General features: G+C 38.6%; 2 protein-coding genes across 2 annotated transcripts; both read right to left on the bottom strand.

The window, feature by feature from the left end:
- Positions 1 to 48,963: 48,963 nt before the first annotated feature.
- On the bottom strand, positions 48,964 to 49,344 carry LOC146885654 (uncharacterized). The gene has a single exon (XM_085675034.1). The coding sequence runs from the start codon at positions 49,342 to 49,344 to the stop codon at positions 48,964 to 48,966; it is 381 nt and encodes a 126-aa protein (XP_085531160.1).
- Positions 49,345 to 49,392: 48 nt separating this feature from the next.
- On the bottom strand, positions 49,393 to 54,322 carry LOC114171404 (uncharacterized). Its single transcript, XM_028056452.2, has 3 exons — positions 52,238 to 54,322; positions 51,045 to 52,036; positions 49,393 to 50,962 (listed from the first exon to the last, which is right to left on the bottom strand). Exons 1-3 carry the CDS (start codon positions 54,320 to 54,322, stop codon positions 49,393 to 49,395), a joined length of 4,647 nt encoding a protein of 1,548 aa, XP_027912253.2.
- Positions 54,323 to 72,089: the final 17,767 nt, after the last annotated feature.

Here is a 72,089-nt window from a genome sequence, read left to right as displayed (position 1 = left end):
TCGAAGGCCACCCATGTTCAGTTGCATTCGTTTACGAAAGCGACAACAATATTGTAAGGAAAAAATTGGTGGTGAAACTCCAGTTACCAACAAGCTTTCATCCGAATCAAGCAAGGATCAAATTCTGTACATGACGATGTGTGAAAGAAGTATTATGTGATATTGCTCCCACGAACTCTTGTCATCTTCTTTTGAGATGGGTATGGCTTCATTTTAAAACGGTCAATGTTGATGAACGTTCCCTTTATTTGAGGCACGAGGGACATGAAATGAAGTTGAAATTTATGACACCAAGACAAGCCAAGAAGGATCAACATACGTTGAAGGAGAAAATAGAAAAAGAAAGAATAGAAAAAGAAGAAATATAAACTGCAGAAGGAAGGGAAATTGAAGAAAAAGAAAAGGAAGTAAAGAAAAAGATTATGGAAAAGGTAGTAGAGAACAAGGTGTTTAATCGAAGGCCACCCATGTTCAGTTGCATTCGTTTACGAAAGCGACAACAATGTTGTAAGCCAAAGATTGGTGGAGAAACTCCAGTTACCAACAAGCTTTCATCCGAATCAAGCAAGGATAAAATTCAGTATAGGACAATGTGTGAAAGAAGTATTGTGTGATATTACTCCCACGAACTCTTGTTATCTTCTTTTGAGATAGGCATGGCTTCATTTTAAAGCGCTCAATGTTGATGAACGTTCCCTTTATTTTAGGCATGAGGGACATGAAATGAAGTCGAAATTTATGACACCAAGACAAGTCAGTAAGGATCAACATAGGCTGAAGGAGAAAATAGAAAAAGAAGGAATAGAAAAAGAAGAAATAAAAACTGCAGAAGGAAGGGAAATTGAAGAAAAAGAAAAGGAAATAAAGATAAAGATGATGGAAAAGGAAGTAGAGAAACAAGGTGTTTAATCGAAGGCCACCCATGTTCAGTTGCATTCGTTTACGAAAGCGACAACAATGTTGTAAGCCAAAGATTGGTGGAGAAACTCCAGTTACCAACAAGCTTTCATCCGAATAAAGCAAGGATAAAATTCAGTACAGAACAATGTGCGCAAGAAGTATTATGTGATATTACTCTCACGAACTCATGTCATCTTCTTTTGACATGGGCATGGCTTCATTTTAAAGCGCTCAATCTTGATGAACGTTCCCTTTATTTGAGGCATGAGGGACATGAAATGAAGTCGAAATTTATGACACCAAGACAAGCCAAGAAGGATCAACATACGTTGAAGGAGAAAATAGAAAAAGAAAGAATAGAAAAAGAAGAAATATAAACTGCAGAAGGAAGGGAAATTGAAGAAAAAGAAAAGGAAGTAAAGAAAAAGATTATGGAAAAGGTAGTAGAGGACAAGGTGTTTAATCGAAGGCCACCCATGTTCAGTTGCATTCGTTTACGAAAGCGACAACAATGTTGTAAGCCAAAGATTGGTGGAGAAACTCAAGTTACCATTAAGCTTTCATCCAAATCAAGCAAGGATCAAATTCTGTACATGACAATGTGTGAAAGAAGTATTATGTGATATTGCTCCCACGAACTCTTGTCATCTTCTTTTGAGATGGGCATGGCTTCATTTTAAAACGGTCAATGTTGATGAACGTTCCCTTTATTTGAGGCACGAGGGACATGAAATGAAGTTGAAATTTATGACACCAAGACAAGCCAAGAAGGATCAACATACGTTGAAGGAGAAAATAGAAAAAGAAAGAATAGAAAAAGAAGAAATATAAACTGCAGAAGGAAGGGAAATTGAAGAAAAAGAAAAGGAAGTAAAGAAAAAGATTATGGAAAAGGTAGTAGAGAACAAGGTGTTTAATCGAAGGCCACCCATGTTCAGTTGCATTCGTTTACGAAAGCGACAACAATGTTGTAAGCCAAAGATTGGTGGAGAAACTCAAGTTACCATCAAGCTTTCATCCAAATCAAGCAAGGATCAAATTCTGTACATGACAATGTGTGAAAGAAGTATTATGTGATATTGCTCCCACGAACTCTTGTCATCTTCTTTTGAGATGGGCATGGCTTCATTTTAAAACGCTCAACCTTGATGAACGTTCCCTTTATTTGAGGCATGAAGGACATGAAATGAAGTTGAAATTTATTACACCAAGAGAAGCCAAGAAGGTCAACATACGTTGAAGGAGAAAATAGAAAAAGAAAGAATAGAAAAAGAAGAAATATAAACTGCAGAAGCAAGGGAAATTGAAGAAAAAGAAAAGGAAGTAAAGAAAAAGATTATGGAAAAGGTAGTAGAGAACAAGGTGTTTAATCGAAGGCCACCCATGTTCAGTTCCATTCGTTTACGAAAGCGACAACAATGTTGTAAGCCAAAGATTGGTGGAGAAACTCAAGTTACCATCAAGCTTTCATCCAAATCAAGCAAGGATCAAATTCTGTACATGACAATGTGTGAAAGAAGTATTATGTGATATTGCTCCCACGAACTCTTGTCATCTTCTTTTGAGATGGGCATGGCTTCATTTTAAAACGCTCAACCTTGATGAACGTTCCCTTTATTTGAGGCATGAGGGACATGAAATGAAGTTGAAATTTATTACACCAAGAGAAGCCAAGAAGGATCAACATACGTTGAAGGAGAAAATAGAAAAAGAAAGAATAGAAAAAGAAGAAATATAAACTGCAGAAGCAAGGGAAATTGAAGAAAAAGAAAAGGAAGTAAAGAAAAAGATTATGGAAAAGGTAGTAGAGAACAAGGTGTTTAATCGAAGGCCACCCATGTTCAGTTCCATTCGTTTACGAAAGCGACAACAATGTTGTAAGCCAAAGATTGGTGGAGAAACTCCAGTTACCAACAAGCTTTCATCCGAATCAAGCAAGGATCAAATTCAGTACAGAACAATGTGCGCAAGAAGTATTATGTGATATTACTCTCACGAACTCATGTCATTTTCTTTTGACATGGGCATGGCTTCATTTTAAAGCGCTCAATCTTGATGAACGTTCCCTTTATTTTAGGCATGAGGGAGATGAAATGAAGTTGAAATTTATGACACCAAGACAAGCCAGTAAGGATCAACATAGGCTGAAGGAGAAAATAGAAAAAGAAAGAATAGAAAAAGAAGAAATATAAACTGCAGAAGGAAGGGAAATTGAAGAAAAAGAAAAGGAAGTAAAGATAAAAATGATGGAAAAGGAAGTAGAATAACAAGGTGTTTAATCGAAGGCCACCCATGTTCAGTTGCATTCGTTTACGAAAGCGACAACAATGTTGTAAGGAAAAAATTGGTGGTGAAACTCCAGTTACCAACAAGCTTTCATCCGAATCAAGCAAGGATCAAATTCTGTACATGACGATGTGTGAAAGAAGTATTATGTGATATTGCTCCCACGAACTCTTGTCATCTTCTTTTGAGATGGGTATGGCTTCATTTTAAAGCGCTCAATCTTGATGAACGTTCCCTTTATTTGAGGCATGAGGGACATGAAATGAAGTCGAAATTTATTACACCAAGAGAAGCCAAGAAGGATCAACATACGTTGAAGGAGAAAATAGAAAAAGAAAGAATAGAAAAAGAAGAAATATAAACTGCAGAAGGAAGGGAAATTGAAGAAAAAGAAAAGGAAGTAAAGAAAAAGATTATGGAAAAGGTAGTAGAGGACAAGGTGTTTAATCGAAGGCCACCCATGTTCAGTTCCATTCGTTTACGAAAGCGACAACAATGTTGTAAGCCAAAGATTGGTGGAGAAACTCCAGTTACCAACAAGCTTTCATCCGAATCAAGCAAGGATCAAATTCAGTACAGAACAATGTGCGCAAGAAGTATTATGTGATATTACTCTCACGAACTCATGTCATTTTCTTTTGACATGGGCATGGCTTCATTTTAAAGCGCTCAATCTTGATGAACGTTCCCTTTATTTTAGGCATGAGGGAGATGAAATGAAGTTGAAATTTATGACACCCAGACAAGCCAGTAAGGATCAACATAGGCTGAAGGAGAAAATAGAAAAAGAAAGAATAGAAAAAGAAGAAATATAAACTGCAGAAGGAAGGGAAATTGAAGAAAAAGAAAAGGAAGTAAAGATAAAAATGATGGAAAAGGAAGTAGAATAACAAGGTGTTTAATCGAAGGCCACCCATGTTCAGTTGCATTCGTTTACGAAAGCGACAACAATGTTGTAAGGAAAAAATTGGTGGTGAAACTCCAGTTACCAACAAGCTTTCATCCGAATCAAGCAAGGATCAAATTCTGTACATGACGATGTGTGAAAGAAGTATTATGTGATATTGCTCCCACGAACTCTTGTCATCTTCTTTTGAGATGGGTATGGCTTCATTTTAAAGCGCTCAATCTTGATGAACGTTCCCTTTATTTGAGGCATGAGGGACATGAAATGAAGTCGAAATTTATGACACCAAGACAAGCCAAGAAGGATCAACATACGTTGAAGGAGAAAATAGAAAAAGAAAGAATAGAAAAAGAAGAAATATAAACTGCAGAAGGAAGGGAAATTGAAGAAAAAGAAAAGGAAGTAAAGAAAAAGATTATGGAAAAGGTAGTAGAGGACAAGGTGTTTAATCGAAGGCCACCCATGTTCAGTTGCATTCGTTTACGAAAGCGACAACAATGTTGTAAGCCAAAGATTGGTGGAGAAATTCAAGTTACCATTAAGCTTTCATCCAAATCAAGCAAGGATCAAATTCTGTACATGACAATGTGTGAAAGAAGTATTATGTGATATTGCTCCCACGAACTCTTGTCATCTTCTTTTGAGATGGGCATGGCTTCATTTTAAAACGGTCAATCTTGATGAACGTTCCCTTTATTTGAGGCACGAGGGACATGAAATGAAGTTGAAATTTATGACACCAAGACAAGCCAAGAAGGATCAACATACGTTGAAGGAGAAAATAGAAAAAGAAAGAATAGAAAAAGAAGAAATATAAACTGCAGAAGGAAGGGAAATTGAAGAAAAAGAAAAGGAAGTAAAGAAAAAGATTATGGAAAAGGTAGTAGAGAACAAGGTGTTTAATCGAAGGCCACCCATGTTCAGTTGCATTCGTTTACGAAAGCGACAACAATGTTGTAAGCCAAAGAATTGTGGAGAAACTCAAGTTACCATCAAGCTTTCATCTAAATCAAGCAAGGATCAAATTCTGTACATGACAATGTGTGAAAGAAGTATTATGTGATATTGCTCCCACGAACTCTTGTCATCTTCTTTTGAGATGGGCATGGCTTCATTTTAAAACGCTCAACCTTGATGAACGTTCCCTTTATTTGAGGCATGAGGGACATGAAATGAAGTTGAAATTTATTACACCAAGAGAAGCCAAGAAGGATCAACATACGTTGAAGGAGAAAATAGAAAAAGAAAGAATAGAAAAAGAAGAAATATAAACTGCAGAAGGAAGGGAAATTGAAGAAAAAGAAAAGGAAGTAAAGAAAAAGATTATGGAAAAGGTAGTAGAGGACAAGGTGTTTAATCGAAGGCCACCCATGTTCAGTTGCATTCGTTTACGAAAGCGACAACAATGTTGTAAGCCAAAGATTGGTGGAGAAATTCAAGTTACCATTAAGCTTTCATCCAAATCAAGCAAGGATCAAATTCTGTACATGACAATGTGTGAAAGAAGTATTATGTGATATTGCTCCCACGAACTCTTGTCATCTTCTTTTGAGATGGGCATGGCTTCATTTTAAAACGGTCAATCTTGATGAACGTTCCCTTTATTTGAGGCACGAGGGACATGAAATGAAGTTGAAATTTATGACACCAAGACAAGCCAAGAAGGATCAACATACGTTGAAGGAGAAAATAGAAAAAGAAAGAATAGAAAAAGAAGAAATATAAACTGCAGAAGGAAGGGAAATTGAAGAAAAAGAAAAGGAAGTAAAGAAAAAGATTATGGAAAAGGTAGTAGAGAACAAGGTGTTTAATCGAAGGCCACCCATGTTCAGTTGCATTCGTTTACGAAAGCGACAACAATGTTGTAAGCCAAAGAATTGTGGAGAAACTCAAGTTACCATCAAGCTTTCATCTAAATCAAGCAAGGATCAAATTCTGTACATGACAATGTGTGAAAGAAGTATTATGTGATATTGCTCCCACGAACTCTTGTCATCTTCTTTTGAGATGGGCATGGCTTCATTTTAAAACGCTCAACCTTGATGAACGTTCCCTTTATTTGAGGCATGAGGGACATGAAATGAAGTTGAAATTTATTACACCAAGAGAAGCCAAGAAGGATCAACATACGTTGAAGGAGAAAATAGAAAAAGAAAGAATAGAAAAAGAAGAAATATAAACTGCAGAAGGAAGGGAAATTGAAGAAAAAGAAAAGGAAGTAAAGAAAAAGATTATGGAAAAGGTAGTAGAGGACAAGGTGTTTAATCGAAGGCCACCCATGTTCAGTTGCATTCGTTTACGAAAGCGACAACAATGTTGTAAGCCAAAGATTGGTGGAGAAATTCAAGTTACCATTAAGCTTTCATCCAAATCAAGCAAGGATCAAATTCTGTACATGACAATGTGTGAAAGAAGTATTATGTGATATTGCTCCCACGAACTCTTGTCATCTTCTTTTGAGATGGGCATGGCTTCATTTTAAAACGGTCAATCTTGATGAACGTTCCCTTTATTTGAGGCACGAGGGACATGAAATGAAGTTGAAATTTATGACACCAAGACAAGCCAAGAAGGATCAACATACGTTGAAGGAGAAAATAGAAAAAGAAAGAATAGAAAAAGAAGAAATATAAACTGCAGAAGGAAGGGAAATTGAAGAAAAAGAAAAGGAAGTAAAGAAAAAGATTATGGAAAAGGTAGTAGAGAACAAGGTGTTTAATCGAAGGCCACCCATGTTCAGTTGCATTCGTTTACGAAAGCGACAACAATGTTGTAAGCCAAAGAATTGTGGAGAAACTCAAGTTACCATCAAGCTTTCATCTAAATCAAGCAAGGATCAAATTCTGTACATGACAATGTGTGAAAGAAGTATTATGTGATATTGCTCCCACGAACTCTTGTCATCTTCTTTTGAGATGGGCATGGCTTCATTTTAAAACGCTCAACCTTGATGAACGTTCCCTTTATTTGAGGCATGAGGGACATGAAATGAAGTTGAAATTTATTACACCAAGAGAAGCCAAGAAGGATCAACATACGTTGAAGGAGAAAATAGAAAAAGAAAGAATAGAAAAAGAAGAAATATAAACTGCAGAAGCAAGGGAAATTGAAGAAAAAGAAAAGGAAGTAAAGAAAAAGATTATGGAAAAGGTAGTAGAGAACAAGGTGTTTAATCGAAGGCCACCCATGTTCAGTTCCATTCGTTTACGAAAGCGACAACAATGTTGTAAGCCAAAGATTGGTGGAGAAACTCAAGTTACCATCAAGCTTTCATCCAAATCAAGCAAGGATCAAATTCTGTACATGACAATGTGTGAAAGAAGTATTATGTGATATTGCTCCCACGAACTCTTGTCATCTTCTTTTGAGATGGGCATGGCTTCATTTTAAAACGCTCAACCTTGATGAACGTTCCCTTTATTTGAGGCATGAGGGACATGAAATGAAGTTGAAATTTATTACACCAAGAGAAGCCAAGAAGGATCAACATACGTTGAAGGAGAAAATAGAAAAAGAAAGAATAGAAAAAGAAGAAATATAAACTGCAGAAGCAAGGGAAATTGAAGAAAAAGAAAAGGAAGTAAAGAAAAAGATTATGGAAAAGGTAGTAGAGAACAAGGTGTTTAATCGAAGGCCACCCATGTTCAGTTCCATTCGTTTACGAAAGCGACAACAATGTTGTAAGCCAAAGATTGGTGGAGAAACTCCAGTTACCAACAAGCTTTCATCCGAATCAAGCAAGGATCAAATTCAGTACAGAACAATGTGCGCAAGAAGTATTATGTGATATTACTCTCACGAACTCATGTCATCTTCTTTTGACATGGGCATGGCTTCATTTTAAAGCGCTCAATCTTGATGAACGTTCCCTTTATTTTAGGCATGAGGGAGATGAAATGAAGTTGAAATTTATGACACCAAGACAAGCCAGTAAGGATCAACATAGGCTGAAGGAGAAAATAGAAAAAGAAAGAATAGAAAAAGAAGAAATATAAACTGCAGAAGGAAGGGAAATTGAAGAAAAAGAAAAGGAAGTAAAGATAAAAATGATGGAAAAGGAAGTAGAATAACAAGGTGTTTAATCGAAGGCCACCCATGTTCAGTTGCATTCGTTTACGAAAGCGACAACAATGTTGTAAGGAAAAAATCGGTGGTGAAACTCCAGTTACCAACAAGCTTTCATCCGAATCAAGCAAGGATCAAATTCTGTACATGACGATGTGTGAAAGAAGTATTATGTGATATTGCTCCCACGAACTCTTGTCATCTTCTTTTGAGATGGGTATGGCTTCATTTTAAAGCGCTCAATCTTGATGAACGTTCCCTTTATTTGAGGCATGAGGGACATGAAATGAAGTCGAAATTTATGACACCAAGACAAGCCAAGTAGGATTAACATACGTTGAAGGAGAAAATAGAAAAAGAAAGAATAGAAAAAGAAGAAATATAAACTGCAGAGGGAAGGAAAATTGAAGAAAAAGAAAAGGAAGTAAAGAAAAAGATTATGGAAAAGGTAGTAGAGGACAAGGTGTTTAATCGAAGGCCACCCATGTTCAGTTGCATTCGTTTACGAAAGCGACAACAATGTTGTAAGCCAAAGATTGGTGGAGAAACTCAAGTTACCATTAAGCTTTCATCCAAATCAAGCAAGGATCAAATTCTGTACATGACAATGTGTGAAAGAAGTATTATGTGATATTGCTCCCACGAACTCTTGTCATCTTCTTTTGAGATGGGCATGGCTTCATTTTAAAACGGTCAATCTTGATGAACGTTCCCTTTATTTGAGGCACGAGGGACATGAAATGAAGTTGAAATTTATGACACCAAGACAAGCCAAGAAGGATCAACATACGTTGAAGGAGAAAATAGAAAAAGAAAGAATAGAAAAAGAAGAAATATAAACTGCAGAAGGAAGGGAAATTGAAGAAAAAGAAAAGGAAGTAAAGAAAAAGATTATGGAAAAGGTAGTAGAGAACAAGGTGTTTAATCGAAGGCCACCCATGTTCAGTTGCATTCGTTTACGAAAGCGACAACAATGTTGTAAGCCAAAGATTGGTGGAGAAACTCAAGTTACCATCAAGCTTTCATCCAAATCAAGCAAGGATCAAATTCTGTACATGACAATGTGTGAAAGAAGTATTATGTGATATTGCTCCCACGAACTCTTGTCATCTTCTTTTGAGATGGGCATGGCTTCATTTTAAAACGCTCAACCTTGATGAACGTTCCCTTTATTTGAGGCATGAGGGACATGAAATGAAGTTGAAATTTATTACACCAAAAGAAGCCAAGAAGGATCAACATACGTTGAAGGAGAAAATAGAAAAAGAAAGAATAGAAAAAGAAGAAATATAAACTGCAGAAGGAAGGGAAATTGAAGGAAAAGAAAAGGAAGTAAAGAAAAAGATTATGGAAAAGGTAGTAGAGAACAAGGTGTTTAATCGAAGGCCACCCATGTTCAGTTGCATTCGTTTACGAAAGCGACAACAATGTTGTAAGCCAAAGAATTGTGGAGAAACTCAAGTTACCATCAAGCTTTCATCTAAATCAAGCAAGGATCAAATTCTGTACATGACAATGTGTGAAAGAAGTATTATGTGATATTGCTCCCACGAACTCTTGTCATCTTCTTTTGAGATGGGCATGGCTTCATTTTAAAACGCTCAACCTTGATGAACGTTCCCTTTATTTGAGGCATGAGGGACATGAAATGAAGTTGAAATTTATTACACCAAGAGAAGCCAAGAAGGATCAACATACGTTGAAGGAGAAAATAGAAAAAGAAAGAATAGAAAAAGAAGAAATATAAACTGCAGAAGCAAGGGAAATTGAAGAAAAAGAAAAGGAAGTAAAGAAAAAGATTATGGAAAAGGTAGTAGAGAACAAGGTGTTTAATCGAAGGCCACCCATGTTCAGTTCCATTCGTTTACGAAAGCGACAACAATGTTGTAAGCCAAAGATTGGTGGAGAAACTCAAGTTACCATCAAGCTTTCATCCAAATCAAGCAAGGATCAAATTCTGTACATGACAATGTGTGAAAGAAGTATTATGTGATATTGCTCCCACGAACTCTTGTCATCTTCTTTTGAGATGGGCATGGCTTCATTTTAAAACGCTCAACCTTGATGAACGTTCCCTTTATTTGAGGCATGAGGGACATGAAATGAAGTTGAAATTTATTACACCAAGAGAAGCCAAGAAGGATCAACATACGTTGAAGGAGAAAATAGAAAAAGAAAGAATAGAAAAAGAAGAAATATAAACTGCAGAAGCAAGGGAAATTGAAGAAAAAGAAAAGGAAGTAAAGAAAAAGATTATGGAAAAGGTAGTAGAGAACAAGGTGTTTAATCGAAGGCCACCCATGTTCAGTTCCATTCGTTTACGAAAGCGACAACAATGTTGTAAGCCAAAGATTGGTGGAGAAACTCCAGTTACCAACAAGCTTTCATCCGAATCAAGCAAGGATCAAATTCAGTACAGAACAATGTGCGCAAGAAGTATTATGTGATATTACTCTCACGAACTCATGTCATCTTCTTTTGACATGGGCATGGCTTCATTTTAAAGCGCTCAATCTTGATGAACGTTCCCTTTATTTTAGGCATGAGGGAGATGAAATGAAGTTGAAATTTATGACACCAAGACAAGCCAGTAAGGATCAACATAGGCTGAAGGAGAAAATAGAAAAAGAAAGAATAGAAAAAGAAGAAATATAAACTGCAGAAGGAAGGGAAATTGAAGAAAAAGAAAAGGAAGTAAAGATAAAAATGATGGAAAAGGAAGTAGAATAACAAGGTGTTTAATCGAAGGCCACCCATGTTCAGTTGCATTCGTTTACGAAAGCGACAACAATGTTGTAAGGAAAAAATCGGTGGTGAAACTCCAGTTACCAACAAGCTTTCATCCGAATCAAGCAAGGATCAAATTCTGTACATGACGATGTGTGAAAGAAGTATTATGTGATATTGCTCCCACGAACTCTTGTCATCTTCTTTTGAGATGGGTATGGCTTCATTTTAAAGCGCTCAATCTTGATGAACGTTCCCTTTATTTGAGGCATGAGGGACATGAAATGAAGTCGAAATTTATGACACCAAGACAAGCCAAGTAGGATTAACATACGTTGAAGGAGAAAATAGAAAAAGAAAGAATAGAAAAAGAAGAAATATAAACTGCAGAGGGAAGGAAAATTGAAGAAAAAGAAAAGGAAGTAAAGAAAAAGATTATGGAAAAGGTAGTAGAGGACAAGGTGTTTAATCGAAGGCCACCCATGTTCAGTTGCATTCGTTTACGAAAGCGACAACAATGTTGTAAGCCAAAGATTGGTGGAGAAACTCAAGTTACCATTAAGCTTTCATCCAAATCAAGCAAGGATCAAATTCTGTACATGACAATGTGTGAAAGAAGTATTATGTGATATTGCTCCCACGAACTCTTGTCATCTTCTTTTGAGATGGGCATGGCTTCATTTTAAAACGGTCAATCTTGATGAACGTTCCCTTTATTTGAGGCACGAGGGACATGAAATGAAGTTGAAATTTATGACACCAAGACAAGCCAAGAAGGATCAACATACGTTGAAGGAGAAAATAGAAAAAGAAAGAATAGAAAAAGAAGAAATATAAACTGCAGAAGGAAGGGAAATTGAAGAAAAAGAAAAGGAAGTAAAGAAAAAGATTATGGAAAAGGTAGTAGAGAACAAGGTGTTTAATCGAAGGCCACCCATGTTCAGTTGCATTCGTTTACGAAAGCGACAACAATGTTGTAAGCCAAAGATTGGTGGAGAAACTCAAGTTACCATCAAGCTTTCATCCAAATCAAGCAAGGATCAAATTCTGTACATGACAATGTGTGAAAGAAGTATTATGTGATATTGCTCCCACGAACTCTTGTCATCTTCTTTTGAGATGGGCATGGCTTCATTTTAAAACGCTCAACCTTGATGAACGTTCCCTTTATTTGAGGCATGAGGGACATGAAATGAAGTTGAAATTTATTACACCAAAAGAAGCCAAGAAGGATCAACATACGTTGAAGGAGAAAATAGAAAAAGAAAGAATAGAAAAAGAAGAAATATAAACTGCAGAAGGAAGGGAAATTGAAGAAAAAGAAAAGGAAGTAAAGATAAAGATGATGGAAAAGGAAGTAGAGAAACAACGTGTTTAATCGAAGGCCACCCATGTTCAGTTGCATTCGTTTACGAAAGCGACAACAATGCTGTAAGCCAAAGATTGGTGGAGAAACTCTAGTTACCAACATGCTTTCATCCGAATCAAGCAGGGATAAAATTCAGTATAGGACAATGTGTGAAAGAAGTATTGTGTGATATTACTCTCACGAACTCTTGTCATCTTCTTTTGAGATAGGCATGGCTTCATTTTAAAGCGAGCTCAATCTTGATGAACGTTTCCTTTATTTTAAGCATGAGGGACATGAAATGAAGTTGAAATTTATGACACCAAGACAAGCCAGTAAGGATCAACATAGGCTGAAGGAGAAAATAGAAAAAGAAAGAATAGAAAAAGAAGAAATATAAACTGCAGAAGGAAGGGAAATTGAAGAAAAAGAAAAGGAAGTAAAGATAAAGATGATGGAAAAGGAAGTAGAGAAACAAGGTGTTTAATAGAAGGCCACCCATGTTCAGTTGCATTCGTTTACGGAAGCGACAACAATGTTGTAAGCCAAAGATTGGTGGAGAAATTCAGTTACCAACAAGCTTTCATCCGAATCAAGCAAGGATCAAATTCTGTACATGACAATGTGTGAAAGAAGTATTATGTGATATTGCTCCCACGAACTCTTGTCATCTTCTTTTGAGATGGGCATGGCTTCATTTTAAAACTCTCAATCTTGATTAACGTTCCCTTTATTTGAGGCATGAGGGACATGAAATGAAGTTGAAATTTATGACACCAAGACAAGCCAAGAAGGATCAACATACGTTGAAGGAGAAAATAGAAAAAGAAAGAATAGAAAAAGAAGAAATATAAACTGCAGAAGGAAGGGAAATTGAAGAAAAAGAAAAGGAAGTAAAGAAAAAGATTATGGAAAACGTAGTAGAGAACAAGGTATTTAATCGAAGGCCACCCATGTTCAGTTGCATTCGTTTACGAAAGCGACAACAATGTTGTAAGCCAAAGATTGGTGGAGAAACTGAAGTTACCGTTAAGCTTTCATCCAAATCAAGAAAGGATCAAATTCTGTACATGACAGTGTGTGAAAGAAGTATTATGTGATATTGCTCCCACGAACTCTTGTCATCTTCTTTTGAGATGGGCATGGCTTCATTTTAAAACGCTCAATCTTGATGAACGTTCCCTTTATTTGAGGCATGAGGGACATGAAATGAAGTTGAAATTTATGACACCAAGAGAAGCCAAGAAGGATCAACATACGTTCAAGGAGAAAATAGAAAAAGAAAGAATAGAAAAAGAAGAAATATAAACTGCAGAAGGAAGGGAAATTGAAGAAAAAGAAAAGGAAGTAAAGATAAAGATTATGGAAAAGGTAGTAGAGAAACAAGGTGTTTAATCGAAGGCCACCCATGTTCAGTTGCATTAGTTTACAAAAGCGACAACAATGTTGTAATCCAAAGATTGGTGGAGAAACTCAAGTTACCAACAAGCTTTCATCCAAATCAGGCAAGGATCAAATTCTGTACATGACAATGTGTGAAAGAAGTATTATGTGATATTGCTCCCACGAACTCTTGTCATCTTCTTTTGAGATGGGCATGGCTTCATTTTAAAACGGCCAATCATGATGAACGTTCCCTTTATTTGAGGCATGAGGGACATGAAATGAAGTTGAAATTTATGACACCAAGACAAGCCAAGAAGGATCAACATACTTTAAAGGAGAAAATAGAAAAAGAAAGAATAGAAAAAGAAGAAATATAAACTGCAGAAGGAAGGGAAATTGAAGAAAAAGAAAAGGAAGTAAAGAAAAAGATTATGGAAAAGGTAGTAGAGAACAAGGCATTTAATCGAAGGCCATCTATGTTCAGTTGCATTCGTTTACGAAAGCGACAACAATGTTGTAAGCCAAAGATTGGTGGAGAAACTCCAGTTACCAACAAGCTTTCATCCGAATCAAGCAAGGATCAAATTCTGTACATGACAATGTGTGAAAGAAGTATTATGTGATATTGCTCCCAGGAACTCTTGTCATCTTCTTTTGAGATGGGCATGGCTTTATTTTAAAACGGTCAATCTTGATGAACGTTCCTTTTATTTAAGGCATGAGGGACATGAAATGAAGTTGAAATTTATGACACCAAGACAAGCCAAGAAGGATCAACATACGTTGAAGGAGAAAATAGAAAAAGAAAGAATAGAAAAAGAAGAAATATAAACTGCAGAAGGAAGGGAAATTGAAGAAAAAGAAAAGGAAGTAAAGATAAAAATGATGGAAAAGGAAGTAGAGAAACAAGGTGTTTAATTGAAGGCCACCCATGTTCAGTTGCATTCGTTTACGAAAGCGACAACAATGTTGTAAGCAAAAAATTGGTGGTGAAACTCCAGTTACCAACAAGCTTTCATATGAATCAAGCAAGGATCAAATTCTGTACATGACGATGTATGGAAGAAGTATTAAGTGATATTGCTCCCACGAACTCTTGTCATCTTCTTTTGAGATGGGCATGGCTTCATTTTAAAGCGCTCAATCTTGATGAACGTTCCCTTTATTTTAGGCATGAGGGACATGAAATGAAGTTGAAATTTATGACACCAAGACAAGCCAAGAAGGATCAACAGACATTGAAGGAGAAAATAGAAAAAGAAAGAATAGAAAAAGAAGAAATATAAACTGCAGAAGGAAGGGAAATTGAAGAAAAAGAAAAGGAAGTAAAGAAAAAGATTATGGAAAACGTAGTAGAGAACAAGGCGTTTAATCGAAGGCCACCTATGTTCAGTTGCATTCGTTTACGAAAGCGACAACAATGTTGTAAGCCAAAGATTGGTGGAGAAACTCCAGTTACCAACAAGCTTTCATCCGATTCAAGCAAGGATCAAATTCTGTACATGACAATGTGTGAAAGAAGTATTATGTGATATTGCTCCCACGAACTCTTGTCATCTTCTTTTGAGATGGGCATGGCTTCATTTTAAAACGGTCAATCTTGATGAACGTTCCCTTTATTTAAGGCATGAGGGACATGAAATGAAGTTGAAATTTATGACACCAAGACAAGCCAAGAAGGATCAACATACGTTGAAGGAGAAAATAGAAAAAGAAAGAATAGAAAAAGAAGAAATATAAACTGCAGAAGGAAGGGAAATTGAAGAAAAAGAAAAGGAAGTAAAGATGATGGAAAAGGAAGTAGAGAAACAAGGTGTTTAATACAAGGCCACCCATGTTCAGTTGCATTCATTTACGGAAGCGACAACAATGTTGTAAGCAAAAGATTGGTGGAGAAATTAAGTTACCAACAAGCTTTCATCCGAATCAAGCAAGTATCAAATTCTGTACATGACAATGTGTGAAAGAAGTATTATGTGATATTGCTCCCACGAACTCTTGTCATCTTCTTTTGAGATGGGCATGGCTTCATTTTAAAGCGCTCAATCTTGGTGAACGTTCCCTTTATTTGAGGCATGAGGGACATAAAATGAAGTTGAAATTTATGACACCAAGACAAGCCAAGAAGGATCAACATACGTTGAAGGAGAAAATAGAAAAAGAAAGAATAGAAAAAGAAGAAATATAAACTGCAGAAGGAAGGGAAATTGAAGAAAAAGAAAAGGAAGTAAAGAAAAAGATTATGGAAAAGGTAGTAGAGAACAAGGCGTTTAATCGAAGGCCACCTATGTTCAGTTGCATTCGTTTACGAAAGCGACAACAATGTTGTAAGCCAAAGATTGGTGGAGAAACTCCAGTTACCAACAAGCTTTCATCCGAATCAAGCAAGGATCAAATTCTGTACATGACAATGTGTGAAAGAAGTATTATGTGATATTGCTCCCACGAACTCTTGTCATCTTCTTTTGAGATGGGCATGGCTTCATTTTAAAACGGTCAATCTTGATGAAAGTTCCCTTTATTTAAGGCAAGAGGGACATGAAATGAAGTTGAAATTTATGACACCAAGACAAGCCAAGAAGGATCAACATACGTTGAAGGAGAATATAGAAAAAGAAAGAATAGAAAAAGAAGAAATATAATCTGCAGAAGGACGGGAAATTGAAGAAAAAGAAAAGGAAGTAAAGATAAAGATCATGGAAAAGGTAGTAGAGAAACAAGGTGTTTAATCGAAGGCCACCCATGTTCAGTTGCATTCGTTTACGAAAGCGACAACAATGTTGTAAGCCAAAGATTGGTGGAGAAATTCAGTTACCAACAAGCTTTCATCCGAATCAAGCAAGGATCAAATTCTGTACATGACAATGTGTGAAAGAAGTATTATGTGATATTGCTCCCACGAACTCTTGTCATCTTCTTTTGGGATGGGCATGGCTTCATTTTAAAGCGCTCAATCTTGGTGAACGTTCCCGTTATTTAAGGCATGAGGGACATGGAATGAAGTTGAAATTTATGACACCAAGACAAGCCAAGAAGGATCAACATACATTGAAGGAGAAAATAGAAAAAGAAAGAATAGAAAAAGAAGAAATATAAACTGCAGAAGGAAGGGAAATTGAAGAAAAAGAAAAGGAAGTAAAGAAAAAGATTATGGAAAAGGTAGTAGAGAACAAGGCGTTTAATCGAAGGCCACCTATGTTCAGTTGCATTCGTTTACGAAAGCGACAACAATGTTGTAAGCCAAAGATTGGTGGAGAAACTCCAGTTACCAACAAGCTTTCATCCGAATCAAGCAAGGATCAAATTCTGTACATGACAATGTGTGAAAGAAGTATTATGTGATATTGCTCCCACGAACTCTTGTCATCTTCTTTTGAGATGGGCATGGCTTCATTTTAAAACGGTCAATCTTGATGAACGTTCCCTTTATTTAAGGCATGAGGGACATGAAATGAAGTTGAAATTTATGACACCAAGACAAGCCAAGAAGGATCAACATACGTTGAAGGAGAAAATAGAAAAAGAAAGAATAGAAAAAGAAGAAATATAAACTGCAGAAGGAAGGGAAATTGAAGAAAAAGAAAAGGAAGTAAAGATGATGGAAAAGGAAGTAGAGAAACAAGGTGTTTAATACAAGGCCACCCATGTTCAGTTGCATTCATTTACGGAAGCGACAACAATGTTGTAAGCAAAAGATTGGTGGAGAAATTCAGTTACCAACAAGCTTTCATCCGAATCAAGTAAGGATCAAATTCTGTACATGACAATGTGTGAAAGAAGTATTATGTGATATTGCTCCCACGAACTCTTGTCATCTTCTTTTGAGATGGGCATGGCTTCATTTTAAAGCGCTCAATCTTGGTGAACGTTCCCTTTATTTGAGGCATGAGGGACATAAAATGAAGTTGAAATTTATGACACCAAGACAAGCCAAGAAGGATCAACATACGTTGAAGGAGAAAATAGAAAAAGAAAGAATAGAAAAAGAAGAAATATAAACTGCAGAAGGAAGGGAAATTGAAGAAAAAGAAAAGGAAGTAAAGAAAAAGATTATGGAAATGGTAGTAGAGAACAAGGCGTTTAATCGAAGGCCACCTATGTTCAGTTGCATTCGTTTACGAAAGCGACAACAATGTTGTAAGCCAAAGATTGGTGGAGAAACTCCAGTTACCAACAAGCTTTCATCCGAATCAAGCAAGGATCAAATTCTGTACATGACAATGTGTGAAAGAAGTATTATGTGATATTGCTCCCACGAACTCTTGTCATCTTCTTTTGAGATGGGCATGGCTTCATTTTAAAACGGTCAATCTTGATGAACGTTCCCTTTATTTAAGGCATGAGGGACATGAAATGAAGTTGAAATTTATGACACCAAGACAAGCCAAGAAGGATCAACATACGTTGAAGGAGAAAATAGAAAAAGAAAGAATAGAAAAAGAAGAAATATAAACTGCAGAAGGAAGGGAAATTGAAGAAAAAGAAAAGGAAGTAAAGATAAAGATTATGGAAAAGGTAGTAGAGAAACAAGGTGTTTAATCGAAGGCCACCCATGTTCAGTTGCATTCGTTTACGAAAGCGACAACAATGTTGTAAGCCAAAGATTGGTGGAGAAACTCCAGTTACCAACAAGCTTTCATCCGAATCAAGCAAGGATCAAATTCTGTACATGACAATGTGTGAAAGAAGTATTATGTGATATTGCTCCCACGAACTCTTGTCATCTTCTTTTGAGATGGGCATGGCTTCATTTTAAAACGGTCAATCTTGATGAACGTTCCCTTTATTTAAGGCATGAGGGACATGAAATGAAGTTGAAATTTATGACACCAAGACAAGCCAAGAAGGATCAACATACGTTGAAGGAGAAAATAGAAAAAGAAAGAATAGAAAAAGAAGAAATATAAACTGCAGAAGGAAGGGAAATTGAAGAAAAAGAAAAGGAAGTAAAGATGATGGAAAAGGAAGTAGAGAAACAAGGTGTTTAATACAAGGCCACCCATGTTCAGTTGCATTCATTTACGGAAGCGACAACAATGTTGTAAGCAAAAGATTGGTGGAGAAATTCAGTTACCAACAAGCTTTCATCCGAATCAAGTAAGGATCAAATTCTGTACATGACAATGTGTGAAAGAAGTATTATGTGATATTGCTCCCACGAACTCTTGTCATCTTCTTTTGAGATGGGCATGGCTTCATTTTAAAGCGCTCAATCTTGGTGAACGTTCCCTTTATTTGAGGCATGAGGGACATAAAATGAAGTTGAAATTTATGACACCAAGACAAGCCAAGAAGGATCAACATACGTTGAAGGAGAAAATAGAAAAAGAAAGAATAGAAAAAGAAGAAATATAAACTGCAGAAGGAAGGGAAATTGAAGAAAAAGAAAAGGAAGTAAAGAAAAAGATTATGGAAATGGTAGTAGAGAACAAGGCGTTTAATCGAAGGCCACCTATGTTCAGTTGCATTCGTTTACGAAAGCGACAACAATGTTGTAAGCCAAAGATTGGTGGAGAAACTCCAGTTACCAACAAGCTTTCATCCGAATCAAGCAAGGATCAAATTCTGTACATGACAATGTGTGAAAGAAGTATTATGTGATATTGCTCCCACGAACTCTTGTCATCTTCTTTTGAGATGGGCATGGCTTCATTTTAAAACGGTCAATCTTGATGAACGTTCCCTTTATTTAAGGCATGAGGGACATGAAATGAAGTTGAAATTTATGACACCAAGACAAGCCAAGAAGGATCAACATACGTTGAAGGAGAAAATAGAAAAAGAAAGAATAGAAAAAGAAGAAATATAAACTGCAGAAGGAAGGGAAATTGAAGAAAAAGAAAAGGAAGTAAAGATGATGGAAAAGGAAGTAGAGAAACAAGGTGTTTAATACAAGGCCACCCATGTTCAGTTGCATTCATTTACGGAAGCGACAACAATGTTGTAAGCAAAAGATTGGTGGAGAAATTCAGTTACCAACAAGCTTTCATCCGAATCAAGTAAGGATCAAATTCTGTACATGACAATGTGTTAAAGAAGTATTATGTGATATTGCTCCCACGAACTCTTGTCATCTTCTTTTGAGATGGGCATGGCTTCATTTTAAAGCGCTCAATCTTGGTGAACGTTCCCTTTATTTGAGGCATGAGGGACATAAAATGAAGTTGAAATTTATGACACCAAGACAAGCCAAGAAGGATCAACATACGTTGAAGGAGAAAATAGAAAAAGAAAGAATAGAAAAAGAAGAAATATAAACTGCAGAAGGAAGGGAAATTGAAGAAAAAGAAAAGGAAGTAAAGAAAAAGATTATGGAAATGGTAGTAGAGAACAAGGCGTTTAATCGAAGGCCACCTATGTTCAGTTGCATTCGTTTACGAAAGCGACAACAATGTTGTAAGCCAAAGATTGGTGGAGAAACTCCAGTTACCAACAAGCTTTCATCCGAATCAAGCAAGGATCAAATTCTGTACATGACAATGTGTGAAAGAAGTATTATGTGATATTGCTCCCACGAACTCTTGTCATCTTCTTTTGAGATGGGCATGGCTTCATTTTAAAACGGTCAATCTTGATGAACGTTCCCTTTATTTAAGGCATGAGGGACATGAAATGAAGTTGAAATTTATGACACCAAGACAAGCCAAGAAGGATCAACATACGTTGAAGGAGAAAATAGAAAAAGAAAGAATAGAAAAAGAAGAAATATAAACTGCAGAAGGAAGGGAAATTGAAGAAAAAGAAAAGGAAGTAAAGATAAAGATTATGGAAAAGGTAGTAGAGAAACAAGGTGTTTAATCGAAGGCCACCCATGTTCAGTTGCATTCGTTTACGAAAGCGACAACAATGTTGTAAGCCAAAGATTGGTGGAGAAACTCCAGTTACCAACAAGCTTTCATCCGAATCAAGCAAGGATCAAATTCTGTACATGACAATGTGTGAAAGAAGTATTATGTGATATTGTTCCCACGAACTCTTGTCATCTTCTTTTGAGATTGGCATGGCTTCATTTCAAAACGCTCAATCTTGATACACGTTCCCTTTATTTGAGGCATGAGGGACATGAAATGAATTTGAAATTTATGACACCAAGAGAAGCCAAGAAGGATCAACATACGTTGAAGGAGAAAATAGAAAAAGAAAGAATAGAAAAAGAAGAAATATAAACTGCAGAAGGAAGGGAAATTGAAGAAAAAGAAAAGGAAGTAAAGAAAAAGATTATGGAAATGGTAGTAGAGAACAAGGCGTTTAATCGAAGGCCACCTATGTTCAGTTGCATTCGTTTACGAAAGCGACAACAATGTTGTAAGCCAAAGATTGGTGGAGAAACTCCAGTTACCAACAAGCTTTCATCCGAATCAAGCAAGGATCAAATTCTGTACATGACAATGTGTGAAAGAAGTATTATGTGATATTGCTCCCACGAACTCTTGTCATCTTCTTTTGAGATGGGCATGGCTTCATTTTAAAACGGTCAATCTTGATGAACGTTCCCTTTATTTAAGGCATGAGGGACATGAAATGAAGTTGAAATTTATGACACCAAGACAAGCCAAGAAGGATCAACATACGTTGAAGGAGAAAATAGAAAAAGAAAGAATAGAAAAAGAAGAAATATAAACTGCAGAAGGAAGGGAAATTGAAGAAAAAGAAAAGGAAGTAAAGATAAAGATTATGGAAAAGGTAGTAGAGAAACAAGGTGTTTAATCGAAGGCCACCCATGTTCAGTTGCATTCGTTTACGAAAGCGACAACAATGTTGTAAGCCAAAGATTGGTGGAGAAACTCCAGTTACCAACAAGCTTTCATCCGAATCAAGCAAGGATCAAATTCTGTACATGACAATGTGTGAAAGAAGTATTATGTGATATTGTTCCCACGAACTCTTGTCATCTTCTTTTGAGATTGGCATGGCTTCATTTCAAAACGCTCAATCTTGATACACGTTCCCTTTATTTGAGGCATGAGGGACATGAAATGAATTTGAAATTTATGACACCAAGACAAGCCAAGAAGGATCAACATACGTTCAAGGAGAAAATAGAAAAAGAAAGAATAGAAAAAGGAGAAATATAAACTGCAGAAGGAAGGGAAATTGAAGAAAAAGAAAAGGAAGTAAAGATAAAGATTATGGAAAAGGTAGTAGAGAAACAAGGTGTTTAATCGAAGGCCACCCATGTTCAGTTGCATTAGTTTACGAAAGCGACAACAATGTTGTAAGCAAAAAATTGGTGGTGAAACTCCAGTTACCAACAAGCTTTCATATGAATCAAGCAAGGATCAAATTCTGTACATGACGATGTGTGGAAGAAGTATTATGTGATATTGCTCCCACGAACTCTTGTCATCTTCTTTTGAGATGGGCATGGCTTCATTTTAAAGCGCTCAATCTTGATGAACGTTCCCTTTATTTGAGGCATGAGGGACATGAAATGAAGTTGAAATTTATGACACTAAGACAAGCCAAGAAGGATCAACATAGGTTGAAGGAGAAAATAGAAAAAGAAAGAATAGAAAAAGAAGAAATATAAACTGCAGAAGGAAGGGAAATTGAAGAAAAAGAAATGGAAGTAAAGATGATGGAAAAGGAAGTAGAGAAACAAGGTGTTTAATACAAGGCCACCCATGTTCAGTTGCATTCATTTACGGAAGCGACAACAATGTTGTAAGCAAAAGATTGGTGGAGAAATTCAGTTACCAACAAGCTTTCATCCGAATCAAGCAAGGATCAAATTCTGTACATGACAATGTGTGAAAGAAGTATTATGTGATATTGCTCCCACGAACTCTTGTCATCTTCTTTTGAGATGGGCATGGCTTCATTTTAAAGCGCTCAATCTTGGTGAACGTTCCCTTTATTTGAGGCATGAGGGACATGAAATGAAGTTGAAATTTATGACACCAAGACAAGCCAAGAAGGATCAACATACGTTGAAGGAGAAAATAGAAAAAGAAACAATAGAAAAAGAAGAAATATAAACTGCAGAAGGAAGGGAAATTGAAGAAAAAGAAAAGGAAGTAAAGAAAAAGATTATGGAAAAGGTAGTAGAGAACAAGGCGTTTAATCGAAGGCCACCCATGTTCAGTTGCATTCGTTTACGAAAGCGACAACAATGTTGTAAGCCAAAGATTGGTGGAGAAACTCCAGTTACCAACAAGCTTTCATCCGAATCAAGCAAGGATCAAATTCTGTACATGACAATGTGAGAAAGAAGTATTATGTGATATTGTTCCCACGAACTCTTATCATCTTCTTAAAAGATTGGCATGGCTTCATTTTAAAACGCTCAATCTTGATGAACGTTCCCTTTATTTGAGGCATGAGGGACATGAAATAAAGTTGAAATTTATGACACCAAGACAAGCCAAGAAGGATCAACATACGTTGAAGGAGAAAATAGAAAAAGAAAGAATAGAAAAAGAAGAAATATAAACTGCAGAAGGAAGGGAAATTGAAGAAAAAGAAAAGGAAGTAAAGAAAAAGATTATGGAAAAGGTAGTAGAGAACAAGGTGTTTAATCGAAGGCCACCTATGTTCAGTTGCATTCGTTTACGAAAGCGACAACAATGTTGTAAGCCAAAGATTGTGGAGAAACTCCAGTTACCAACAAGCTTTCATCCGAATCAAGCAAGGATCAAATTCTGTACATGACAATGTGTGAAAGAAGTATTATGTGATATTGCTCCCACGAACTCTTGTCATCTTCTTTTGAGATGGGCATGGCTTCATTTTAAAACGGTCAATCTTGATGAACGTTCCCTTTATTTAAGGCATGAGGGACATGAAATGAAGTTGAAATTTATGACACCAAGACAAGCCAAGAAGTATCAACATACGTTGAAGGAGAAAATAGAAAAAAAAAGAATAGAAAAAGAAGAAATATAAACTGCAGAAGGAAGGGAAATTGAAGAAAAAGAAAAGGAAGTAAAGATAAAGATTATGGAAAAGGTAGTAGAGAAACAAGGTGTTTAATCGAAGGCCACCCATGTTCAGTTGCATTCGTTTACGAAAGCGACAACAATGTTGTAAGCCAAAGATTGGTGGAGAAACTCTAGTTACCAACAAGCTTTCATCCGAATCAAGCAAGGATCAAATTCTGTACATGACAATGTGTGAAAGAAGTATTATGTGATATTGTTCCCACGAACTCTTGTCATCTTCTTCTGAGATTGGCATGGCTTCATTTCAAAACGCTCAATCTTGATACACGTTCCCTTTATTTGAGGCATGAGGGACATGAAATGAATTTGAAATTTATGACACCAAGAGAAGCCAAGAAGGATCAACATACGTTCAAGGAGAAAATAGAAAAAGAAAGAATAGAAAAAGGAGAAATATAAACTGCATAAGGAAGGGAAATTGAAGAAAAAGAAAAGGAAGTAAAGAAAAAGATTATGGAAATGGTAGTAGAGAACAAGGCGTTTAATCGAAGGCCACCTATGTTCAGTTGCATTCGTTTACGAAAGCGACAACAATGTTGTAAGCCAAAGATTGGTGGAGAAACTCCAGTTACCAACAAGCTTTCATCCGAATCAAGCAAGGATCAAATTCTGTACATGACAATGTGTGAAAGAAGTATTATGTGATATTGCTCCCACGAACTCTTGTCATCTTCTTTTGAGATGGGCATGGCTTCATTTTAAAACGGTCAATCTTGATGAACGTTCCCTTTATTTAAGGCATGAGGGACATGAAATGAAGTTGAAATTTATGACACCAAGACAAGCCAAGAAGGATCAACATACGTTGAAGGAGAAAATAGAAAAAGAAAGAATAGAAAAAGAAGAAATATAAACTGCAGAAGGAAGGGAAATTGAAGAAAAAGAAAAGGAATTAAAGATAAAGATTATGGAAAAGGTAGTAGAGAAACAAGGTGTTTAATCGAAGGCCACCCATGTTCAGTTGCATTCGTTTACGAAAGCGACAACAATGTTGTAAGCCAAAGATTGGTGGAGAAACTCCAGTTACCAACAAGCTTTCATCCGAATCAAGCAAGGATCAAATTCTGTACATGACAATGTGTGAAAGAAGTATTATGTGATATTGTTCCCACGAACTCTTGTCATCTTCTTTTGAGATTGGCATGGCTTCATTTCAAAACGCTCAATCTTGATACACGTTCCCTTTATTTGAGGCATGAGGGACATGAAATGAATTTGAAATTTATGACACCAAGAGAAGCCAAGAAGGATCAACATACGTTCAAGGAGAAAATAGAAAAAGAAAGAATAGAAAAAGGAGAAATATAAACTGCAGAAGGAAGGGAAATTGAAGAAAAAGAAAAGGAAGTAAAGATAAAGATTATGGAAAAGGTAGTAGAGAAACAAGGTGTTTAATCGAAGGCCACCCATGTTCAGTTGCATTAGTTTACAAAAGCGACAACAATGTTGTAATCCAAAGATTGGTGGAGAAACTCAAGTTACCAACAAGCTTTCATCCAAATCAAGCAAGGATCAAATTCTGTACATGACAATGTGTGAAAGAAGAATTATGTGATATTGCTCCCACGAACTCTTGTCATCTTCTTTTGAGATGGGCATGGCTTCATTTTAAAACGGCCAATCATGATGAACGTTCCCTTTATTTGAGGCATGAGGGACATGCAATGAAGTTGAAATTTATGACACCAAGACAAGCCAAGAAGGATCAACATACGTTGAAGGAGAAAATAGAAATAGAAAGAATAGAAAAAGAAGAAATATAAACTGCAGAAGGAAGGGAAATTGAAGAAAAAGAAAAGTAAGTAAAGAAAAAGATTATGGAAAAGGTAGTAGAGAACAAGGCGTTTAATCGAAGGCCACCTATGTTCAGTTGCATTCGTTTACGAAAGCGACAACAATGTTGTAAGCCAAAGATTGGTGGAGAAACTCCAGTTACCAACAAGCTTTCATCCGAATCAAGCAAGGATCAAATTCTGTACATGACAATGTGTGAAAGAAGTATTATGTGATATTGCTCCCAGGAACTCTTGTCATCTTCTTTTGAGATGGGCATGGCTTCATTTTAAAATGGTCAATCTTGATGAACGTTCTCTTTATTTAAGGCATGAGGGACATGAAATGAAGTTGAAATTTATGACACCAAGACAAGCCAAGAAGGATCAACATACGTTGAAGGAGAAAATAGAAAAAGAAAGAATAGAAAAAGAAGAAATATAAACTGCAGAAGGAAGGGAAATTGAAGAAAAAGAAAAGGAAGTAAAGATAAAAATGATGGAAAAGGAAGTAGAGAAACAAGGTGTTTAATTGAAGGCCACCCATGTTCAGTTGCATTCGTTTACGAAAGCGACAACAATGTTGTAAGCAAAAAATTGGTGGTGAAACTCCAGTTACCAACAAGCTTTCATATGAATCAAGCAAGGATCAAATTCTGTACATGAAGATGTGTGGAAGAAGTATTATGTGATATTGCTCCCACGAACTCTTGTCATCTTCTTTTGAGATGGGCATGGCTTCATTTTAAAGCGCTCAATCTTGTTGAACGTTCCCTTTATTTGAGGCATGAGGGACATGAAATGAAGTTGAAATTTATGACACTAAGACAAGCCAAGAAGGATCAACATAGGTTGAAGGAGAAAATAGAAAAAGAAAGAATAGAAAAAGAAGAAATATAAACTGCAGAAGGAAGGGAAATTGAAGAAAAAGAAAAGGAAGTAAAGATAAAGATTATGGAAAAGGTAGTAGAGAAACAAGGTGTTTAATCGAAGGCCACCCATGTTCAGTTGCATTCGTTTACGAAAGCGACAACAATGTTGTAAGCCAAAGATTGGTGGAGAAACTCCAGTTACCAACAAGCTTACATCCGAATCAAGCAAGGATCAAATTCTGTACATGACAATGTGTGAAAGAAGTATTATGTGATATTGTTCCCACGAACTCTTGTCATCTTCTTTTGAGATTGGCATGGCTTCATTTCAAAACGCTCAATCTTGATACACGTTCCCTTTATTTGAGGCATGAGGGACATGAAATGAATTTGAAATTTATGACACCAAGAGAAGCCAAGAAGGATCAACATACGTTCAAGGAGAAAATAGAAAAAGAAAGAATAGAAAAAGGAGAAATATAAACTGCAGAAGGAAGGGAAATTGAAGAAAAAGAAAAGGAAGTAAAGATAAAGATTATGGAAAAGGTAGTAGAGAAACAAGGTGTTTAATCGAAGGCCACCCATGTTCAGTTGCATTAGTTTACAAAAGCGACAACAATGTTGTAATCCAAAGATTGGTGGAGAAACTCAAGTTACCAACAAGCTTTCATCCAAATCAAGCAAGGATCAAATTCTGTACATGACAATGTGTGAAAGAAGTATTATGTGATATTGCTCCCACGAACTCTTGTCATCTTCTTTTGAGATGGGCATGGCTTCATTTTAAAACGGCCAATCATGATGAACGTTCCCTTTATTTGAGGCATGAGGGACATGCAATGAAGTTGAAATTTATGACACCAAGACAAGCCAAGAAGGATCAACATACGTTGAAGGAGAAAATAGAAATAGAAAGAATAGAAAAAGAAGAAATATAAACTGCAGAAGGAAGGGAAATTGAAGAAAAAGAAAAGTAAGTAAAGAAAAAGATTATGGAAAAGGTAGTAGAGAACAAGGCGTTTAATCGAAGGCCACCTATGTTCAGTTGCATTCGTTTACGAAAGCGACAACAATGTTGTAAGCCAAAGATTGGTGGAGAAACTCCAGTTACCAACAAGCTTTCATCCGAATCAAGCAAGGATCAAATTCTGTACATGACAATGTGTGAAAGAAGTATTATGTGATATTGCTCCCAGGAACTCTTATCATCTTCTTTTGAGATGGGCATGGCTTCATTTTAAAATGGTCAATCTTGATGAACGTTCCCTTTATTTAAGGCATGAGGGACATGAAATGAAGTTGAAATTTATGACACTAAGACAAGCCAAGAAGGATCAACATAGGTTGAAGGAGAAAATAGAAAAAGAAAGAATAGAAAAAGAAGAAATATAAACTGCAGAAGGAAGGGAAATTGAAGAAAAAGAAAAGGAAGTAAAGATGATGGAAAAGGAAGTAGAGAAACAAGGTGTTTAATACAAGGCCACCCATGTTCAGTTGCATTCATTTACGGAAGCAACAACAATGTTGTAAGCAAAAGATTGGTGGAGAAATTCAGTTACCAACAAGCTTTCATCCGAATCAAGCAAGGATCAAATTCTGTACATGACAATGTGTGAAAGAAGTATTATGTGATATTGCTCCCACGAACTCTTGTCATCTTCTTTTGAGATGGGCATGGCTTCATTTTAAAGCGCTCAATCTTGGTGAACGTTCCCTTTATTTGAGGCATGAGGGACATGAAATGAAGTTGAAATTTATGACACCAAGACAAGCCAAGAAGGATCAACATACGTTGAAGGAGAAAATAGAAAAAGAAACAATAGAAAAAGAAGAAATATAAACTGCAGAAGGAAGGGAAATTGAAGAAAAAGAAAAGGAAGTAAAGAAAAAGATTATGGAAAAGGTAGTAGAGAACAAGGCGTTTAATCGAAGGCCACCCATGTTCAGTTGCATTCGTTTACGAAAGCGACAACAATGTTGTAAGCCAAAGATTGGTGGAGAAACTCCAGTTACCAACAAGCTTTCATCCGAATCAAGCAAGGATCAAATTCTGTACATGACAATGTGAGAAAGAAGTATTATGTGATATTGTTCCCACGAACTCTTATCATCTTCTTAAAAGATTGGCATGGCTTCATTTTAAAACGCTCAATCTTGATGAACGTTCCCTTTATTTGAGGCATGAGGGACATGAAATAAAGTTGAAATTTATGACACCAAGACAAGCCAAGAAGGATCAACATACGTTGAAGGAGAAAATAGAAAAAGAAAGAATAGAAAAAGAAGAAATATAAACTGCAGAAGGAAGGGAAATTGAAGAAAAAGAAAAGGAAGTAAAGAAAAAGATTATGGAAAAGGTAGTAGAGAACAAGGTGTTTAATCGAAGGCCACCTATGTTCAGTTGCATTCGTTTACGAAAGCGACAACAATGTTGTAAGCCAAAGATTGGTGGAGAAACTCCAGTTACCAACAAGCTTTCATCCAAATCAAGCAAGGATCAAATTCTGTACATGACAATGTGTGAAAGAAGTATTATGTGATATTGCTCCCACGAACTCTTGTCATCTTCTTTTGAGATGGGCATGGCTTGATTTTAAAACGGTCAATCTCTATGAACGTTCTCTTTATTTGAGGTATGAGGGACATGAAATGAAGTTGAAATTTATGACACCAAGACAAGCCAAGAAGGATCAACATACGTTGAAGGAGAAAATAGAAAAAGAAAGAATAGAAAAAGAAAGAATAGAAAAAGAAGAAATATAAACTGCAGAAGGAAGGGAAATTGAAGAAAAAGAAAAGGAAGTAAAGATAAAGATTATGGAAAAGGTAGTAGAGAAACAAGGTGTTTAATCGAAGGCCACCCATGTTCAGTTGCATTCGTTTACAAAAGCGACAACAATGTTGTAATCCAAAGATTGGTGGAGAAACTCAAGTTACCAACAAGCTTTCATCCAAATCAAGCAAGGATCAAATTCTGTACATGACAATGTGTGAAAGAAGTATTATGTGATATTGCTCCCACGAACTCTTGTCATCTTCCTTTGGTATGGGCATGGCTTCATTTTAAAATGGCCAATCTTGATGAACGTTCCCTTTATTTGAGGCATGAGGGACATGAAATGAAGTTGAAATTTATGACACCAAGACAAGCCAAGAAGGATCAACATACGTTGAAGGAGAAAATAGAAAAAGAAAGAATAGAAAAAGAAGAAATATAAACTGCAGAAGGAAGGGAAATTGAAGAAAAAGAAAAGGAAGTAAAGAAAAAGATTATGGAAAAGGTATCGAAGGCCACCTATGTTCAGTTGCATTCGTTTACGAAAGCGACAACAATGTTGTAAGCCAAAGATTGGAGGAGAAACTCAAGTTACCAACAAGCTTTCATCCGAATCAAGCAACGATAAAATTCAGTACAAGACAATGTGTGAAAGAAGTATTATGTGATATTGCTCCCACGAACTCTTGTCATCTTCTTTTGAGATGGGCATGGCTTCATTTTAAAACGGTCAATCTCTATGAACGTTCTCTTTATTTGAGGTATGAGGGACATGAAATGAAGTTGAAATTTATGACACCAAGACAAGCCAAGAAGGATCAACATACGTTGAAGGAGAAAATAGAAAAAGAAAGAATAGAAAAAGAAAGAATAGAAAAAGAAGAAATATAAACTGCAGAAGGAAGGGAAATTGAAGAAAAAGAAAAGGAAGTAAAGATAAAGATTATGGAAAAGGTAGTAGAGAAACAAGGTGTTTAATCGAAGGCCACCCATGTTCAGTTGCATTCGTTTACAAAAGCGACAACAATGTTGTAATCCAAAGATTGGTGGAGAAACTCAAGTTACCAACAAGCTTTCATCCAAATCAAGCAAGGATCACATTCTGTACAATGACAATGTGTGAAAGAAGTATTATGTGATATTGCTCCCACGAACTCTTGTCATCTTCTTTTGGGATGGGCATGGCTTCATTTTAAAATGGCCAATCTTGATGAACGTTCCCTTTATTTGAGGCATGAGGGACATGAAATGAAGTTGAAATTTATGACACCAAGACAAGCCAAGAAGGATCAACATACGTTGAAGGAGAAAATAGAAAAAGAAAGAATAGAAAAAGAAGAAATATAAACTGCAGAAGGAAGGGAAATTGAAGAAAAAGAAAAGGAAGTAAAGAAAAAGATTATGGAAAAGGTAGTAGAGAACAAGGTGTTTAATCGAAGGCCACCTATGTTCAGTTGCATTCGTTTACGAAAGCGACAACAATGATGTAAGCCAAAGATTGGAGGAGAAACTCAAGTTACCAACAAACTTTCATCCGAATCAAGCAAGGATCAAATTCTGTACATGACAATGTGTGAAAGAAGTATTATGTGATATTGCTCCCACGAACTCTTATCATCTTCTTTTGAGATGGGCATGGCTTCATTTTAAAACGGTCAATCCTGATGAACGTTCCTTTATTTAAGGCATGAGGGACATGAAATGAAGTTGAAATTTATGACACCAAGACAAGCCAAGAAGGATCAACATACGTTGAAGGAGAAAATAGAAAAAGAAAGAATAGAAAAAGAAGAAATATAAACTGCAGAAGGAAGGGAAATTGAAGAAAAAGAAAAGGAAGTAAAGATAAAGATTATGGAAAAGGTAGTAGAGAAACAAGGTGTTTAATCGAAGGCCACCCATGTTTAGTTGCATTCGTTTACGAAAGCGACAACAATGTTGTAAGCCAAAGATTGGTGGAGAAACTCCAGTTACCAACAAGCTTTCATCCGAATCAAGCAAGGATCAAATTCTGTACATGACAATGTGAGAAAGAAGTATTATGTGATATTGTTCCCACGAACTCTTATCATCTTCTTTTGAGATTGGCATGGCTTCATTTTAAAACGCTCAATCTTGATGAACGTTCCCTTTATTTGAGGCATGAGGGACATGAAATAAAGTTGAAATTTATGACACCAAGACAAGCCAAGAAGGATCAACATACGTTGAAGGAGAAAATAGAAAAAGAAAGAATAGAAAAAGAAGAAATATAAACTGCAGAAGGAAGGGAAATTGAAGAAAAAGAAAAGGAAGTAAAGATAAAGATTATGGAAAAGGTAGTAGAGAAACAAGGTGTTTAATCGAAGGCCACCCATGTTCAGTTGCATTCGTTTACAAAAGCGACAACAATGTTGTAATCCAAAGATTGGTGGAGAAACTCAAGTTACCAACAAGCTTTCATCCAAATCAAGCAAGGATCACATTCTGTACAATGACAATGTGTGAAAGAAGTATTATGTGATATTGCTCCCACGAACTCTTGTCATCTTCTTTTGGGATGGGCATGGCTTCATTTTAAAATGGCCAATCTTGATGAACGTTCCCTTTATTTGAGGCATGAGGGACATGAAATGAAGTTGAAATTTATGACACCAAGACAAGCCAAGAAGGATCAACATACGTTGAAGGAGAAAATAGAAAAAGAAAGAATAGAAAAAGAAGAAATATAAACTGCAGAAGGAAGGGAAATTGAAGAAAAAGAAAAGGAAGTAAAGAAAAAGATTATGGAAAAGGTAGTAGAGAACAAGGTGTTTAATCGAAGGCCACCTATGTTCAGTTGCATTCGTTTACGAAAGCGACAACAATGATGTAAGCCAAAGATTGGAGGAGAAACTCAAGTTACCAACAAACTTTCATCCGAATCAAGCAAGGATCAAATTCTGTACATGACAATGTGTGAAAGAAGTATTATGTGATATTGCTCCCACGAACTCTTATCATCTTCTTTTGAGATGGGCATGGCTTCATTTTAAAACGGTCAATCCTGATGAACGTTCCTTTATTTAAGGCATGAGGGACATGAAATGAAGTTGAAATTTATGACACCAAGACAAGCCAAGAAGGATCAACATACGTTGAAGGAGAAAATAGAAAAAGAAAGAATAGAAAAAGAAGAAATATAAACTGCAGAAGGAAGGGAAATTGAAGAAAAAGAAAAGGAAGTAAAGATAAAGATTATGGAAAAGGTAGTAGAGAAACAAGGTGTTTAATCGAAGGCCACCCATGTTTAGTTGCATTCGTTTACGAAAGCGACAACAATGTTGTAAGCCAAAGATTGGTGGAGAAACTCCAGTTACCAACAAGCTTTCATCCGAATCAAGCAAGGATCAAATTCTGTACATGACAATGTGAGAAAGAAGTATTATGTGATATTGTTCCCACGAACTCTTATCATCTTCTTTTGAGATTGGCATGGCTTCATTTTAAAACGCTCAATCTTGATGAACGTTCCCTTTATTTGAGGCATGAGGGACATGAAATAAAGTTGAAATTTATGACACCAAGACAAGCCAAGAAGGATCAACATACGTTGAAGGAGAAAATAGAAAAAGAAAGAATAGAAAAAGAAGAAATATAAACTGCAGAAGGAAGGGAAATTGAAGAAAAAGAAAAGGAAGTAAAGATAAAGATTATGGAAAAGGTAGTAGAGAAACAAGGTGTTTAATCGAAGGCCACCCATGTTCAGTTGCATTCGTTTACAAAAGCGACAACAATGTTGTAATCCAAAGATTGGTGGAGAAACTCAAGTTACCAACAAGCTTTCATCCAAATCAAGCAAGGATCAAATTCTGTACATGACAATGTGTGAAAGAAGTATTATGTGATATTGCTCCCACGAACTCTTGTCATCTTCTTTTGGGATGAGCATGGCTTCATTTTAAAATGGCCAATCTTGATGAACGTTCCCTTTATTTGAGGCATGAGGGACATGAAATGAAGTTGAAATTTATGACACCAAGACAAGCCAAGAAGGATCAACATACGTTGAAGGAGAAAATAGAAAAAGAAAGAATAGAAAAAGAAGAAATATAAACTGCAGAAGGAAGGGAAATTGAAGAAAAAGAAAAGGAAGTAAAGAAAAAGATTATGGAAAAGGTAGTAGAGAACAAGGTGTTTAATCGAAGGCCACCTATGTTCAGTTGCATTCGTTTACGAAAGCGACAACAATGATGTAAGCCAAAGATTGGAGGAGAAACTCAAGTTACCAACAAACTTTCATCCGAATCAAGCAAGGATCAAATTCTGTACATGACAATGTGTGAAAGAAGTATTATGTGATATTGCTCCCACGAACTCTTATCATCTTCTTTTGAGATGGGCATGGCTTCATTTTAAAACGGTCAATCCTGATGAACGTTCCTTTATTTAAGGCATGAGGGACATGAAATGAAGTTGAAATTTATGACACCAAGACAAGCCAAGAAGGATCAACATACGTTGAAGGAGAAAATAGAAAAAGAAAGAATAGAAAAAGAAGAAATATAAACTGCAGAAGGAAGGGAAATTGAAGAAAAAGAAAAGGAAGTAAAGATAAAGATTATGGAAAAGGTAGTAGAGAAACAAGGTGTTTAATCGAAGGCCACCCATGTTTAGTTGCATTCGTTTACGAAAGCGACAACAATGTTGTAAGCCAAAGATTGGTGGAGAAACTCCAGTTACCAACAAGCTTTCATCCGAATCAAGCAAGGATCAAATTCTGTACATGACAATGTGAGAAAGAAGTATTATGTGATATTGTTCCCTCGAACTCTTATCATCTTCTTTTGAGATTGGCATGGCTTCATTTTAAAACGCTCAATCTTGATGAACGTTCCCTTTATTTGAGGCATGAGGGACATGAAATAAAGTTGAAATTTATGACACCAAGACAAGCCAAGAAGGATCAACATACGTTGAAGGAGAAAATAGAAAAAGAAAGAATAGAAAAAGAAGAAATATAAACTGCAGAAGGAAGGGAAATTGAAGAAAAAGAAAAGGAAGTAAAGAAAAAGATTATGGAAAAGGTAGTAGAGAACAAGGTGTTTAATCGAAGGCCACCTATGTTCAGTTGCATTCGTTTACGAAAGCGACAACAATGTTGTAATCCAAAGATTGGTGGAGAAACTCCAGTTACCAACAAGCTTTCATCCAAATCAAGCAAGGATCAAATTCTGTACATGACAATGTGTGAAAGAAGTAATATATGATATTGCTCCCACGAACTCTTGTCATCTTCTTTTGGGATGGGCATGGCTTCATTTTAAAATGGCCAATCTTGATGAACGTTCCCTTTATTTGAGGCATGAGGGACATGAAATGAAGTTGAAATTTATGACACCAAGACAAGCCAAGAAGGATCAACATACGTTGAAGGAGAAAATAGAAAAAGAAAGAATAGAAAAAGAAGAAATATAAACTGCAGAAGGAAGGGAAATTGAAGAAAAAGAAAAGGAAGTAAAGAAAAAGATTATGGAAAAGGTAGTAGAGAACAAGGTGTTTAATCGAAGGCCACCTATGTTCAGTTGCATTCGTTTACGAAAGCGACAACAATGATGTAAGCCAAAGATTGGAGGAGAAACTCAAGTTACCAACAAACTTTCATCCGAATCAAGCAAGGATCAAATTCTGTACATGACAATGTGTGAAAGAAGTATTATGTGATATTGCTCCCACGAACTCTTATCATCTTCTTTTGAGATGGGCATGGCTTCATTTTAAAACGGTCAATCCTGATGAACGTTCCTTTATTTAAGGCATGAGGGACATGAAATGAAGTTGAAATTTATGACACCAAGACAAGCCAAGAAGGATCAACATACGTTGAAGGAGAAAATAGAAAAAGAAAGAATAGAAAAAGAAGAAATATAAACTGCAGAAGGAAGGGAAATTGAAGAAAAAGAAAAGGAAGTAAAGATAAAGATTATGGAAAAGGTAGTAGAGAAACAAGGTGTTTAATCGAAGGCCACCCATGTTTAGTTGCATTCGTTTACGAAAGCGACAACAATGTTGTAAGCCAAAGATTGGTGGAGAAACTCCAGTTACCAACAAGCTTTCATCCGAATCAAGCAAGGATCAAATTCTGTACATGACAATGTGAGAAAGAAGTATTATGTGATATTGTTCCCACGAACTCTTATCATCTTCTTTTGAGATTGGCATGGCTTCATTTTAAAACGCTCAATCTTGATGAACGTTCCCTTTATTTGAGGCATGAGGGACATGAAATAAAGTTGAAATTTATGACACCAAGACAAGCCAAGAAGGATCAACATACGTTGAAGGAGAAAATAGAAAAAGAAAGAATAGAAAAAGAAGAAATATAAACTGCAGAAGGAAGGGAAATTGAAGAAAAAGAAAAGGAAGTAAAGAAAAAGATTATGGAAAAGGTAGTAGAGAACAAGGTGTTTAATCGAAGGCCACCTATGTTCAGTTGCATTCGTTTACGAAAGCGACAACAATGTTGTAAGCCAAAGATTGGTGGAGAAACTCCAGTTACCAACAAGCTTTCATCCAAATCAAGCAAGGATCAAATTCTGTACATGACAATGTGTGAAAGAAGTATTATGTGATATTGCTCCCACGAACTCTTGTCATCTTCTTTTGAGATGGGCATGGCTTCATTTTAAAACGGTCAATCTCTATGAACGTTCTCTTTATTTGAGGTATGAGGGACATGAAATGAAGTTGAAATTTATGACACCAAGACAAGCCAAGAAGGATCAACATACGTTGAAGGAGAAAATAGAAAAAGAAAGAATAGAAAAAGAAAGAATAGAAAAAGAAGAAATATAAACTGCAGAAGGAAGGGAAATTGAAGAAAAAGAAAAGGAAGTAAAGATAAAGATTATGGAAAAGGTAGTAGAGAAACAAGGTGTTTAATCGAAGGCCACCCATGTTCAGTTGCATTCGTTTACAAAAGCGACAACAATGTTGTAATCCAAAGATTGGTGGAGAAACTCAAGTTACCAACAAGCTTTCATCCAAATCAAGCAAGGATCAAATTCTGTACATGACAATGTGTGAAAGAAGTATTATGTGATATTGCTCCCACGAACTCTTGTCATCTTCTTTTGGGATGGGCATGGCTTCATTTTAAAATGGCCAATCTTGATGAACGTTCCCTTTATTTGAGGCATGAGGGACATGAAATGAAGTTGAAATTTATGACACCAAGACAAGCCAAGAAGGATCAACATACGTTGAAGGAGAAAATAGAAAAAGAAAGAATAGAAAAAGAAGAAATATAAACTGCAGAAGGAAGGGAAATTGAAGAAAAAGAAAAGGAAGTAAAGAAAAAGATTATGGAAAAGGTAGTAGAGAACAAGGTGTTTAATCGAAGGCCACCTATGTTCAGTTGCATTCGTTTACGAAAGCGACAACAATGTTGTAAGCCAAAGATTGGAGGAGAAACTCAAGTTACCAACAAGCTTTCATCCGAATCAAGCAACGATAAAATTCAGTACAAGACAATGTGTGAAAGAAGTATTATGTGATATTGCTCCCACGAACTCTTGTCATCTTCTTTTGAGATGGGCATGGCTTCATTTTAAAACGGTCAATCTCTATGAACGTTCTCTTTATTTGAGGTATGAGGGACATGAAATGAAGTTGAAATTTATGACACCAAGACAAGCCAAGAAGGATCAACATACGTTGAAGGAGAAAATAGAAAAAGAAAGAATAGAAAAAGAAAGAATAGAAAAAGAAGAAATATAAACTGCAGAAGGAAGGGAAATTGAAGAAAAAGAAAAGGAAGTAAAGATAAAGATTATGGAAAAGGTAGTAGAGAAACAAGGTGTTTAATCGAAGGCCACCCATGTTCAGTTGCATTCGTTTACAAAAGCGACAACAATGTTGTAATCCAAAGATTGGTGGAGAAACTCAAGTTACCAACAAGCTTTCATCCAAATCAAGCAAGGATCAAATTCTGTACATGACAATGTGTGAAAGAAGTATTATGTGATATTGCTCCCACGAACTCTTGTCATCTTCTTTTGGGATGGGCATGGCTTCATTTTAAAATGGCTATTCTTGATGAACGTTCCCTTTATTTGAGGCATGAGGGACATGAAATGAAGTTGAAATTTATGACACCAAGACAAGCCAAGAAGGATCAACATACGTTGAAGGAGAAAATAGAAAAAGAAAGAATAGAAAAAGAAGAAATATAAACTGCAGAAGGAAGGGAAATTGAAGAAAAAGAAAAGGAAGTAAAGATAAAGATTATGGAAAAGGTAGTAGAGAAACAAGGTGTTTAATCGAAGGCCACCCATGTTCAGTTGCATTCGTTTACGAAAGCGACAACAATGTTGTAAGCCAAAGATTGGTGGAGAAACTCCAGTTACCAACAAGCTTTCATCCAAATCAAGCAAGGATCAAATTCTGTACATGACAATGTGAGAAAGAAGTATTATGTGATATTGTTCCCACGAACTCTTATCATCTTCTTTTGAGATTGGCATGGCTTCATTTTAAAACGCTCAATCTTGATGAACGTTCCCTTTATTTGAGGCATGAGGGACATGAAATAAAGTTCAAATTTATGACACCAAGACAAGCCAAGAAGGATCAACATACGTTGAAGGAGAAAATAGAAAAAGAAAGAATAGAAAAAGAAGAAATATAAACTGCAGAAGGAAGGGAAATTGAAGAAAAAGAAAAGGAAGTAAAGAAAAAGATTATGGAAAAGGTAGTAGAGAACAAGGTGTTTAATCGAAGGCCACCCATGTTCAGTTGCATTCGTTTACGAAAGCGACGACAATGTTGTAAGCCAAAGATTGGTGGAGAAACTCCAGTTACCAACAAGCTTTCATCCGAATCAAGTAAGGATCAAATTCTGTACATGACAATGTGTGAAAGAAGTATTATGTGATATTGTTCCCACGAACTCTTGTCATCTTCTTTTGAGATGGGCATGGCTTCATTTTAAAACGCTCAATCTTGATGAATGTTCCCTTTATTTGAGGCATGAGGGACATTAAATGAAGTTGAAATTTATGACACCAAGACAAGCCAAGAAGGATCAACATACGTTGAAGGAGAAAATAGAAAAAGAAAGAATAGAAAAAGAAGAAATATAAACTGCAGAAGGAAGGGAAATTGAAGAAAAAGAAAAGGAAGTAAAGAAAAAGATTATGGAAAAGGTAGTAGAGAACAAGGTGTTTAATCGAAGGCCACCCATGTTCAGTTGCATTCGTTTACGAAAGCGACAACAATGTTGTAAGCCAAAGATTGGTGGAGAAACTCCAGTTACCAACAAGCTTTCATCCTAATCAAGCAAGGATCAAATTCTGTACATGACAATGTGTGAAAGAAGTATTATGTGATATTGCTCCCACGAACTCTTGTCATCTTCTTTTGAGATGGGCATGGCTTCATTTTAAAACGGTCAATCTCTATGAACGTTCCCTTTATTTGAGGCATGAGGGACATGAAATGAAGTTGAAATTTATGACACCAAGACAAGCCAAGAATGATCAACATACGTTGAAGGAGAAAATAGAAAAAGAAAGAATAGAAAAAGAAAGAATAGAAAAAGAAGAAATATAAACTGCAGAAGGAAGGGAAATTGAAGAAAAAGAAAAGGAAGTAAAGAAAAAGATTATGGAAAAGGTAGTAGAGAACAAGGTGTTTAATCGAAGGCCACCCATGTTCAGTTGCATTCGTTTACGAAAGCGACACCAATGTTGTAAGCCAAAGATTGGTGGAGAAACTCCAGTTACCAACAAGCTTTCATCCGAATCAAGCAAGGATCAAATTCTGTACATGACAATGTGTGAAAGAAGTATTATGTGATATTGCTCCCACGAACTCTTGTCATCTTCTTTTGAGATTGGCATGACTTCATTTTAAAACGGTCAATCTCTATGAACGTTCCCTTTATTTGAGGCATGAGGGACGTGAAATGAAGTTGAAATTTATGACACCTAGACAAGCCAAGAAGGATCAACATACGTTGAAGGAGAAAATAGAAAAAGAAAGAATAGAAAAAGAAGAAATATAAACTGCAGAAGGAAGGGAAATTGAAGAAAAAGAAAAGGAAGTAAAGAAAAAGATTATGGAAAAGGTAGTAGAGAACAAGGTGTTTAATCGAAGGCCACCCATGTTCAGTTGCATTCGTTTACGAAAGCGACAACAATGTTGTAAGCCAAAGATTGGTGGAGAAACTCCAGTTACCAACAAGCTTTCATCCGAATCAAGCAAGGATCAAATTCTGTACATGACAATGTGTGAAAGAAGTATTATGTGATATTGCTCCCACGAACTCTTGTCATCTTCTTTTGAGATGGGCATGGCTTCATTTTAAAACGGTCAATCTCTATGAACGTTCCCTTTATTTGAGGCATGAGGGACATGAAATGAAGTTGAAATTTATGACACCAAGACAAGCCAAGAAGGATCAACATACGTTGAAGGAGAAAATAGAAAAAGAAAGAATAGAAAAAGAAGAAATATAAACTGCAAAAGGAAGGGAAATTGAAGAAAAAGAAAAGGAAGTAAAGAAAAAGATTATGGAAAAGGTAGTAGAGAACAAGGTGTTTAATCGAAGGCCACCCATGTTCAGTTGCATTCGTTTACGAAAGCGACAACAATGTTGTAAGCCAAAGATTGGTGGAGAAACTCCAGTTACCAACAAGCTTTCATCCGAATCAAGCAAGGATCAAATTCTGTACATGACAATGTGTGAAAGAAGTATTATGTGATATTGCTCCCACGAACTCTTGTCATCTTCTTTTGAGATGGGCATGGCTTCATTTTAAAACGGTCAATCTCTATGAACGTTCCCTTTATTTGAGGCATGAGGGACATGAAATGAAGTTGAAATTTATGACACCAAGACAAGCCAAGAAGGATCAACATACGTTGAAGGAGAAAGTAGAAAAAGAAAGAATAGAAAAAGAAGAAATATAAACTGCAGAAGGAAGGGAAATTGAAGAAAAAGAAAAGGAAGTAAAGAAAAAGATTATGGAAAAGGTAGTAGAGAACAACACGTTTAATCGAAGGCCACCCATGTTCAGTTGCATTCTTTTACGAAAGTGACAACAATGTTGTAAGCCAAAGATTGGTGGAGAAACTCCAGTTACCAACAAGTTTTCATCTGAATCAAGCAAGGATAAAATTCAATACATGACAATGTGTGAAAGAATTATTGTGTGATAGTACTCCCACGAACTCTTATCATCTTCTTTTGAGATGGGCATGGCTTCATTTTAAAGCGCTGAATCTTGATGAACGTTCCCTTTATTTTAGGCTTGGGGGACATGAAATGAATTTGAAATTTATGACACCAAGACAAGCCAGTAAGGATCAACATAGGCTGAAGGAGAAAATAGAAAAAGAAAGAATAGAAAAAGAAGAGATATAAACTGCAGCAGGAAGGGAAATTGAAGAAAAAGAAAAGGAAGTAAAGATAAAGATGATGGAAAAGGAAGTAGAGAAACAAGGTGTTTAATAGAAGGCCAACCATGTTCAGTTGCATTAGTTTACGGAAGCGACAACAATGTTGTAAGCAAAAGATTGGTGGAGAAATTCAGTTGCCAACAAGCTTTCATCCGAATCAAGCAAGGATCAAATTCTGTACATGACAATATGTGAAGGAAGTATTATGTGATATTGCTCCCACGAACTCTTGTCCTCTTCTTTTGAGATGGGCATGGCTTCATTTTAAAGCGCTCAATCTTGATGAACGTTCCCTTTATTTTAGGCATGAGGGACATGAAATGAAGTTGAAATTTATGACACCAAGACAAGCCAGTAAGGATCAACATAGGCTGAAGGAGAAAATAGAAAAAGAAACAATAGAAAAAGAAGAAATATAAACTGCAGAAGGAAGGGAAATTGAAGAAAAAGAAAAGGAAGTAAAGATAAAGATGATGGAAAAGGAAGTAGAGAAATAAGGTGTTTAATAGAAGGCCACCCATGTTCAGTTGCATTCGTTTACGAAAGCGACAACAATGTTGTAAGCCAAAGATTGGTGGAGAAACTCCAGTTACCAACAATCTTTCATCCGAATCAAGCAAGGATCAAATTCTGTACATGACAATGTGTGAAAGAAGTATTATGTGATATTGTTCCCACGAACTCTTTTCATCTTCTTTTGAGATGGGCATGGCTTCATTTTAAAACGCTCAATCTTGATGAATGTTCCCTTTATTTGAGGCATGAGGGACATTAAATGAAGTTGAAATTTATGACACCAAGACAAGCCAAGAAGGATCAACATACGTTGAAGGAGAAAATAGAAAAAGAAAGAATAGAAAAAGAAGAAATATAAACTGCAGAAGGAAGGGAAATTGAAGAAAAAGAAAAGGAAGTAAAGAAAAAGATTATGGAAAAGGTAGTAGAGAACAAGGTGTTTAATCGAAGGCCACCCATGTTCAGTTGCATTCGTTTACGAAAGCGACAACAATGTTGTAAGCCAAAGATTGGTGGAGAAACTCCAGTTACCAACAAGCTTTCATCCTAATCAAGCAAGGATCAAATTCTGTACATGACAATGTGTGAAAGAAGTATTATGTGATATTGCTCCCACGAACTCTTGTCATCTTCTTTTGAGATGGGCATGGCTTCATTTTAAAACGGTCAATCTCTATGAACGTTCCCTTTATTTGAGGCATGAGGGACATGAAATGAAGTTGAAATTTATGACACCAAGACAAGCCAAGAATGATCAACATACGTTGAAGGAGAAAATAGAAAAAGAAAGAATAGAAAAAGAAAGAATAGAAAAAGAAGAAATATAAACTGCAGAAGGAAGGGAAATTGAAGAAAAAGAAAAGGAAGTAAAGAAAAAGATTATGGAAAAGGTAGTAGAGAACAAGGTGTTTAATCGAAGGCCACCCATGTTCAGTTGCATTCGTTTACGAAAGCGACACCAATGTTGTAAGCCAAAGATTGGTGGAGAAACTCCAGTTACCAACAAGCTTTCATCCGAATCAAGCAAGGATCAAATTCTGTACATGACAATGTGTGAAAGAAGTATTATGTGATATTGCTCCCACGAACTCTTGTCATCTTCTTTTGAGATTGGCATGACTTCATTTTAAAACGGTCAATCTCTATGAACGTTCCCTTTATTTGAGGCATGAGGGACGTGAAATGAAGTTGAAATTTATGACACCTAGACAAGCCAAGAAGGATCAACATACGTTGAAGGAGAAAATAGAAAAAGAAAGAATAGAAAAAGAAGAAATATAAACTGCAGAAGGAAGGGAAATTGAAGAAAAAGAAAAGGAAGTAAAGAAAAAGATTATGGAAAAGGTAGTAGAGAACAAGGTGTTTAATCGAAGGCCACCCATGTTCAGTTGCATTCGTTTACGAAAGCGACAACAATGTTGTAAGCCAAAGATTGGTGGAGAAACTCCAGTTACCAACAAGCTTTCATCCGAATCAAGCAAGGATCAAATTCTGTACATGACAATGTGTGAAAGAAGTATTATGTGATATTGCTCCCACGAACTCTTGTCATCTTCTTTTGAGATGGGCATGGCTTCATTTTAAAACGGTCAATCTCTATGAACGTTCCCTTTATTTGAGGCATGAGGGACATGAAATGAAGTTGAAATTTATGACACCAAGACAAGCCAAGAAGGATCAACATACGTTGAAGGAGAAAATAGAAAAAGAAAGAATAGAAAAAGAAGAAATATAAACTGCAAAAGGAAGGGAAATTGAAGAAAAAGAAAAGGAAGTAAAGAAAAAGATTATGGAAAAGGTAGTAGAGAACAAGGTGTTTAATCGAAGGCCACCCATGTTCAGTTGCATTCGTTTACGAAAGCGACAACAATGTTGTAAGCCAAAGATTGGTGGAGAAACTCCAGTTACCAACAAGCTTTCATCCGAATCAAGCAAGGATCAAATTCTGTACATGACAATGTGTGAAAGAAGTATTATGTGATATTGCTCCCACGAACTCTTGTCATCTTCTTTTGAGATGGGCATGGCTTCATTTTAAAACGGTCAATCTCTATGAACGTTCCCTTTATTTGAGGCATGAGGGACATGAAATGAAGTTGAAATTTATGACACCAAGACAAGCCAAGAAGGATCAACATACGTTGAAGGAGAAAGTAGAAAAAGAAAGAATAGAAAAAGAAGAAATATAAACTGCAGAAGGAAGGGAAATTGAAGAAAAAGAAAAGGAAGTAAAGAAAAAGATTATGGAAAAGGTAGTAGAGAACAACACGTTTAATCGAAGGCCACCCATGTTCAGTTGCATTCTTTTACGAAAGTGACAACAATGTTGTAAGCCAAAGATTGGTGGAGAAACTCCAGTTACCAACAAGCTTTCATCTGAATCAAGCAAGGATAAAATTCAATACATGACAATGTGTGAAAGAATTATTGTGTGATAGTACTCCCACGAACTCTTATCATCTTCTTTTGAGATGGGCATGGCTTCATTTTAAAGCGCTGAATCTTGATGAACGTTCCCTTTATTTTAGGCTTGGGGGACATGAAATGAATTTGAAATTTATGACACCAAGACAAGCCAGTAAGGATCAACATAGGCTGAAGGAGAAAATAGAAAAAGAAAGAATAGAAAAAGAAGAGATATAAACTGCAGCAGGAAGGGAAATTGAAGAAAAAGAAAAGGAAGTAAAGATAAAGATGATGGAAAAGGAAGTAGAGAAACAAGGTGTTTAATAGAAGGCCAACCATGTTCAGTTGCATTAGTTTACGGAAGCGACAACAATGTTGTAAGCAAAAGATTGGTGGAGAAATTCAGTTGCCAACAAGCTTTCATCCTAATCAAGCAAGGATCAAATTCTGTACATGACAATGTGTGAAAGAAGTATTATGTGATATTGCTCCCACGAACTCTTGTCATCTTCTTTTGAGATGGGCATGGCTTCATTTTAAAACGGTCAATCTCTATGAACGTTCCCTTTATTTGAGGCATGAGGGACATGAAATGAAGTTGAAATTTATGACACCAAGACAAGCCAAGAATGATCAACATACGTTGAAGGAGAAAATAGAAAAAGAAAGAATAGAAAAAGAAAGAATAGAAAAAGAAGAAATATAAACTGCAGAAGGAAGGGAAATTGAAGAAAAAGAAAAGGAAGTAAAGAAAAAGATTATGGAAAAGGTAGTAGAGAACAAGGTGTTTAATCGAAGGCCACCCATGTTCAGTTGCATTCGTTTACGAAAGCGACACCAATGTTGTAAGCCAAAGATTGGTGGAGAAACTCCAGTTACCAACAAGCTTTCATCCGAATCAAGCAAGGATCAAATTCTGTACATGACAATGTGTGAAAGAAGTATTATGTGATATTGCTCCCACGAACTCTTGTCATCTTCTTTTGAGATGGGAATGGCTTTATTTTAAAACGGTCAATCTTGATGAACGTTCCCTTTATTTGAGGCATGAGGGACATGAAATGAAGTTGAAATTTATGACACCAAGACAAGCCAAGAAGGATCAACATACGTTGAAGGAGAAAATAGAAAAATAAAGAATAGAAAAAGAAGAAATATAAACTGCAGAAGGAAGGGAAATTGAAGAAAAAGAAAAGGAAGTAAAGAAAAAGATTATGGAAAAGGTAGTAGAGAAACAAGGTGTTTAATCGAAGGTCACCCATGTTCAGTTGTATTCGTTTACGAAAGCGACAACAATGTTGTAAGCCAAAGATTGGTGGAGAAACTCCAGTTACCAACAAGCTTTCATCTGAATCAAGCAAGCATAAAAATTTGTACAGGACAATGTGTGAAAGAGTTATTGTGTGATATTACTCCCACGAACTCTTGTCATCTTCTTTTGAGATGGGCATGGCTTCATTTTAAAGCGCTCAATCTTGATGAACGTTCCCTTTATTTTAGGCATGAGGGACATGAAATGAAGTTGTTCTTACGGGACCAAAGGTTGTAATTCACAAATCACTTAAGGGCTTCGGATGGTTGTTCTCAGCTGTTCTTCTGTTGCTTCAAAGGAATTCTAGGGGCGGAGCAGGGGACCTGCAAAAGACACTTTGATGCCTAAGTTAGCACAGGTGATGTCAGAGTATCAGGATCATTTAGTGCGTAATCAATGCATGGAACAGTGTGTTATTTATCCTTTTTTCCATGTGGGTCCTACCTAGGATGGGCTTTCTGGCCCAACATTCCCCTTTTTGGCTATTCTTGGATCCAGTGCTTAGAAGGGAAATTACCAGGGGGTCCCTTAGGGGCAGACGGGATTCGGTACTCGGTCATGAGGATCTCGGAGGGTGGATGGTTTCGCGTCGTTGGCCGGGAGGGTTGCGTCACACATCCGGGTTGTCTTGTGTAAGTATGCTTTGTAATGCGGGGTAGGCGGTCACCGCGGTGGTTACAGATGGCCGCGTAGTTTTGCACGATTGTCTTCTGCGAGTATGCGGTCCGCGGTTCTTCTGAGGGCCGTGCTCTTCTAGGAGGGCGCTGGGTGCGGCGTTGGAGGGATCTTCCATAGCGGAAGGTGATGTAGGTGGCCGTCGGCCTCGTTGGATGTTTCATGAGCCAGAGGGGGCTCTGTTGAGGTAAGCTGTTGGTGGGTGATCCTGGTGCCGCGTACCCGGACTGGGACATCAGCCTCCCAGTCTTGAGGAAACGTAGTGACGTAGAGACTAGTCGAATGGCGGCTTTTTGCAATTTTCATTGGTGGATTATGGCCGTGTACCTTATGGTCATACCAGCCTCCCAGTCTTGAGGAAACGTAGTGACGTAGAGACTAGTCGAATGGCGGCGTTTTGCAATTTTCATTGGTGGATTATGGTCGTGTACCTTATGGTCATACCAGCCTCCCAGTCTTGAGGAAACATAGTGACGTAGGAACTAGGTGGATGGCGGCGTTTTATGGAGAGGGGCCGAAATGTTTTGTTGGTTGGGTGAGGTGAGATTGAGTGGGGGTTTGGTTGTGTCAGAGGGTACTGCTGGGGTGTCAGGGTGCATTGAAGTGATGTGACGTTTGGGTTGTGTTGTTTGGCGTCAGGTTGCACTTTTCGAAGTGGTTTGGGCTTGGGCTTGCACTGTTTCGCGTGGGAGTTGAAGGGGTGCGTGATTAGTATTTAAGGTTCGTGGTTGGTGGGTGGTTCGTAGTCTTGGTTTGCGCTTTGATTTTCATTAAGAGAGATAGCGGCTTTGAGGTTGGAGTTTCTTGCGTGAAGTGGCCGTGTTGTTTCTGCAAAGGTATGTCGTCCTCTTCTCGTGGGTCTAATTCTGGGGAGTCCGACGCGAGTTATGGGGAGTTACGGTTGGAGTTCCTTAGCAGTTCGTCGGAGTCGTTGCATGTGGAGGTAGAGCGCGAAGTGCGTGAAGATCCACCTAGTGAGCATGCAGAGTCCTTGTGGCCGAAACGAAACGGGTACAGTTGGGTGGCCGAGGGCGTGAGGAACTGCTCGTCGAAATACAGATGGTCTCGTCTTCTTAAGTCTTGGCTGAATAGCATATACCTCTTCGGACGAGGTTTTGATCCGGATAGTATGCATGTGGAGCGGGTTAGTGCCGTGGAGTGTGTTTGCCATGGGAGGGAAGGATCGGCGGCCGATTTCTTTTATGTATACTCATGCATGTTTGTAAAGTTGCATGTTCGTCTCCCGTTTGACGAGTTCACAATGGGCGTCCTCCGGCTATTGAACGTGGCGCCTACCCAGCTCCATCCGAATAGCTGGGGTAGTTTGCAAGCTTTTAGGCTATTGTGCAAGACGCTTACGTTAGAGCCGACTGCTGAGAGTTTTTTATATTTTTATCTAACCAGACCGAGGGAGCCGTGCAGCTGGGTTTCGCTTGTGGGGAGGCCTAAGAGCTACGTGCTGGACGGTTTTACACAATCTTTCAAAAATTTCAAGGACGGGTTCTTTCGAGTGGGCATGAAGGCAGGTGTGCAGCCGTGGTATTTGGACGAGAGTGGTGTGGCGAGATTTCCACTTTACTGGACGGATTCGCCTACTAAGTGGGAGTTTGTGACAAAGGAGGCATTAGATGTGGCCAGTAGGCGTGTAGTAGACGTGTTGGAGAGGCTGCCGCCTAGGGCCCTGAGAAGTGGATTGTGTGTTATTATTTGACCGACGACCCGGGGCGGGATGTTTGTGGTACGTTTCCTTGTAGCCGTACTGGTTCGCGTGTTGGACTAATTTGAATATGTTTCTTTTTTGCAGGTGTGATGGCCCATTATGCGAAAAAGGTGGGGGCTTTGGAGGATTTGTTTGCGAAGATTAGGGATCAGCTGGCGGCTTCTTCAAAGGGGGAGGGTTCTTCAAAGGCGCCGCTGCTGGCCGGCCCCATGGTAGAGACAGTGCGGCCTGCGGCGAAGCGGCCTGCTGTGTCGAAGCTGAAAGGTGTGGGAAAGGATAGGAAGAGGCTCAGGGCGCTTGCCAAGACGTGGGGGGGTTGCGGCGGGTGGTTCCAATAATCTGGATTTGGGGGGGTTCGAGAAGGCCAAGGTGCAGATGAGGACGGGGGTGGAAATCAAGCTGACCGATCCGGAGGTTGCTATTGTGGAAGCTGCTGACCCAGGCTTGCTTATGAGGGCTTGGAATGAGTATATGCCGCGTCGGCTTGTGCTGGGGCGGCGGCTGTCGGCGATGATGCAGGAAGAGATCGCTGCTAGGGACAATAAAAAATTGGCTGACGAGCTGGCTGCGCTGAAGGTGCAGGTAGAGCACGATCAGCAGAACTGGGATGATGAGAAGAAGTTGGAGGCTGAGGTGAAGAAGTTGAAGGTTGGGGTGTTGGCTGCGGAGAAGAAGTTGAAGTTGAAGCAAGTGGAGGTGGACGAGCTACAGGCGAGGAGGAAAGTAGAATCTGAGGAGGTGGCTGACGAGATTAGTGGTTTACAGCAGGCCGTGTATTCAAAACATGTGAAGGGTTTTGAGAAGGCCTTGAGGCAGGCTGAGTTTTTGTATAAGGAGGTGTCTGTCACCGACTGCCGTTTCAATGTGAACTTGGACATTTATGAGAACAAGATGTTGGACGTGGCGGAGATAAGCAAGCTGAAAGCCCTGGCTGAGGGGGAGGAGGCTGCGCAGGATGAGGAGGGGACCTTGGTGACGACTCCAGTGATCGTTGGTGGCGACCATGTTTCCAACGAGGACGGGCTGGAGGAAGAGGCCGAGGTCGAGGCTGTTGGTGGAGGTGACGACGTAGCGGAGGAGTAGACAGTGTACCGTAGTTTTTTGGGGGCGAGGACGCCGAAAACTTTTAATTTTGTGTGACTATAGGCTGTGATAGCCGAGGGAAACTTTCATTGTGATTAGTTTGTGGGTGGGTACCTTTTTGGTATGTAAATCCGAGGGCGCCGTTGTGGGCTTGTATGGTGACTTGATTTTGGAAATGAATGTTTAAAGTTTTTATTCGTATGTGCTGTATGTGGTATATTGCGATATTTCCTACACAATTGTTTATTTGTTCGTGCGTGCGTGTGGTTAATTTCATTGTAACGTGATATGTTTAACTGTTAATTGATTCGTCTAAGTAACCGTACTTTGTTCCGCTATCCAGCTTCTTGTGGTGTATTGGCATTCGGCGCTGTTAGTGGTTAAGGATGTTTGTTTTTATCCCAACTGGTCGGCATTTGTAGTAGCGGCTGGGATGCAATTTTGTTTTCGACTAGCAGCCCCTAGTGTAGCTGTTAGGAATTTGATGAGGTTCGACCAGCGGCGCTTGGGTCAGCGGCTGGGAGTATTAGTTATGATCGACCAGCGGCACTAAGATTAGTGGTTGGGAACGTTAGTGTTAGTATCGACCAGCGGCACTTAGAGTAGTGGCTGGGAACGTTAGTGTTAGTATCGACCAGCGGCACTTAGAGTAGTGGCTGGGAATGTTGGTGTTAGTATCGACCAGCGGCACTTAGAGTAGTGGCTGGGAATGTTGATAGGATGCATCTTGAGTAATGGGTTCCTTGCAATATATTGGTGGGCGGATGCCTCGTTAAAACCTTCCTGGCCAAAACCCTCCTTAGGGAAAAATGCCAGGGGAGGAAAGAGTACATCCACTTACAAGCAATTTCTAACTAAAGTAAAACTTTAAATGAGAAATATTCCAAGTGTTGGGCAGTGGCTCCCCGGAAAGCTTCTCGAGACGATATGCTCCTTTGCCGACGTCTTTTAGTACACGGAACGGACCCTCCCAGTTTGGTGAAAATTTTCCTTCGTGTTTCCGTGCTTTACTGGCCATCCTCCAGACTAAGTCGCCCTTATGGAGAGAGCGCGGCTTGAGCTTGGAGTTGTATCTTCGGGCGGCTCTAAGTTTTGTTGCAAGGTCTTGGACGCGTGCTTTTTCCCGTGTTTCGTATAGGAGGTCGAGATGGGTGTTCATACAATCGTCGTTGGATTGTGGGTTGTGGTGTGACTGACGGAGGGAAGGTTGGCCGATTTCTACGGAAATCATGGCGTCGGTCCCGTAGACGAGGGTGTATGGTGCCTCGTGGGTTGATGACTAGGGCGTGCATCTGTATGCCCAAAACACTTCAAGAAGTTCGTCTGGCCACTTCCCCTTTGCTCCGTCCAGTCGTTTCTTGAGTTGGCCGAGGAGGACCTTGTTTGCAGCTTCTGCTTGGCCGTTTGTTTGGGGGTGCTCGACGGAACTGGTGATGTGTGTGATTTTCAAGTTACGGTAGAATTCGCCGAGGCTTTTGTCTATGAACTGGCGGCCGTTATCAATTATGATGGTGTGAGGTATACCGTAGCGGCAGATGATGTTCTTCCAGACGAAACGCTGCACTTGGTTAGCGGTTATAGTGGCGAGGGGTTCGGTCTCGATCCACTTGGAGAAGTAATCAACTGCGACAAGTAGGAATTTCACTTGGCCTTTGCCTGGTGCGAAGGGTCCGACTATGTCCATTCCCCACTTGGAGAATGGCCATGGTAAGGACACCTGGTGGAGCTCTTCCTGGGGTATGCGCGTTACGGGACCGTGCTTTTGACATTGGACACATTTCTTAGTGTATGCGTTGCAATCTCCCTCCATTGTTGGCCAGTAGTAGCCAGCTCGTAATATCCTGGCTGCCATGGTTTTGGGGCCTGAGTGATAGCCACAAACTCCTTGGTGTATTTCTTGCATGACATACTCGTCCTGTTCACGTGTGATGCATTTGAGCAAGGGTCTGCTGAAGCCCCTTCTGAATAGTTCACCATCGACTAAAGTATAGCGCGCCGCTTTCCGAGCCCATCCTTTGTCTTCGTTTGCTGGGGTCGTTCCTTCTTCTAGGTACTTGACAAAAGGTTCCATCCAGGTGCCGGCTGTGGTAATGTTGAGGCATTGATTATTCTGTTCGATGGAGGGGATGCTTAGGGTGTGCTGCAAGAGTGACTTGTATCGTCCCTTCTTCTGAGTGCTAGCGAGCTTGGAGAGGATATCGGCTCTGGTATTGTTACATCTAGGGACATGTTCGATTCTGAAGGCCTTGAAGTGTTCGATTAGGGCGGTTACCGTGTGGTAGTATTGCGAGAGCATGGTGTCCTTGACTTGATAGTCGTCGTTGAGGTGCCCCACTGTGAGCTTGGAGTCTGTTTTGCAGATTAGCTTCCTGGCGCCGACGTCGCGCACTAGATTGAGGCCGGCTATTATAGCTTCGTATTCCGCTTGATTGTTTGAGGTTTTGAAATTGAAGTGCAGGGATTGTTCAACGAGGATGTCGCCGGGGCCTTCCAGTACTATTCCTGCGCCGGCACCTTGGGGATTTGAAGAGCCATCTACGTGCATGGTCCACCAAAGGTCTTGGGTGGGTGGTTGGTTCTGAAGGTCATTGGTGAAGTCTGCTAAGCATTGTGCTTTTATGGGTCCGTGTGGCTCATATTGGATGTTGAATTCTGACAACTCGATGGCCCACGACGATAGTCGCCCTGCCAGATCCGGTTTCTGAAGGATTTTCTGCACAGGGTGGTCAGTTCTGACGATGACTGTGTGGGATTGGAAGTATTGGCGTAACCGTCGTGCTGCAGTTACCAATGCAAGGGCTACCTTTTCTATCATCTGGTATCGTGTTTCCGTGTCCTGGAGGATTCGGCTGGTGAAATATATGGGTTACTAAGTGTTGTCTTTCTCTTGGACGAGGGCGGAGCTGAGTGCGCTCACATGCCGCTATGTACATTATGAGGGGAAGGTTGAGATCTAGTTTGGTAAGAATTGGGGGTGTGGTGAGCAGTTGTTTCAAAGTGGTGAAGTTATGCTCGCAGGTCTCATCCCAAACGAACCTGGCGGACTTCTTTAGCAGCTTGATCATTGGTGTGGTTTGATCGGCCAACTTGGGGAGAAATCGTGAGATGGCGGTTAACCTGCCCACTAGGCGTTGCACTTCCTTGACATTTGTGGGACTTCTCATGTCGATTATTGCTTGGCATTTTTCAGGGTTTGCCTCGATCCCTCGCTGCGTGAGCATAAACCCGAGGAATTTGCCACCGTCGACCCCGAAGGTACATTTCTCGGGGTTGAGTCTGATGTTATATGTGCGCAGGGCTTTAAAGACTTCGGCCAAATCTGTTGAGTGCTGCTTGGGGTTGGGGGATTTTACGATGATATCGTCAACGTAGACCTCCACCGTTCTTCCGAGGAGTGGCCGAAAGACTCTATCCATCAGGCGTTGGTACGTCGCCCCGGCGTTCTTAAGGCCAAAGGGCATGACCTTATAGAAAAGGTTGGCCTCCTCTGTGATGAAAGCAGTTTTAAGCTTGTCCTCCTCGGCCATGGGTATCAGATTGTAGCCAGAATAGGCATCAAGGAAACTAAGTACCGCATGCCCTGCAGCCCCATCGATTAGTCTGTCAATGCTGGGGAGTGGATAGGCGTCTCGCGGGCATGCTTTGTTGAGGTCTGTGTAGTCGACGCACATGCGCCACTTACCGTTAGGTTTCTTTACGAGCACCACATTTGCTAGCCAGGTTGTGTACTGGGCTTCGCCGACGAACCCAGCCTGCTTGAGTTTATTAGCTTCTTCGATTGCTACTTGCCTCCTGCTTTCGCCGAGTTTCCTCTTTTTCTGGGAGACAGGTTTGGCGTTAGGGAAGACAGACAACCTATGGGAGGCCACCTTGGGGTGCACGCCAGGGAGATCTGCTGTGGACCAAGCGAAGAGATCGACGTTCTGTCTGAGGATGTGTTCGATGTGGTGTACTTCATTTTCAGGGATGGTGGTGCCTATTTGGAGGAATTAGTTTTGCTGCTCTAGGGGGAGTTGTCGTATGTCCCCAACAGGCTCGACTCTGGCTTCAGAGGTCAATCTGGGATCTAGGTCGTCTCCCGCTAAGGTTGCTCATGCCTTGGACTGTTCGATGTTGTGGGTTACCAAGGGTGGGTGGGGGAGTTTTAGGCTTGCCATATAACATTCCCTTGCGGCGCGCTGGTCGCCGTGTATCGTGATTATATCGCCTTGCGGGGATGGGAATTTCATTGCGAGGTGTGGGGTGGACACGATGGCTCCCAAGGCATTGATGGATGGTCTTCCCAAAAGTACGTTGTAGGATGTATGGGCCTCCACGACCATGTAGCAGATGGGTATGGTCTTCGTTTGTCTACCTTCTCCAAAGGTGGTGTGGAGGTCGATGTATCCCTTGGTTGGGACCCTTTCGCCTGAGAATCCGTATATGGGTTCATCATGGGGAGTGAGGTCGGCTGGGGGTATTTGCAGCTTGTTGAAAGTTTTCCAATACAAGATATCTACGGAGCTTCCTTGGTCGATGAGTACTTTCTTGACTGCAAAGCTTTCTACTTCTATGGTTATGACCATAGGGTCGTCTTGATTGGGATCGGTGCCTTGAAAATCTGCGTCTGAAAACGTGATGGGCGGCATTCTTCTTATCGTTCTGCCGGATACAGCATGTACTGATTGGACAGCCCTTAGGTGCTTCTTTCTGGATGAGGACGACCTTCCTCCTCCGGTGAACCCTTCAGATATGGTGTTGATTGTCCCGCGCAGGGGTGGTCTATCGTCGGTTCGTCTGGGTTGCGGTTGTGTTGGCGTTCTTTGTTCTGTGTGTTGGGTTCTTGCAGGTTCTCTTCTCGGTTCCCTACGTTCAATCCGCCGGTCTGGTCGCCGCTCGACTCGCCGCTTGACTCGTCTATTATCGTTCCTCTCATACCGGAATCTGGGTGCGCATTCCCCTGTTTCTCTTATATAATGCTTGAGGTGCCCGACCCGCACAAGTTCTTCTATCTTGTCCCTTAAGGTGTCACATTCATCAGTTGTGTGGCCGTTGTTGCGATGGTAATGACAGTATTTACTTAGGTCCGCGTTAGGTGGATTTTGGTACTTTCTGGGTGGGGGGATAAGTTCGGCCTGCAGGACCTCGTCTAGTATGCGAGATCGAGGTGCATTCAAGGGGGCATAATTGGAGAACTTGGCAGGTCTCCGCTCCGTAGGACGGTTCTGTTCTCGCGGGGGGGGCTCTTTGTTAGGCCTTCTGATGTCTGTTCGGGCTAGGGGAGTCTGAGCGTTGCTTTGGTATCGCCTCATGTCTTCGACTCTGATAAACATGGCTGCTCTTTTCCTAAGTTCCTGCATGCTTAAGGGAGGGCGCATTGCTAATTCATCAGCGAAGGGTCCTGGTCGGAGAGAGGTCATCATGTACATCAATATGAGATTGGGGGTTAGGTCTTTGATTTTCATGGCGATGGCGCCGAATCTGTCGATAAAAACTCGGAGAGGTTCCCTCTCTTCCTGCCTGAGATTGAGGAGGGCAATTGTAGTGAGGTCGTGGCGGCGACTTGTGTCGAATTGGGTGGTGAAGGTGGTGGTAAGCGTGGTGAAGGAATCAATGGTGTAGGGAGGAAGACTCATGAACCACTCCAAAGCTGATCCCCTGAGTCCTACCGAAAACGACTTACACAGGACGGCGTCATCCGTAGAATACAAGCCTACCTGATTGGTGTAGATGGATATAAACTCGTCTGGGTCCGTTGTGCCGTCATATGTCACAGTGGGTGCCTTCAACTTATTTGGTAGGGGGGTCTCTGTGATCCCGTCCATGAAGGGGTGGCGGCGATTTCTCTTTGAGGCAAAGGAGCTATAGTTACCGCCTGTTGTTGGTCCGGTGGGTCTGTATTCACTTTCATCTTCAGTTGGAGGGATGTCAACTCTTGACTGGGGAGGGGGGGCTACCCTTGAGTTTGGTGGAAACTCCGCCCTTGACCGAGGTTGGCCGGGCTCCTCGGCCGCTTGGTCTTCTTCTATTTTCTGCCTAAGGCGGGAATTTTCCTCTCTCAACGCTTCCATCTCATCCGCGTTTCTTTTCTTGTATTCTGCGAATTCTTGCTGCATCCTGGCTTGGGCTTCCAGAATGCGGGAAATCTCCGATGCTGGTCCGGGGTCCCCAACTTCAACAGTCGGAACCACGGGGGGGACGTCGGCCGTTCTGCTTCTCGTGGAAACCATCTTGCTCCCTTGGGCGGTTGTTTTAGACCTGTGAAGTACTCTTCGGCCCCACGGTGGGCGCCAGATGTTCTTACGGGACCAAAGGATGTAATTCACAAATCACTTAAGGGCTTCGGATGGCTGATCTCGGTTGTTCTTCTATTGCTTCAAAGGAATTCCGGGGGCAGAGCAGGGGACCTGCAAAAGACACTCCGATGCCTAAGTCAGCACAGGTGATGTCAGAGTATCAGGATCATTTAATGCGTAATCAATGCATGGAACAGTGTGCTATTTATACTTTTTTACCTGTGGGTCCTACCTAGGATGGGCTTTCTGGCCCAACATTCCCCTTTTTGGCTATTCTTGGATCCAGTGCTTAGAAGGGAAACTGCTAGGGGGTCCTTTAGGGGCAGACGGGATTCGGTACTCGGTCATGAGGATCTCGGAGGGTGGATAGTTTCGCGTCGTTGGCCGGGAGGGTTGCGTCACATATCCGGGTTGTCTTGTGTAAGTATGCTTTGTAATGCGGGGTAGGCGGTCACCGCGGTGGTTACAGATGGCCGTGTAGTTTTGCAAGATTGTCTTCTGCGAGTATGCGGTCCGCGGTTCTTCTGAGGGCCGTGCTCTTCTGGGAGGGCGCTGGGTGAGGCGTTGGAGGGATCTTCCATAGCGGAAGGTGATGTAGGTGGCCGTCGGCCTCGCAGGATGTTTCATGAGCCAGAGGGGGCTCTGTTGAGGTAAGCGGTTGGTGGGTGATCCTGGTGCCGCGTACCCGGACTGGGACAGAAGTTGAAATTTATGACACCAAGACAAGCCAGTAAGGATCAACATAGGCTGAAGGAGAAAATAGAAAAAGAAAGAATAGAAAAAGAAGAAATATAAACTACAGAAGGAAGGGAAATTGAAGAAAAAGAAAAGGAAGCAAAGAAAAAGATTATGGAAAAGGTAAGTACAGAACAACGCGTTTAATCGAAGGCCACCCTTGTTTAGTTGCATTCGTTTACTAAAGCGACAACAATGTTGTAAGCCAAAGATTGGTGGAGAAACTGAAGTTACCAACAAGCTTTCATCCGAATCAAGGAAGGATAAAATTCAGTACAGGACAATGTGTGAAAGAATTATTGTGTGATATTACTCCCACGAACTCTTGTCATCTTCTTTTGAGATGGGCATGGCTTCATTTTAAAGCGCTCAATCTTGATGAACGTTCCCTTTATTTTAGGCATGAGGGACATGAAATGAAGTTGAAATTTATAACACCAAGACAAGCCAAGAAGGATCAACATACGTTGAAGGAGAAAATAGAAAAATAAAGAATAGAAAAAGAAGAAATATAAACTGCAGAACGAAGGGAAATTGAAGAAAAAGAAAAGGAAGTAAAGAAAAAGATTATGGAAAAGGTAGTAAAGAACAAGGTGTTTAATCGAAGGCCACCCATGTTCAGTTGCATTCGTTTACGAAAGCGACAACATTGTTGTAAGCCAAAGATTGGTGGAGAAACTCAAGTTACCAACAAGCTTTCATCCAAATCAAGCAAGGATCAAATTCAGTACATGACAATGTGTGAAAGAAGTACTATGTGATATTGCTCCCACGAACTCTTGTCATCTTCTTTTGAGATGGGCATGGCTTCATTTTAAAGCGCTCAATCTTGATGACGTTCCCTTTATTTTAGGCATGAGGGACATGAAATGAAGTTGAAATTTATGACACCAAGACAAGCCAGTAAGGATCAACATAGGCTGAAGGAGAAAAAAGAAAAAGAAAGAATAGAAAAAGAAGAAATATAAACTGCAGAAGGAAGGGAAATTGAAGAAAAAGAAAAGGAAGGAAAGATAAAGATGATGGAAAAGGTAGTAGAGAACAAGGTGTTTAATAGAAGGCCACCCATGTTCAGTTGTATTCGTTTACGAAAGCGACAACAATGTTGTAAGCAAAAGATTGGTGGAGAAATTCAATTACCAACAAGCTTTCATCCGAATCAAGCAACGATAAAATTCAGTACAAGACAATGTGTGAAAGAAGTATTGTGTGATATTGCTCCCACGAACTCTTGTCATCTTCTTTTGAGATGGGCATGGCTTCATTTTAAAACGGTCAATCTTGATGAACCTTCCCTTTATTTGAGGCATGAGGGACATGAAATGAAGTTGAAATTTATGACACCAAGACAAGCCAAGAAGGATCAACATACGTTGAAGGAGAAAATAGAAAAATAAAGAATAGAAAAAGAAGAAATATAAACTGCAAAAGGAAGGGAAATTGAAGAAAAAGAAAAGGAAGTAAAGAAAAAGATTATGGAAAAGGTAGTAAAGAACAAGGTATTTAATCGAAGGCCACCCATGTTCAGTTGCATTCGTTTACGAAAGCGACAACATTGTTGTAAGCCAAAGATTGGTGGAGAAACTCAAGTTACCAACAAGCTTTCATCCAAATCAAGCAAGGATCAAATTCAGTACATGACAATGTGTGAAAGAAGTACTATGTGATATTGCTCCCACGAACTCTTGTCATCTTCTTTTGAGATGGGCATGGCTTCATTTTAAAGCGCTCAATCTTGATGACGTTCCCTTTATTTTAGGCATGAGGGACATGAAATGAAGTTGAAATTTATGACACCAAGACAAGCCAGTAAGGATCAACATAGGCTGAAGGAGAAAATAGAAAAAGAAAGAATAGAAAAAGAAGAAATATAAACTGCAGAAGGAAGGGAAATTGAAGAAAAAGAAAAGGAAGGAAAGATAAAGATGATGGAAAAGGTAGTAGAGAACAAGGTGTTTAATCGAAGGCCACCCATGTTCAGTTGCATTCGTTTACGAAAGCGACAACAATGTTGTAAGCCAAAGATTGGTGGAGAAACTCAAGTTATCAACAAGCTTTCATCCGAATCAAGCAAGGATAAAATTCAGTACAGGACAATGTGTGAAAGAATTATTGTGTGATATTACTCCCACGAACTGTTGTCATCTTCTTTTGAGATGGGCATGGCTTCATTTTAAAGCGCTCAATCTTGATGACGTTCCCTTTATTTTAGGCATAAGGGACATGAAATTAAGTTGAAATTTATGACACCAAGACAAGCCAAGAAGGATCAACATACGTTGAAGGAGAAAATAGAAAAAGAAAGAATAGAAAAAGAAGAAATATAAAGCGCAGAAGGAAGGGAAATTGAAGAAAAAGAAAAGGAAGGAAAGATAAAGATGATGGAAAAGGTAGTAGAGAACAAGGTGTTTAATCAAAGGCCACCCATGTTCAGTTGCATTCGTTTACGAAAGCGACAACAATGTTGTAAGCCAAAGATTGGTGGAGAAATCAAGTTATCAACAAGCTTTCATCCGAATCAAGCAAGGATAAAATTCAGTACAGGACAATGTGTGAAAGAATTATTGTGTGATATTACTCCCACGAACTCTTGTCATCTTCTTTTGAGATGGGCATGGCTTCATTTTAAAGCGCTCAATCTTGATGAACGTTCCATTTATTTCAAGCATGAGGGACATGAAATGAAGTTGAAATTTATGACACCAAGACAAGCCAGTAAGGATCAACATAGGCTGAAGGAGAAAATAGAAAAAGAAAGAATAGAAAAAGAAGAAATATAAACTGCAGAAGGAAGGGAAATTGAAGAAAAAGAAAAGGAAGTAAAGATAAAGATGATGGAAAAGGAAGTAGAGAAACAAGGTGTTTAATCGAAGGCCACCCATGTTCAGTAGCATTCGTTTACGAAAGCGACAACAATGTTGTAAGCGAAAGATTGGTGGAGAAACTCCAGTTACAAACAAGCTTTCATTCGAATCAAGCAAGGATCAAATTCAGTACAGGACAATGTGTGAAAGAGGTATTGTGTGATAATACTGCCACGAACTCTTGTCATCTTCTTTTGAGATGGGCATGGCTTCATTTTAAAACGGTCAATCTTGATGAACGTTCCCTTTATTTGAGGCATGAGAGACATGAAATGAAGTTGAAATTTATGACACCAAGACAAGCCAAGAAGGATCAACATACGTTGAAGGAGAAAATAGAAAAAGAAAGAATAGAAAAAAAAGAAATATAAACTGCATAAGGAAGGGAAATTGAAGAAAAAGAAAAGGAAGTAAAAAAGGTGATGGAAAAGGAAGTAGAGAAACCAGGTGTTTAATCGAAGGCCACCCATATTCAGTTGCATTCATTTACGAAAGCGACAACAATGTTGTAAGCCAAAGATTGGTGGAGAAACTCCAGTTACCAACAAGCTTTCATCCGAATCAAGCAAGGATCAAATTCAGTACAGGACAATGTGTGAAAGAGGTATTGTGTGATAATACTGCCACGAACTCTTGTCATCTTTTGAGATGGGCATGGCTTCATTTTAAAGCGCTCAATCTTGATGAACGTTCCCTTTATTTGAGGCATGAGGGACATGAAATGAAGTTGAAATTTATGACACAAAGACAAGCCAAGAAGGATCAACATTCGTTGAAGGAGAAAATAGAAAAAGAAAGAATAGAAAAAGAAGAAATATAAACTGCAGATGGAAGGGAAATTGAAGAAAAAGAAAAGGAAATAAAGAAAAACATTATGGAAAAGGTAATAGAGAACAAGGTGTTTAATCGAAGGCCACCCATGTTCAGTTGCATTCGTTTACGAAAGCGACAACAATGTGGTAAGCCAAAGATTGGTGGAGAAACTCAAGTTACCAACAAGCTTTCATCCAAATCAAGCAAAGATCAAATCCAATACATGACAATGTGTGAAAGAAGTATTATGTGATATTACTCCTACGAACTCTTGTCATCTTCTTTTAAGATGGGCATGGCTTCATTTTAAAGCGCTCAATCTTGATGAACATTCCGTTTATTTGAGGCATGAGGGACATGAAATGAAGTTGAAATTTATGACACCAAGTGATGAATATCACCTAAAGGGCTTTTCAGCTTAGGCCAATGACTTTGCCCATTTCTTTTAATTTTTTTTAAATAACTGTTTTGGGCCTTATATCTTATTGGGCCATTCTTTTTTGTGGCTAGGAATATGCGTGGACCAGGATTTTCTATCATTTGCCAACATGTTAGGCCGAGAAGCTAAATTCTGTCACATTACCAATTTGATGCACATCATAAAGTGTGAATGACTGAAGTTGGGCCTAATGAGGAGTGCATCACAAAATGCGCATCACAAGCAATTGGGATTCATCTTCAATCAGCCCAATTCATTATATAGCGGCATGGACAACGTTTCTTTCTACATCACCCTGACAGGTTTCTATGCTTGGGCCGAGAATGTTCCTTTAAGCCTGTGGCACGCGTTCCAAACGAACCAAGTGGCAACATTGTTGCAAGCACCCGTGAATCATTTTTTTTTTCAACATTCTGATCATATAACACCATCACGTCTTTATTGGGCTGAGACTCACCGCATCATCCAACAGCCCAAACTGAAGACAGCTCCACGCCACTACTCCAAGCCCTTTTGGTTTTCGTTTCTTTGCTGAAACAACACCCACTTTCAGTTTCATCATCACGCGTGGTTACTATGCTAGGGTTAGTAAAAGAGGGCCGGCCCCTTTCTCAAGGGTTTCTTTCACAAGCCTTGCCATCACGCGAGCACAGCTCCTGCTTCACGCGTTCTATCGTAGCTGTTAGGTTTTTTTCTTTCATGTTTTCCATCCTTAGATGTTAGGGTTCTGTTTAGGCTGCCACCGTTCTCACCATTAGGAGGTTGTTAGACAGACTTCATCTTCTTCTGTTTGTTTTCTCACGGTTGCCATTGATTCTATAAAAGGGCAAACCAAGTCTTTGTAAAGGAGTTTTGAGGAATGAGAGAGATTTTAATCCCCTTTTATCTTAGCTCACCTTCACCGAGACTAAACCCTAGAGTGACCTTGCCGGTGAGATTCCGAACACCATAATCACCTTCCGTTGCCTGTTTGGTGGATTTCCACCGAACAAATCCTTGTTTCACGGCCTTGCATCGTGATTCCGACAACAGATCCATCTTCGCGCGTCCATCACCAAGACAAGCCAGTAAGGATCAACATAGGCGGAAGGAGAAAATAGAAAAAGAAAGAATAGAAAAAGAAGAAATATAAACTGCAGAAGGAAGGAATATTGAAGAAAAAGAAAAGGAAGTAAAGATAAAGATGATGGCAAAGGAAGTAGAGAAACAAGGTGTTTAAACGAAGTCCACCCATGTTCAGTTGCATTCGTTTACGAAAGCGACAACAATGTTGTAAGCCAAAGATTGGTGGAGAAACTCCAGTTACCAACAAGCTTTCGTTCGAATCAAGCAAGGGTCAAATTCAGTACAAGACAATGTGTGAAAGAATTATTGTCTGATATTACTCCCACGAACTCTTGTCATCTTCTTTTGAGATGGGCATGGTTTCATTTTAAAGCGCTCAATGTTGATGAACGTTCCCTTTATTTGAGGCATGAGGGACATGAAATGAAGTTGAAATTTATGACACCAAGACAAGCCAATAAGGATCAACATATGTTGAAGGAGAAAATAGAAAAAGAAAGAATAGCAAAAGAAGAAATATAAACTGCAGAAGGAAGGGAACTTGAAGAAAAAGAAAAGGAAGTAAAGAAAAAGATTATGGAAATGGTAGTAGAGAACAACACGTTTAATCGAAGGTCACCCATGTTCAGTCGCATTCGTTTACGAAAGCGACAACAATGTTGTAAGCCAAAGATTGGTGGAGAAACTCAAGTTACCAACAAGCTTTCATCCGAATCAAGCAAGGATAAAATTCAGTACAGGACAATGTGTGAAAGATGTATTGTGTGATATTACTCCAACGAACTCTTGTCATCTTCTTTGCAGATGGGCATGGCTTCATTTTAAAGCGCTCAATCTTGATGAACGTTCCCTTTATTTGAGGGATGAGGGACATGAAATGAAATTGAAATTTATGACACCAAGACAAGCCAATAAGGATCAACATAGGCTGAAGGAGAAAATAGAAAAAGAAGAAATAAAAATAGCAGAAGGAAGGGAAATTGAAGAAAAAGAAAAGGAAGTAAAGATAAAGATGATGGAAAAGGAAGTAGAGAAACAAGGTGTTTAATCGAAAGCCACCCATGTTTAGTTGCATTCGTTTACGAAAGCGACAACAATGTTGTAAGCCAAAGATTGGTGGAGAAACTCCAGTTACCAACAAGTTTTCATCCGAATCAAGCAAGGATAAAATTCAGTACAGGATAATGTGTGAAAGAAGTATTGTGTGATATTACTCCCACGAACTCTTGTCATCTTCTTTTGAGATGAGCATGGCTTCATTTTAAAGCGCTCAATCTTGATGAACGTTCCCTTTATTTGAGGCATGAGGGACATGAAATGAAATTGAAATTTATGACACCAAGACAAGCCAATAAGGATCAACATAGGCTGAAGGAGAAAATAGAAAAAGAAGAAATAAAAACTGCAGAAGGAAGGGAAATTGAAGAAAAAGAAAAGGAAGTAAAGATAAAGATGATGGAAAAGGAAGTAGAGAAACAAGGTGTTTAATCGAAGGCCACCCATGTTCAGTTGCATTCGTTTACGAAAGCGACAACAATGTTGTAAGCCAAAGATTGGTGGAGAAACTCCAGTTACCAACAAGTTTTCATCCGAATCAAGCAAGGATAAAATTCAGTACAGGACAATGTGTGAAAGAAGTATTGTGTGATATTACTCCTACGAACTCTTGTCATCTTCTTTTGAGATGGGCATGGCTTCATTTTAAAGCGCTCAATCTTGATGAACCGTCCCTTTATTTGAGGCATGAGGGACATGAAATGAAATTGAAATTTATGACACCAAGACAAGCCAATAAGGATCAACATAGGATGAAGGAGAAAATAGAAAAAGAAAGAATAGAAAAAGAAGAAATAAAAACTGCAGAAGGAAGGAAAATTGAAGAAAAAGAAAAGGAAGTAAAGATAAAGACGATGGAAAAGGAAGTAGAGAAACAAGGTGTTTAATCGAAGGTCACCCATGTTCAATTGCATTCGTTTACGAAAGCGACAACAATGTTGTAAGCCAAAGATTGGTGGAGAAACTCCAGTTAGCAACAAGCTTTCATCCGAGTCAAGCAAGGATAAAATTCAGTACAGGACAATGTGTGAAAGAAGTATTGTGTGATATTACTCCCGCGAACTCTTGTCATCTTCTTTGCAGATGGGCATGGCTTCATTTTAAAGCGCTCAATCTTGATGAACGTTCCTTTTATTTTAGGCATGAGGGACGTGAAATGATGTTGAAATTTATGACACCAAGACAAGCAAGTAAGGATCAACATAGGCTGAAGGAGAAAATAGAAAAGGAAGAAGTAAAAATAGCAGAAGGAAGGGAAATTGAAGAAAAAGAGAAGGAAGTAAAGATTAATATGATGGAAAAGGAAGTAGAGAAAGAAGGTGTTTAATCGAAGGCCACCCATGTTCAGTTGCATTCGTTTACGAAAGCGACAACAATGTTGTAAGCCAAAGATTGGTGGAGAAACTCCAGTTATCAACAAGCTTTCATCCGAGTCAAGCAAAGATAAAATTCAGTACAGGACAATGTGTGAAAGAAGTATTGTGTGATATTACTCCCGCGAACTCTTGTCATCTTCTTTGCAGATGGGCATGGCTTCATTTTAAAGCGCTCAATCTTGATGAACGTTCCCTTTATTTGAGGCATGAGGGACATGAAATGAAATTGAAATTGATGACACCAAGACAAGCCAATAAGGATCAACATAGGCTGAAGGAGAAAATAGAAAAAGAAGAAATAAAAATTGCAGAAGGAAGGGAAATTGAAGAAAAAGAAAAGGAAGTAAAGATAAAGATGATGGAAAAGGAAGTAGAGAAACAAGGTGTTTAATCGAAAGCCACCCATGTTTAGTTGCATTCGTTTACGAAAGCGACAACAATGTTGTAAGCCAAAGATTGGTGGAGAAACTCCAGTTACCAACAAGTTTTCATCCGAATCAAGCAAGGATAAAATTCAGTACAGGATAATGTGTGAAAGAAGTATTGTGTGATATTACTCCCACGAACTCTTGTCATCTTCTTTTGAGATGAGCATGGCTTCATTTTAAAGCGCTCAATCTTGATGAACGTTCCCTTTATTTGAGGCATGAGGGACATGAAATGAAATTGAAATTTATGACACCAAGACAAGCCAATAAGGATCAACATAGGCTGAAGGAGAAAATAGAAAAAGAAGAAATAAAAATTGCAGAAGGAAGGGAAATTGAAGAAAAAGAAAAGGAAGTAAAGATAAAGATGATGGAAAAGGAAGTAGAGAAACAAGGTGTTTAATCGAAGGCCACCCATGTTCAGTTGCATTCGTTTACGAAAGCGACAACAATGTTGTAAGCCAAAGATTGGTGGAGAAACTCCAGTTAGCAACAAGCTTTCATCCGAGTCAAGCAAGGATAAAATTCAGTACAGGACAATGTGTGAAAGAAGTATTGTGTGATATTACTCCCGCGAACTCTTGTCATCTTCTTTGCAGATGGGCATGGCTTCATTTTAAAGCGCTCAATCTTGATGAACGTTCCCTTTATTTGAGGCATGAGGGACATGAAATGAAATTGAAATTTATGACACCAAGACAAGCCAATAAGGATCAACATAGGCTGAAGGAGAAAATAGAAAAAGAAGAAATAAAAATAGCAGAAGGAAGGGAAATTGAAGAAAAAGAAAAGGAAGTAAAGATAAAGATGATGGAAAAGGAAGTAGAGAAACAAGGTGTTTAATCGAAGGCCACCCATGTTCAGTTGCATTCGTTTACGAAAGCGACAACAATGTTGTAAGCCAAAGATTGGTGGAGAAACTCCAGTTACCAACAAGTTTTCATCCGAATCAAGCAAGGATAAAATTCAGTACAGGACAATGTGTGAAAGAAGTATTGTGTGATATTACTCCCACGAACTCTTGTCATCTTCTTTTGAGATGAGCATGGCTTCATTTTAAAGCGCTCAATCTTGATGAACGTTCCCTTTATTTGAGGCATGAGGGACATGAAATGAAATTGAAATTTATGACACCAAGACAAGCCAATAAGGATCAACATAGGCTGAAGGAGAAAATAGAAAAAGAAGAAATAAAAATAGCAGAAGGAAGGGAAATTGAAGAAAAAGAAAAGGAAGTAAAGATAAAGATGATGGAAAAGGAAGTAGAGAAACAAGGTGTTTAATCGAAGGCCACCCATGTTCAGTTGCATTCGTTTACGAAAGCGACAACAATGTTGTAAGCCAAAGATTGGTGGAGAAACTCCAGTTACCAACAAGTTTTCATCCGAATCAAGCAAGGATAAAATTCAGTACAGGACAATGTGTGAAAGAAGTATTGTGTGATATTACTCCTACGAACTCTTGTCATCTTCTTTTGAGATGGGCATGGCTTCATTTTAAAGCGCTCAATCTTGATGAACCGTCCCTTTATTTGAGGCATGAGGGACATGAAATGAAATTGAAATTTATGACACCAAGACAAGCCAATAAGGATCAACATAGGATGAAGGAGAACATAGAAAAAGAAAGAATAGAAAAAGAAGAAATAAAAACTGCAGAAGGAAGGGAAATTGAAGAAGAAGAAAAGGAAGTAAAGATAAAGACGATGGAAAAGGAAGTAGAGAAACAAGGTGTTTAATCGAAGGTCACCCATGTTCAATTGCATTCGTTTACGAAAGCGACAACAATGTTGTAAGCCAAAGATTGGTGGAGAAACTCCAGTTAGCAACAAGCTTTCATCCGAGTCAAGCAAGGATAAAATTCAGTACAGGACAATGTGTGAAAGAGGTATTGTGTGATATTACTCCCGCGAACTCTTGTCATCTTCTTTGCAGATGGGCATGGCTTCATTTTAAAGCGCTCAATCTTGATGAACGTTCCCTTTATTTGAGGCATGAGGGACATGAAATGAAATTGAAATTTATGACACCAAGACAAGCCAATAAGGATCAACATAGGCTGAAGGAGAAAATAGAAAAAGAAGAAATAAAAATAGCAGAAGGAAGGGAAATTGAAGAAAAAGAAAAGGAAGTAAAGATAAAGATGATGGAAAAGGAAGTAGAGAAACAAGGTGTTTAATCGCAGGCCACCCATGTTCAGTTGCATTCGTTTACGAAAGCGACAACAATGTTGTAAGCCAAAGATTGGTGGAGAAACTCCAGTTACCAACAAGTTTTCATCCGAATCAAGCAAGGATAAAATTCAGTACAGGACAATGTGTGAAAGAAGTATTGTGTGATATTACTCCCACGAACTCTTGTCATCTTCTTTTGAGATGAGCATGGCTTCATTTTAAAGCGCTCAATCTTGATGAACGTTCCCTTTATTTGAGGCATGAGGGACATGAAATGAAATTGAAATTTATGACACCAAGACAAGCCAATAAGGATCAACATAGGCTGAAGGAGAAAATAGAAAAAGAAGAAATAAAAATAGCAGAAGGAAGGGAAATTGAAGAAAAAGAAAAGGAAGTAAAGATAAAGATGATGGAAAAGGAAGTAGAGAAACAAGGTGTTTAATCGAAGGCCACCCATGTTCAGTTGCATTCGTTTACGAAAGCGACAACAATGTTGTAAGCCAAAGATTGGTGGAGAAACTCCAGTTACCAACAAGTTTTCATCCGAATCAAGCAAGGATAAAATTCAGTACAGGACAATGTGTGAAAGAAGTATTGTGTGATATTACTCCCACGAACTCTTGTCATCTTCTTTTGAGATGGGCATGGCTTCATTTTAAAGCGCTCAATCTTGATGAACCGTCCCTTTATTTGAGGCATGAGGGACATGAAATGAAATTGAAATTTATGACACCAAGACAAGCCAATAAGGATCAACATAAGATGAAGGAGAAAATAGAAAAAGAAAGAATAGAAAAAGAAGAAATAAAAACTGCAGAAGGAAGGGAAATTGAAGAAAAAGAAAAGAAAGTAAAGATAAAGACGATGGAAAAGGAAGTAGAGAAACAAGGTGTTTAATCGAAGGTCACCCATGTTCAATTGCATTCATTTACGAAAGCGACAACAATGTTGTAAGCCAAAGATTGGTGGAGAAACTCCAGTTAGCAACAAGCTTTCATCCGAGTCAAGCAAGGATAAAATTCAGTACAGGACAATGTGTGAAAGAAGTATTGTGTGATATTACTCCCGCGAACTCTTGTCATCTTCTTTGCAGATGGGCATGGCTTCATTTTAAAGCGCTCAATCTTGATGAACGTTCCCTTTATTTGAGGCATGAGGGACATGAAATGAAGTTGAAATTTATGACGCCAAGACAAGCCAATAAGGATCAACATAGGCTGAAGGAGAAAATAGAAAAAGAAGAAATAAAAATAGCAGAAGGAAGGGAAATTGAAGAAAAAGAAAAGGAAGTAAAGATAAAGATGATGGAAAAGGAAGTAGAGAAACAAGGTGTTTAATCGAAGGTCACCCATGTTCAGTTGTATTCGTTTACGAAAGCGACAACAATGTTGTAAGCCAAAGATTGGTGGAGAAACTCCAGTTACCAACAAGTTTTCATCCGAATCAAGCAAGGATAAAATTCAGTACAGGACAATGTGTGAAAGAAGTATTGTGTGATATTACTCCCACGAACTCTTGTCATCTTCTTTTGAGATGGGCATGGCTTCATTTTAAAGCGCTCAATCTTGATGAACCGTCCCTTTATTTGAGGCATGAGGGACATGAAATGAAATTGAAATTTATGACACCAAGACAAGCCAATAAGGATCAACATAGGATGAAGGAGAAAATAGAAAAAGAAAGAATAGAAAAAGAAGAAATAAAAACTGCAGAAGGAAGGGAAATTGAAGAAAAAGAAAAGGAAGTAAAGATAAAGACGATGGAAAAGGAAGTAGAGAAACAAGGTGTTTAATCGAAGGTCACCCATGTTCAATTGCATTCGTTTACGAAAGCGACAACAATGTTGTAAGCCAAAGATTGGTGGAGAAACTCCAGTTAGCAACAAGCTTTCATCCGAGTCAAGCAAGGATAAAATTCAGTACAGGACAATGTGTGAAAGAAGTATTGTGTGATATTACTCCCGCGAACTCTTGTCATCTTCTTTGCAGATGGGCATGGCTTCATTTTAAAGCGCTCAATCTTGATGAACGTTCCCTTTATTTGAGGCATGAGGGACATGAAATGAAGTTGAAATTTATGACGCCAAGACAAGCCAATAAGGATCAACATAGGCTGAAGGAGAAAATAGAAAAAGAAGAAATAAAAATAGCAGAAGGAAGGGAAATTGAAGAAAAAGAAAAGGAAGTAAAGATAAAGATGATGGAAAAGGAAGTAGAGAAACAAGGTGTTTAATCGAAGGTCACCCATGTTCAGTTGTATTCGTTTACGAAAGCGACAACAATGTTGTAAGCCAAAGATTGGTGGAGAAACTCCAGTTACCAACAAGTTTTCATCCGAATCAAGCAAGGATAAAATTCAGTACAGGACAATGTGTGAAAGAAGTATTGTGTGATATTACTCCCACGAACTCTTGTCATCTTCTTTTGAGATGGGCATGGCTTCATTTTAAAGCGCTCAATCTTGATGAACCGTCCCTTTATTTGAGGCATGAGGGACATGAAATGAAATTGAAATTTATGACACCAAGACAAGCCAATAAGGATCAACATAGGATGAAGGAGAAAATAGAAAAAGAAAGAATAGAAAAAGAAGAAATAAAAACTGCAGAAGGAAGGGAAATTGAAGAAAAAGAAAAGGAAGTAAAGATAAAGACGATGGAAAAGGAAGTAGAGAAACAAGGTGTTTAATCGAAGGTCACCCATGTTCAGTTGTATTCGTTTACGAAAGCGACAACAATGTTGTAAGCCAAAGATTGGTGGAGAAACTCCAGTTACCAACAAGTTTTCATCCGAATCAAGCAAGGATAAAATTCAGTACAGGACAATGTGTGAAAGAAGTATTGTGTGATATTACTCCCACGAACTCTTGTCATCTTCTTTTGAGATGGGCATGGCTTCATTTTAAAGCGCTCAATCTTGATGAACCGTCCCTTTATTTGAGGCATGAGGGACATGAAATGAAATTGAAATTTATGACACCAAGACAAGCCAATAAGGATCAACATAGGATGAAGGAGAAAATAGAAAAAGAAAGAATAGAAAAAGAAGAAATAAAAACTGCAGAAGGAAGGGAAATTGAAGAAAAAGAAAAGGAAGTAAAGATAAAGAAGATGGAAAAGGAAGTAGAGAAACAAGGTGTTTAATCGAAGGTCACCCATGTTCAATTGCATTCGTTTACGAAAGCGACAACAATGTTGTATGCCAAAGATTGGTGGAGAAACTCCAGTTACCAACAAGCTTTCATCCGAGTGAAGCAAGGATAAAATTCAGTACAGGACAATGTGTGAAAGAAGTATTGTGTGATATTACTCCCACGAACTCTTGTCATCTTCTTTTGAAATGGGCATGGCTTCATTTTAAAGCGCTCAATCTTGATGAACGTTCCCTTTATTTTAGGCATGAGGGACATGAAATGAAGTTCAAATTTATGACACCAAGACAAGCCAGTAAGGATCAACATAGGCTGAAGGAGAAAATAGAAAAAGAAAGAATAGAAAAAGAAGAAATATAAACTGCAGAAGGAAGGGAAATTGAAGAAAAAGAAAAGGAAGTAAAGATAAAGATGATGGAAAAGGAAGTAGAGAAACAAGGTGTTTAATAGAAGGCCACCTATGTTCAGTTGCATTCGTTTACGAAAGTGACAACAATGTTGTAAGCCAAAGAATGGTGGAGAAACTCAAGTTACTAACAAGCTTTCATCCAAATCAAACAACGATCAAATTCGGCACATGACAATGTGTGAAAGAGGTATTGTGTGATATTGCTCCCACGAACTCTTGTCATCTTCTTTTGAGATGGGCATGGCTTCATTTTAAAACAGTCAATCTTGTGGAACGTTCCCTTTATTTGAGGTATGAGGGACATGAAATGAAGTTGAAATTTATGACACCAAGACAAGCCAAGAAGGATCAACATACGTTGAAGGAGAAAGTAGAAAAAGAAAGAATGGAAAAAGAAGAAATATAAACTGCAGAAGGAAGGGAAATTGACGAAAAAGAAAAGGAAGTAAAGAAAAAGATTATGGAAAAGGTAGTAGAGAACAACACGTTTAATCGAAGGCCACCCATGTTTAGTTGCATTCGTTTACGAAAGCGACAGCAATGTTGTAAGCCAAAGATTGGCGGAGAAACTCAAGTTACCAACTAGCTTTCATCCAAATCAAGCAAGGGTCAAATTCAGTACATGACAATGTGTGAAAGAAGTATTATGTGATATTGCTGCCACGAACTTTTATCATCTTCTTTTGAGATGGGCATGGCTTCATTTTAAAGCGCTCAATCTTGATGAACGTTGCCTATATTTGAGGCATGAGGGACATTAAATGAAGTTGAAATTTATGACACCAAGACAAACCAAGAAGGATCAACATAGGCTGAAGGAGAAAATAGAAAAAGAAAGAATAGAAAAAGAAGAAATATAAACTGCAAAAGTAAGGGAAATTGAAGAAAAAGAAAAGGAAGTAAAGATAAAGATGATGGAAAAGAAAGTAGAGAAACAAAGTGTTTAATCGAAGGCCACCCATGTTCAGTTGCATTCGTTTACGAAAGCGTCAACAATGTTGTAAGCCAAAGATTGGTGGAGAAACTCTAGTTACCAACAAGCTTTCATCCGAATCAAGCAAGGATAAAATTTAGTACAGGACAATGTGTGAAAGAAGTATTGTGTGATATTACTCCCGCGAACTCTTGTCATCTTCTTTTGAGATGGGCATGGCTTCATTTTAAAGCGCTCAATCTTGATGAACATTCCCTTTATTTTAGGCATGAGGGACATGAAATGAAGTTGAAATTTATGACACCAAGACAAGCCAGTAAGGATCAACATAGGCTGAAGGAGAAAGTAGAAAAAGAAAGAATAGAAAAAGAAGAAATATAAACTGCAGAAGGAAGGGAAATTGAAGAAAAAGAAAAGGAAGTAAAGATAAAGATGATGGAAAAGGAAGTAGAGAAACAAGGTTTTTACTCGAAGGCCACCCATGTTCAGTTGCATTCGTTTACGAAAGCGACAACAATGTTGTAAGGCAAAGATTGGTGGAGAAACTCCAGTTACCAACAAGCATTTATCCGAATCAAGCAACGATAAAATTCAGTACAGGACAATGTGTGAAAGAAGTATTGTGTGATATTACTCCCACGAACTCTTGTCATCTTCTTTTGAGATGGGCATGGCTTCATTTTAAAGCGCTCAATCTTGATGAACGTTCCCTTTATTTTAGGCATGAGGGACATGAAATAAAGTTGAAATTTATGACACCAAGACAAGCCAAGAAGGATCAACATACGTTGAAGGAGAAAATAGAAAAAGAAAGAATAGAAAAAGAAGAAATATAAACTGCAGAAGGAAGGGAAATTGAAGAAAAAGAAAAGGAAGTAAAAAAAAAGATTATGGAACAGGTAGTAGAGAACAACACGTTTAATCGAAGGCCACCCAAGTTTAGTTGCATTCGTTTACGAAAACGACAACAATGTTGTAAGCCAAAGATTGGTGGAGAAACTTAAGTTACCAACAAGCTTTTATCCAAATCAAGCAAAGATCAAATTCAGTACATGACAATGTGTGAAAGAAGTATTATGTTGTATTACTCCCACGAACTCTTGTCATCTTCTTTTGAGATGGGCATGGCTTCATTTTAAAGCGCTCAATCTTGATGAACGTTCCCTTTATTTTAGGCATGAGGGACATGAAATGAAGTTGAAATTTATGACACCAAGACAAGCCAAGAAGGATCAACATACGTTGAAGGAGAAAATAGAAAAGGAAAGAATAGAAAAAGAAGAAATATAAACTGCAGAAGGAAGGGAAATTGAAGAAAAAGAAAAGGAAGTAAAGAAAAAGATTATGGAAAAGGTAGTAGAGAACAACACGTTTAATCGAAGGCCACCCATGTTTAGTTGCATTCGTTTACGAAAGCGACAACAATGTTGTAAGCCAAAGATTGGTGGAGAAACTCAAGTTACCAACTAGCTTTCATCCAAATCAAGCAAGGATCAAATTCAGTACACGACAATAAGTGAAAGAAGTATTATGTGATATTGCTCCCACGAACTCTTGTCATCTTCTTTTGAGATGGGCATGGCTTCATTTTAAAACGGTCAATCTTGATGAACGTTCCCTTTATTTGAGGCATGAGGGACATGAAATGAAGTTGAAATTTATGACACCAAGACAAACCAAGAAGGATCAACATAGGCTGAAGGAGAAAATAGAAAAAGAAAGAATAGAAAAAGAGGAAATATAAACTGCAAAAGTAAGGGAAATTGAAGAAAAAGAAAAGGAAGTAAAGATAAAGATGATGGAAAAGGAAGTAGAGAAACAAAGTGTTTAATCGAAGGCCACCCATGTTCAGTTGCATTCGTTTACGAAAGCGTCAACAATGTTGTAAGCCAAAGATTGGTGGAGAAACTCTAGTTACCAACAAGCTTTCATCCGAATCAAGCAAGGATAAAATTTAGTACAGGACAATGTGTGAAAGAAGTATTGTGTGATATTACTCCCGCGAACTCTTGCCATCTTCTTTTGAGATGGGCATGGCTTCATTTTAAAGCGCTCAATCTTGATGAACATTCCCTTTATTTTAGGCATGAGGGACATGAAATGAAGTTGAAATTTATGACACCAAGACAAGCCAGTAAGGATCAACATAGGCTGAAGGAGAAAGTAGAAAAAGAAAGAATAGAAAAAGAAGAAATATAAACTGCAGAAGGAAGGGAAATTGAAGAAAAAGAAAAGGAAGTAAAGATAAAGATGATG

The sequence above is a fragment of the Vigna unguiculata genome, chromosome 6 (genome assembly GCF_037176805.1).
Source record: "Vigna unguiculata cultivar grain cowpea cultivar isolate G323 ecotype 2 chromosome 6, ASM3717680v1, whole genome shotgun sequence".
Lineage (NCBI taxonomy): Eukaryota > Viridiplantae > Streptophyta > Magnoliopsida > Fabales > Fabaceae > Vigna > Vigna unguiculata.
The sequence above is the reverse complement of the archived record's forward strand: the minus strand, read 5'-3'. Positions and strand labels throughout refer to the sequence as shown.

Coding starts and splice junctions, on each gene's coding strand:
- LOC114171404 (XM_028056452.2), bottom strand. CDS start 54,322: ATGGTTTCCACGAGAAGCAGAACGGCCGACGTCCCCCCCGTGGTTCCG. Junction 52,037..52,237: donor AACTCCCCCACCCACCCTTG/GTAACCCACAAC, acceptor ATCCTCAGACAG/AACGTCGATCTCTTCGCTTG. Junction 50,963..51,044: donor CTCAACCTTCCCCTCATAAT/GTACATAGCGGC, acceptor ATATTTCACCAG/CCGAATCCTCCAGGACACGG.
- LOC146885654 (XM_085675034.1), bottom strand. CDS start 49,344: ATGATTTCCGTAGAAATCGGCCAACCTTCCCTCCGTCAGTCACACCAC.